Source organism: Drosophila novamexicana, unplaced genomic scaffold, assembly GCF_003285875.2.
Source record: "Drosophila novamexicana strain 15010-1031.04,08,12 unplaced genomic scaffold, DnovRS2.1 tig00000564-arrow-pilon, whole genome shotgun sequence".
Taxonomy (NCBI): Eukaryota; Metazoa; Arthropoda; class Insecta; order Diptera; family Drosophilidae; genus Drosophila; species Drosophila novamexicana.
This window is the reverse complement of record NW_020824810.1, coordinates 3,703,394-3,760,273: the sequence shown is the minus strand read 5'-3', so window position 1 is coordinate 3,760,273 and position 56,880 is coordinate 3,703,394. Positions and strand designations below refer to the sequence as shown.

Genomic DNA, 56,880 nt, shown 5'->3' with positions numbered 1-56,880 from the left:
GAATTCGAAATAATATACCTCTTTCTACTTTATTTCAGATATGAAATGATGCCATTCCATTCTATGCACAACCATGAGCTCAACGCGCCCAATCTGACCGGAATCGGACTTTATTTGGTCAGGATATAGCCATTTTAAGTTTTTTGGTTGTGGACTAGAAGTACAACAAAGCATTGCATACTTTCGAGCTGTTCATATAAAACGCTTAAGCCGATTAGAGTAGCTATTCTACTGCATACTTTTGGGCCGCCCATAAGAATAACCATTCACAATAAACACATTGCAGCAAAATTTGATTGAATATTAAAATGGAAATAACTCGGCTAAATACAGTCCGATTTAGGAGTGATATACCTTTTTCTACTCGTACGGATCCCGACAATCGATTGCCACCCAAAAATCCACATTCTAAGAGATCACCCAAAATGACCAAAAATACAGTTTTTTTTGCATATATGAAGTTCCTAGTTTAAACTGGCCTTGATCACGAGTCGAACGTGACCAATCTTTTCAAGATCGGACTTTATTTAGCCAAGATACGGCCATTTAAAAAAAGCGAAAATATGCCGTTATAATTTTGAAGATTTTTCGTTTTTTTGCGATAATTCGGCTAATAATGGTCCGATTTTGGAAAGTTAGGCCTTTTTAAACTCGTACTGGTCTCTGCTATCGACTGGCATATCACGTTTTTTTTCGAAAAATGACTTTTTTCTGAAACCGCAAAAGGTGGATGGCATTCGATTCTATGGACCTCCACGAGTAACCCCTCCCAATCTGCCCTCTATCGGGCTTTATTTGGCAGAGATATGACCATTTAAAGTTTTCCAAAAAATATCTTCACACGTCCGTTGGAGATATGACGTTTCAAAACGACATAATTTCGCCGTTGATCATGGCGAGATTATTTCGTTTTGAAACGACATATCTCCAGGCGGACGTATGAAGTTTTTAGAGCGGCGGAGATTATGTCGTTTTGAAACGACATATCTCCAGGTGGACGTATGAAGTTTTTAGAGCGGCGGAGCTATGTCGCTTCAAAACGACATAACTCCGCCGTTGATCATGGCGAGATTATGTAGCGACCTGTGTAGCATACCCGAAAGGCGCACACTTTGGGTGCTGTTGGTCGCCCAGTTTTGATAGAAATCCCAGCTGAAGTACCAGGCGAACAGAATCAGCAAGTAGGTAGATGCAAAACAAAAATCAGCGACTGAAAAATTTCGTTGCATACCCTTAAGGGGCATATTGGGCCGTTAAATTTAAATTTGATTTCAAATGAGTCCCTCAACCGTCGACCAAAAATGAACGTTATTTTCAAAAGAACTTGTTAGTCATAACGTTATTTAACGCCTAACTGGACTGTTTGAAGGACTATTGCGATGTGCCTTGGCCCAAGGCAAGTCCTCGTCCTGCTGATTCGGAATATGCAATGAAAAGGACGAAAGTCCTTAAAAAAGCTGAAAAAGGAGACTTTCAGGGGCATCAGGGCATGGGTCAGGGGCATGAAAGAAGGGCATTCATACATATTGTAGACCATATCCTTGCGCATTCTGCAAGGCTTAGTGCTTTGGGGATTTAGGTTCACCAGGACTATATCTGTGGTATATGACCAAAGATATTGGGGTCAACTAGGAACCGTCTTCTGTTTCGTAGGCAAGCGAGGCCGATTTTGCTGAAGCTACAAAATCCGCCTTAGCTCAAACGATATTACTCTAAGGAAACGGGACTTTAATATTTAAATAACTGAACTACTTAAATAATTGAAATATCTCGGATAAATACGGTATGATTTCGAGATCAAGATCGGTCTTCATTTGGCGGATATATAACCTTTTAAGTATTACATACAAATTTCAAATGAGAAATATCTCGGCTAAATTTTGTGGACATAGAAGTAAAGCAAAGCGTTGCATACTTTCGTGCAATTCACATAATGTTGCGGCTGCTGCTAAAAGCGACAGTAAAAGTATGCCATTCAAATTTGCGATGGTTGGTTTAACAGAGGACTGTTAGAAATATTTATTTTTGCACCGAGGGGTATGCAATGAAATTTTTCATTTATACAAATTTTAGGTCGCCTACCTGCTGGGCATTTCTGTTCGCCTGGCACTTCAGCTGAATTTTGGTTTGAAAAATGTGAACCAACGACCGGGCCGGGCCCATTGCAACGATATTCTGCAAGCGTTAATTTTTGAACCCTGATTTAATTGTAAATAAAGCTTTCAAGCGAATTTTTCTGGAATTTGCAACTATAGATTCAACAAGATTCTATCAATTGTATGCTTAAGCCAAGGATGTATGGGTCATCTGGGAATCGGTTATTATTATTAAATACAGATAACTTAATAAAAAATTATTTTTCTTGGTGTATAATCATAGAACTTGGATGTTAATCTGTTCTATGGACCTCCTCGAAATCCACACGCCCAATTTTCATGGAAACGGTCTTTATATTTGCACTTGTACTTGTTTTTTTTTCATTATTTTTTCCAAACTATATATTTTTCTTCTTACAGAACGGGGGAATCTAGCCAGGATCGGATGTCATCTTGCCGAAACAGATCAAAAGGAAAATTTGAAAACATAATAAAATAACAATAACTATATAAGATTTATATTATTTTTTTAAATAATTGTAAGAGGATTTTACGAAGTACATTACATACATAAATAAATAAACTATGTTTTTAAATAAAAAAATGGTCGGTGTTGGCTGGGGTTTACGAGAATTAAATTCAGCTGAAATTACCAGGCGAACAGAAGTGCCCAGCAGGCAGGCAGGGACAAAAATGTGTGAATCCAGCAGACTGTTAGAAAGTTCGTCTGTTAAATCTGAGTACTTTCGTTGTTGCTGTTAGCAGCTGGTGCGGAAATCTGTTAAGCAGGTTTTTAGGTTCCGCAGGTCTATATTTGAGGTATGATATAACCAAAGATATATGTGTGATCTGGTAACAATTGGGTTTATTATGAAAATCATTGGCTTCATTGTTAAATCCAACTAAACTACTTTTTCGAAACACTTGAAATGACGGATAAATAAAATCTGATCTTGGAAAGATCGCGTAAGTCTATTGAGCATACAACATTTCGGATTTCTAAAAGAATCATACTTTCGCAGAATTTTTTATCAAACAATTAGAAGCAATTAAGACAAGTTAATAAATGTCTTGACTAGGTAAATTTTGAAACTGCGTTTCCTGACCACCAACAAGTTGAAATAGTATAATCCATATAAAGCCTGTATAGTTAACTCAGTCATCATTTCAGTTAGTCTGTGCTGCCCCATTAATACAATATAATACACACACATACAAGTATGCAACTACAACTTAATAAAAGTGTTGCAACGAATTTGTTAGCCAAATTGGAGCAACTACCAGCAGTTGGGACGCCCAGTGGCCACGCTAGTTCATTCATTAAATGCAAATTTAGTTAGTTGTCAATCATTGTTTTGTTACAATTGTTTGTTGTTTGGCCTCTTTATTTATGATCTCCACATTCTCTCTCTATTTCGCTAGGCGCCCAACTCTAGATGAGGGGGATGTCAGCGTTGGGCGGGCGGAGAGGGGGTGGACGGTGTATTTATTACAGCGCTTCAACGCAATTGCATTTTACGACTTCCTCGACCTGCATTATTATTAACCAGTTAGCAGTTGGCCGTCTCTCAGCCGCGGCAACTGATACGCTAAATGGCCAATATGTGACGCCAGCTTTGTCATGCACTCCCCCTCTGTCCCCGCGCTCGCCCTCACTCCGCCACACTTCTACTCCACCGGGCAGTAGCTGGTTTGTCGTTTGCCGCTTGTCGTTTAAACTGACTGATTTGTTTTTTCTATTTTCATTTATTTTGTATTTTTTTTTCTGCCTTCTTCAATATTTGCATGTTGTAATTTTTGTTATGCAGCTCCTCTGATGGAGGGGGGAGTGCAAGACAATGTGCAATTGTTAGCCGGGCAACAATTGTTGCCGCATTTTACAAGCAGCCGCACGGATTTAAGTGATTTGACGAGGTGTTTTCACAGCATCGTTAAATGTAAATAAATGTTATATTAATGGGCGCTATGAATTTATCTCCAAAGCGTTGACAAATTCAAATTTCGCAATCTGCAATTATTAACATGCTTAACATTGATTGCACGCAGCTATGCAAAGGCGGCCAAATATGTTTGCTTCTGATTCTGAGCGCGAACATATATATATATATATATATATATATTTCAATATTTGCTGTGGCTTCAATGGGAAAGTACATATTGCAAATGCCAGCAGCTTGTGCGTAGGAATTTCAAGGCACAGCTATGCAGCTATTTGCGTATTTACTGCATATTATCTATATTAGCTATGAATCAGTGGCAGAATGCGCGTTAAAGGCTGCCCCCGAACCGCTTTAACATGATTTCTTGTCGTGTGACCAAACAAGTTTGTTGCCTGAGTCTTTTGTTTAGGCACCGCCGCGGTCTATTAATAGCGGCCACAGCAGATTTATGAGCTGCCACAGCCTATAACCAAATCGACGTCGCTTGACAACGCAATCTCGGCCGCCTTTTAATTACTATTATTTCACCGTCTTGCCACATGCCACTCGCTCAGCCATTTCGCCGATCTGTTGTCATTGTGTGCCAGTCGTTGCCACATTTCGCTTGGCAAACATTGACAGCTTCTGGTGCGCAATTGGGCGGCGACCTTGCCGCTGGCTGCTCCACATCTGCAAACAGATGACCCACATGCCGGCAGAGATCAAGGCGTTGGCAGCAGCAGCAGCCGTATTAAATTTAATTCAGCTGATGCGTGCAACAACCTTTTGCAGCGCTGAGCTGCTTCACGCTTGGCAGCCAAACACTTCGGGCAACTCACGTGCTGCCTACAGTTGTTGTTGTTGTTTGTGTTGTTTACTGCGGTTGCTGTCATCGCTGTTGTTGTCGTTGTCTTGAACCTGAGCAGCGGCGCGCGTTAACTTAAGCCATAAATAAATAAATAAATAAATATTTCAGGCGAGTTTGTTTTTCTTTTCTTTTTTCTTTTTTGCCCGTGTGTAAACAAAAGATTTATTACAATAAGCATTTCTCATTTTATTATAACATATATTATATACACTGTTTTTTTTTTCGTTCGTTTTTCTTTCTTTTCTTTTTGCTGCCTTTTTTTTTTTTTTGTTTATCAAATTTATTTTTATTACTTCTTTTCAATTTGCAGCCCGTTCGTTTGTTTTGTTTTTGTGCGGCTTGTGCAATGCAGCTGCTGCTGCAACAGTTAAAACAACAACAACAGCAACATCAGCAGCAGCAACATCAGCAGCAGCAGTTGTTGACTGCGTCTTGCTTCACTTGTGCGTAAAGTGTTTGCTTGTTGTTGTTGTCTCCGTTTATTGTTGTTGCTATTAAAAATTTGAATTTCGCATGACACTTGCGTAGATTACATAAAGCGATGCGAAGCTGTGCGCAATTTGCAGCTGCCGTTGATTGGTTTAGTCCATCAGAGTAGAAATATTACGCATACGCCGCGTGCTGCGCGAAGGCGATACAATTGAGAGATTAGCTGGCCGGCGGGGGCACTCGCATTAAGGCCTAAGCCTAAGACACTTACAGCTCGCCATAAAACAAACAGCTTGATTGCGTTCGAGGTAACAAGACAACAACAACAACAGCAACAACAATGGCCACAGCATCAATTAAAACAAAGACATTTAACAATTTGTAAACGAGACAAAGCCACGAAAATCCAAAAGCATTTTTACATTTTGCATAATGCAACTTTTCACAATGCAGCTCGTCCATTTTTTTTCGGAGTTTTCAGTTTCGCATTTTGAGTTATGGAAATTGATTTGATAAAAAAAGAGCTTGTCACAGCTTCTTTGACATTGTGTTCATCTTGATTGGCTCGAACGCGGCTTAAAGAGACCTTCAGATGCCAACTGGCAATTGTTTCCCAATAATTGATGATAACTGCTTGCGGTTAATTAAAAGCTCAAACTAGTCTATATATCAACCTAAATAAGGAATGCTCAGATAAGAAGATAATTGTAAGAAATTAACCCAACCAATAAATAAAGCACAGCAAACACAACACCTCGATGCCAAACTGGATTTTGCACCCGGCAGCTAGATAAATTGTCCATTGCATAACATATTTATAACCAAATTTTGAGATTAATAAAGATTAAAGCTATAAAGTATATTTTAGAACTTCCTGGCAGAAGATTAAGTATAGCTAGATATAAGATGCATATGATTTGAACCGGCAACCAGCCACTTGTATATTTTTTTTTACTCTAATAACAAATTTGATTTTCGATTTGATTTGATAATAATCTTCCATTTTCAGTCCAAATACGATGCCCTTTTCAACTAAATGGTTTCGCCCAGTTGTCAATTTATTTACCTCAACAAAAACTTGGGGCGGGCCGCGTGCCACAACTGGATCTGTGAATTTGTGAAAAGCTGAGCGGCATCAATAAGAAAAACTCCCGTTTGTTGCGCTCCCCTTAAATGTTAGCATGAACTCGAACTTTTGGTTAAGTTAACATTTTGTTGTTGCAAAGTTACCTAATCTTCGCAATTGTGGCCGTGTCTGGCGTTCAGTTTTGGTATTGGCTGCAGCAACAGCAACAGCAACTGCCGCCAGTTGCTTCCTCGGCTGCTGTCGCCGCCGGCTGCTAACTAGACCTGCATACAACTGGGTAAGCCAAACAGCTGGTTGCTCTGTTGGCGCGGGAAGGGAGGTGGGAGGTGTGGGGTTGGATCACGTGTTAAACCGATGTCGGCAGCGGTTTTTGGCACACAAACACAGAGAGAGAGAGAGAGAGAGAGAGAGAGAGTGTGAGAGAGAGGGGAGAGACGCCAACGAGCGAGTCAATTAATGCAACATGTTGCAACAGCGGCGACCGAGTGACTTGGACTTCAATTGAATGCAGCAACTGAGGCTGCAGCGTCGTCGCCCCCTAACCCTAAACTGCGGCCCGCATTCAACATACAACATTCAACTTGAACAGGAAGTTAGGCCTTATTGTTGCTGCTTATCTGGCCGATGATGAGATGCTTCCTTGAGATTTATTTGGCATCTGCATCGGATGCACACAGTCGCAGTCGCAGCCGCAGTTGCAGTTGCAGTTGCGATTGCAAACGCTTTGCGGCAAGTTCATATGCATTGGCTTTGGCTCTTGGCTCTTGGCACTTGGCCTCTTGCTACTGCTGTTGTTGTTATTGTTGATGCGGGCTGATGCCGATTGCAGCAATCGTGAAGAAAAAAAACTTGCCCATTTTGGACATTGCGGGCGGCGGCGGAGCAACGCTTATCTAAGCCCCAACTTCCGCGTGTCATGAGGCCCGAAACTTTATGAGTTGCATCTTCCTCTTAATGACCATCTAATGGCAGCATGGCTGGAGCTGGAACAGCTCTTGCGCAATGTGATGCGACCAATGAAAGTAAAAGGAGCAGCCCAAGCCGCAGCCGCAGTTGAAGCTGTACATGAAGCGGATGCTGGGGTCACGTTTCATCACGGCATCTCTTGGGTGGTTTTCAATCTTCAAGTACTGAAATCTCACCACAATTAAATATGAATTTTTGATTGTTTTTTATGACTTTTTTGTTTTTTATAGTTTTTTATTTTTATCTTTTCGCTTTACATGGTGATTTCTGTACAATTGTTTATGATGTTCATAACGATATATGTTTATGGTTTTCGGTAAGGTACATATTTACAAACCTTCAACTTGTTTTTGCTTTATAGTTTTTGAGCTTCATTCTTCATTGAAGTTGAATTCCAATGGCAAATCCAAAAGGCCAATTAATCAATTTTCATAACTTAAAGACAAACGCGCGCATGACTAATTTGTACACTTAAGATATAGATATATAAAAAAGAGAGAGACACAGGAAAAGAAATGGAAAGTGAGCAAAATTTGTCAACAAAATGCAAACGGTATGTGTGTTGCTGTGTGTGTGTGTGTGTGTGTGTGTGTGTGTGTGTGTGTGTGTGTGTGTGTGTGTGTGTGCGTGTTTGTTGAGGATTGGGGATGATGTATGCCAATGCAAACTTAAGTATTAACAATTTTGTAATAACAATTTGTCAGCCAAAAACAAAGAGCGATCGTTTTTGGCAACTGGAAGCCAGGGGGGCAGTTATCAGTTATATCAGTGCTGTCGCATAGTTTGCGAGATTGTTGGAGGGAAGCGCCTGCTGCTTAGTCCCAGCCATGTCCGTGACCATGGCTGATTGGCACCCAGACCTTTTCCCACACTGGCTTCCAGACCTTTTTCCATTCTTGAACCTTGACCTCCTTCCAGACGGGCACCTGCACCGATTGCCATTCATCCTTCCACGCCTGCTTCTTTTCGGTGGCCCAGACTTGTTTCTTTTCGGTGCGCCAGATCTGTACCTTCTCCTCTACCCATGTTTCGCGTTTCTCCTTGATCCAGATTTGCTTCTTGGAGTTCTTCCACACTTGTATCCATTCATCCTTCCATTCAAGTTTCTTGTCTTGCTTCCACTCTTGCACTTTCTCGGTTTTCCATTCCTGCACCTTTTCGGTGCGCCATTCCTGCTTCTTCTCGGTGCGCCATTCCTGTTTCTTTTCAGTGCGCCACACTTTCTTCCACACTGGCTTCCAGATGAGCTTCTTGCGCCACAGATCGTGACTGGTGTACTCCCAACCCTCGTGATCTTTGCCCAGGAACTTTTCGCCAGGTATGCCCATTTTCACCTAGCATGATTGTTGTTGGAATTAAGTTTGGCACAATGCCGTTTGATTGCCTATTTCTTACCCATTGAGGCTCAAACATTTGCTTCCAGTCTGCAACCTGTACTTCCTTCCACACTGGCACCTGAATTTCCTTCCAGAACGGCACTTGGATTTCCTTCCAGATGGGCACCTTGATTTCCTTCCAAACGGCCACTTTTGTGGGCACCCAGATGGGTTTCGTTATCTTCTTCCACTCGGGTACTTTGATGTCCTTCCAAGCGGGCACTTCGCGTTCCTCAATTTTGGGCTTCTTGACTATTTTCCAGTCGGGCACTTGTTCCTCCTTCCAAACGGGCACCTATAGCATGTACGCTTTTTTCAATACATGGATCCTTTTTGCCTGGCTTCCGTCTGCTTACCTGAACCTCCTTCCATATTGGCACCGAAACCTTCTTCCATTTGGTTTCCCATGCCTCTTTTTTCACTGTCTTCCACACCTGCACCCAATCCTCCTTCCACGTAAGCTTCTTTTTCCACACACCTTCGGGCGGATGTGCGTAGGCTATGCTAAGGATTAGCGCGCAGCTGGCGCTGAGTAGCTGTGGGCGGCAGAGAAGCGCAGATAATCGATTAAAAACTTTCCAGGCCAACGTTTTCAAACTTAAGATCACTTTTTTCGCAAAAATTTTTAGTTAACGTATTTTCTTTCATAATTTTTGTAATTATTTTTTTTACACACTGCAATTCACTTTTTTTTTAGGACTTTTGAACTTTTCAACACTTTGAACCGTTATGTGTTAATGCATATGCAATGTAACGCGAAACTAACCAACAGATTTAGGGATCTCATGCTTGGAATCCCTGTACCACCAACAGCGCGTTAAAACAAAAGAGCTGAAATGTGCCTCCGCTGAGGTCTTCTATGAACACTATTCGCATTTCCCTACATGCACATCTATTTATATTTTGAATGCGAAGCGCCAAAGAAACGCAGCGACGTCGGCGTCGCAGCGGCAAAAAACAGCAACAATTTTGCCCAAAAAAGCAACAAACAGCAGGCGATCGCAGCAGCGGACGCCAGCAGCGGCTCTTTGGTCTGTTGCTGTGCCTATCTGCATGTGTGCATGTGTGCCTTTGTGTGTGTGTGGGGACACGGTCGAGCCGCTGCCGCTGCTGCTGCTGCTGCCACAAAGCTTTCGGTCACAGCTTCAGTTTGAGCTTTAGTCTCGGCTGAAAGCGCCCGCTTGTCGCCCAATGTGCAAAATGCACGCAACTGCCAATACCTACGCCAACGCCGACACCGACGCCAGCGTCGCTGCCAGCGTCATCGAAAGCGAAAGAGCCCAATGAGAGTGAGAGTAAAGCGGCACTGGGGGCTCCGTGAGAGCGCTCAGCGTTGCCGTTTGTTTTGTCTTTCGTTGTGTGACGACCCCAACTGAATGATGAATTGGACTCGGCCTGACGATGACTGCTCGGATTTTCCCAAGGTAAATCAGACGCAGCAGCCGTAGCCGCAGTCGCAATCTTCAAATTTTTGCGCCATGGTCTTGGAGCTGAAGTGCGCGTAGGAGATTTGGTTGATCTCAAGCGCAAATGTGATTGCGTGTGCCCCAAAGCTAGAATGTGTCGACGCGTCCACTGATTAACCGACTAACGACGGACGACTGCCCCCCACAGGCTGACAGCTAATTATGTTGCTAATAATGATGTCCAAGCTGTTAATTGCGTGCGGGCCAATACTGCATAAGGTCAAATGCGGCTGTGGGCGTCGCAGGCTGCTACAGTTATTGGTTAAGAGGCTACGTGCGTGCATTTTATACGACATGTTTAGCTTGGTTAACTGAACTTGAGTGGCAAACAATTAGCACAGTTCGGGTTTGGCCTGCAATTCGCCAAAAAAAAAAAAAGTCAAAGCGCCGACAGGCATTTGTGTAAACAAAAAAACAAACGACCTTCGCAACGGGACGCAGCATGAAGACGTAAAGCGATGACGAAGGCAACAACAGTAACAGTAACACTAACAACACTTGTGTTGGTGCGCTGGTGCTCCGCTTCAGCGGATCTGGGGGCCACCAATCGTTGTCTAGCACTAAATGGCATTTAACATTTTTTAGCATGGTAATAAGGTGCGCATTTTATGACGGACCCCCAAACATAACAACAGAAATGGCCATTATAAGTTTAATAAATGCGCAATTAACACTTACCAAGAAGTCGGCTTCTGCCGGGCAGCTACTGTCTGCATAGTTGACCCTTTGCTTTTCAAAACACGAATATAAATTGCGATTAAAACTTGAAAAAATGCATTCTAAGTGTGGTCGCGTATCACTAATAGCTTTTTGGCAAAAAACTGGGTGTAGCCAGATCGGGTGTGACTATGTGCTGTGTTGTGTTGCCATCCAATTGGCAGCCTCATAAATAATATGCAAAAGTTGTAATTGACAGTGTCCACAAAATCAACAGTGTGCACAACAACAACAAGCAGCAGCAGTGGTTACATCACAACCCAAAAGCACAGAAGGAGCAGCGGCAGGAGGTGGGGCAGCTGCATGAAATTGCAGTTGCGGCCTTCAACGCAAAAAGTAAAGAAAAGAAGTGCACAACAGACAGCGAAGACACAACGGTGGCAACGCCAACAGCTGCGACATGTTAAGCCCATTTACAACAAAAATAAAAGAAAAGAAACGAAATGAAATGAAGAAAAAAAAACCGAAACTTGAAATTAGGTAAAAATACACAGCGCAAATCAAGGAAAATGAAACTGAAAATAATGAAGAATGCGCAACGTCAGCAACAATAAGAGCCAAAGCGTAACTCGGCTCAGACACAGGCACAAGCCCAGCTCAGACCAGGCCCAGTCCCAGTCCCAGTCGCAGTCGTAATCCCGGGCCTGTGCATGTGCAGTGGGTCCACTTGACTTGGTTTTGTTTCGGTCCCAGACTCGATTGCGCTTCTACAAACGAATTGAAATGAAATTGAAATTCCTGTAACGTGCACCAACAACAATGCGGCGACTTGTGGATCAAGTTTTGGTTTTGTTTTCTTTTTTTGTTTTTTGTTGACGTTTTGGTTTTGATTTTGGTTTCGTTTTCAGTTTCTTTGGCGCGAAGATGTCGTGGACGCAGGCGCTGCAGGCGACGTAAACACCTTTCGCCGTTGCTGGAGTCCCTGCCGGTTGCATAATTAATGGCATCTTCTCATTGATCTCGACGTTTATTTAGGTTATGCATGGCCAACTTTTGGCATATGAAGTGGAACAAGTTTTTTTTTTTTAATGACCGGCTGCATGAGCTGAAGGACTTGTATCGACACAAATGGACAATAAATAAGAAACATTTATATACATTACCGCCGATGGGAAAATGGGACATGCAGCCAGTTTGAACGTCTATATTAAGATGTACATTACAAATAACTAGTTTTTCATTACAGTCCAAAGCGCGCTATTTCCTTACGACTTTTCCATTTGGGAAAAACGCTGGAAGGTCTGCACTTAGAGAGCAACTCACAAGGCCCATGTTACTCCAAGGTCTCAGACTCATGCTCTTGCAGCTGGAGATGGCGGCAGGAAGACGTGTCAAGCAATGCTGTACAAGGACCCAAACTTTCCCTAGTATAAATTACTTTTAAGTTGTAATTGAATTCTTAACTTGAAACTAGTTTTAAACGACACAAATTCAGCATATTCAGCCCTTTCCAATCACTTGTAGACTTCGATTGTTTAGGCCTAGCAGCATATTCACCTGGAATGTTGCAACATAACAATTACAACAAAACAAACACGCCTTTTGGCCTTCAATCAGACGCTTAATGGGCACTAATCCCAACGTGAAATTCCACTCTGAACCTCTTAAGACTCTTCCTGCAGCGTCATCGTCAAGTGTAAGCGTCTTTGACATATCGCGCCTGTAATTGCTTTTATTGCTTGCTCGGCTCGCGGCGCACTCGGTTGCTCCAATTCGTTACATGGTCGCGCATCACCAGCCGGTGCCAGGCTGTAGCTGCAGGTGCGCTCGGCTCAAGTGTTGACGGTAATGTTATTGTTACCACTCTTGCAGTTGACCCACATAGAGCGTAAATGAAATTAAAGCCGATTGCTGCAGCATGCGAGCCCCAAAACAGATATCTCGGGCAGTTCAGCAGATTGCCCGCTGACCGGTTGCATCATTGCCCCCGCCACAGTTCCAGACGAGCCGCAGCCAATTGGGTGCGACGTTTTGTCAGCGCAATTTCAATTAAATGCAGCATTAATTGCTCAGGTGCGCGCATTGTAAGCCGGAGATTTAGTTGAAGCTAGAGAAGCGTCCGCCGCAGGTGGCCAACTCAACTTGTACATGACTTCTTGTTGGCATTAAGTGTTACATGAAATCGAAATCCATAAGATCTGCGAATCTTCAGAGAGGTGCGTTTCTGCGCCAAGGTCGACCGGACTACAGCGCTGGACCAGGTTAACAGCTTGTTATGCGGATCATACCAGGTACTGGCTGCCCAGATAGACTCGCAGCATTAACAGTTATTTATGGTGGCTATAAGCGCTTGGCGCTGTTGCAATCACGACTGCGGTAATCTTGCCCATAAAGCAGAAGAGGTCGACATCGCGGCAGCACACAAGCACGCACACCCAGAACGGGCTAGGCTAATGATGAAAACGCTTTGGCATGCCCATCGTGGCGCTGTCCTGCAACAGATGCAGCGCTGTGCAGCACACGAAACCGGCTCAGTCGCTTAGTGGTTCAGCTTCGGTGCTGGGGAGATCTGCCCACAGGCTTCAGGCGGGCATTACGCAATCGGGCAAAAGCAAACGTAGCCAAGCCAAGCCAAGCTGCGCACTGTCAGAGGTCTCACATTCCAATTTGCGTAGCGTCGCCAGCGTTGCGCTCCTCCTGGTCATGTGACTGCTGCAGCAGCTGTGCGCGCGCGCGCAGATTTCCTCATGGCTAAGCGGCTCAGATTGATGAAGACACCTGGAACGAGACTGCAACAGCAATATTTTTTATTGCAACCATTTGACAAATATTGCTAATTAAACAGCGTTTGGCAATAGGCAATAGACGCCTACAAAGCGCAGACGCTGGCCCAGGCTCTGGGCATAAAGCGGAAGTTTGGGCGCCATCTTCCTGCCGCCGAAACACAATTGGCCATTGCGCAATCGGGCTGGCCCGCGACTAACACACACACACACACACGAACAACAGGTGTCGCTGCTTTTGCTGAAGATGCAGCCGCGTTACGTCAGCCCAAGACTTTCACATGGCTCACTCCGATTGAGCTGGCCAAGTAGTTGGCGCTGTCTGATTGAATGCTGTCCGTACAATTGTCTGGCTAAGTACTCCAACAGCCTGCGAGGAGGCAGCAGCAGCTCCAATGTAAATTAAGTTATTTTATGTGCGTGCGAATCTTTCAGGCTGTGTGTGGCTTGGCTCATCAACAAGTATGTTAATTCATTCAGCGTTTTTTTATGGCATTTATTTGTCTATCTCCATGTGCGTGTGTGTATGTATGTGTGTGTGTATGTATGTATGTGTTGCAACTGCAACATTTGCGTGCATTTTGTCGTGCGCCGCCTTTTTGTGATTTTTTTGTACAAGTTTTAATGCTTTCAACTGTTGTTCCGCTTGTAATAGCCAAAAAGAAAAAAGACGCTGCACAGTGGTTCGCTTTACAGATGCTTATCGCCTTGAAGGTCTTCACATGCAGACCGCAGGCCAACTTTTCATTTACTTAGTTTTTCCACGCCAATTAGCTTAAATTCCCATCAGATCTTTTATATAATGCGCGCAGATGTGCTCAGACTTTTATGAGATTTTAAATGCTGCCAGACAGTTTTTAGGCTGCTTAGCAAATTGTATTTAATATGCCAATTAACGTGTCGAAATTTAAGGATACGGCTACTCTAATTTTTGCCCAAAATGATTTTGTCCATATGCGGACACATTTAAAATATATTTAAATGGAAAAAAGACTGGAAGTATATCAAATATATAGCACTTACCCACCACTGTGCCTGCAGTATCTACTTGTTGTTGTTTCAGGCTGTGGCACACAAAAAAATGTGTGTTGTGTGCGCTTTGTTTGGCCAACTTTTTGTCAGCTCCAGTCATTTGCCACACATTGACAGGCAGCCAACAAGGAAGTTGGGAGCGCATCTTCCACGCGCGTCCAATTATGACAAATGGCAACAGCGATCGCCCACCGCCAAGGCTGTTAGTCATGTTGCATGTCACGAGCACGAGGAACTGAGCAGCCAGCTATGAATTATGGCTTGCAACACCTGCCAGCCAATTGCCCTGCGGCTGCCTTTTGTGGCAGCAGCAACAACAATAAATCCAATGCGACCATTGTCATTGTCGCTTGCCAAGAGGAGCAGGCACTTACCAACACTGTAAGGGGGGCGCGGTTGCGGCGGCAGCGAGTGTGCAAAATGTGTTTACGGCTTTAACGACACCTTGTTGCAATTCTCAGCTGTCATGATGATGATGTCTATTGACCCAGTGCACATTGGCTGGCTCCTGCTGAAGGCCACGCTAACTTGCGGGTGACATAATATGCCAATTTGGCAAAACGACTGCCAATGCGGAGCATCCATTTAAGTACTTGATATTATTTGCCAGCGCTCTGCTATTTACGCGCATTTGATGTCTATTTCGTTATATGGCCAACAGCACGAGCCGCACGTTTACGTGAGCTGCGTTATATTGCAGCCGGGACACGCCCCCGCCCTGTTTTATTTGAGTGTCGCAATTGGCCACGCAAAAGATTGCAACGTCATGGCAAAAATCGAAATAATTGTATCACATTTGGGTCAACATCAGCGCGAACAATCTAATAAAATCATCTTCAAAATCTGCGCACTACATCATATTTTTTGTGGCTCTGCGATTCAACGTTGTTGAATTATGAAATAGGCGCTATTAACGTCGCGACCTTATCGACTTTCAATTGCTGGCGCTAAGCGGTTTTAACTTAAAAAATTAAAAAAAAAAGTCCAAAAAATTCAAAAAATCATCGACAACAAAGGTGTCGATTAATTAAGTCGGCATTGAACCTCACACGCATCATAAAACATACCCATTAGCCGGCTAATACACGGCATTTGCAGCTAACGATTTGATAGATAGTTCGGCTTGTTTTGTTTTCTTTTCTTTTCCGATCTGTCGACGGGCCGTCCCTCCCTCCTTCCGTCCGTCCGTCCGCCCACTGCTCTGGCGGAGACTGTGCTAAGTGCACATCATTAAAATTGGTACACATGCCACCATATATTTGTGGGGGTCAAGGGGCGTATTCACGCGCTCTGTGCCTACGACCTGGCCAGTTAAGAGTTACCACCAGTCCAGTTAAGAGTTACCACCAGCACCACGGCTGGTTGCGTAAGCTGCGATGCCGCAGTTCCACTTTCGGTCTTTAACAAGCGACGCAGCGACGTCGCACGCAAACGGAACGCACGAAAATTTGTTCATTTTCATTTTCTAATAATTTTAGTTTATTTATGCGTGTGAACCAAAACAACTACCGTGTTGGGGCGGCAGCACTCATAAATCATCAAGTCTCGTTTTATGTTTTCACAAAGACAAGTGAAAATGACCATAAATAAGCAGTAGTTGGCTTTCTGCATGCTTATTATTGGTTTGTATTGATGAGTCAGCATAATGAAAATAGCAATTTGTTAGATAATTTAAATGTCAACAGATGAAGATTGCAAATCATTTTGCAATGCAATAAAAATAACACAAGTTCAAAAAGCGCGCTCAACTTCATGTAGTGAGCTACAGTCATGCGCCTGTTCAACACTGGCATGACATGTATAATGCAGCTATCTCCCTTATACTTAAGCGATTGCTACGAATATGCAGTTCAAATGAAAACCAAGCGCTAAAGCGAGATAGCTGTCTCTGTTAGCAGCACAGTTTTGAAAGCACTGAGAGTTTGGCGGTTACATTTGAAATCTGAATAATCTCAGTCTGAGCATTTTTTTGAGGAAATTTTAATGTTCGGTGAATGTTTTTTAAATTTTGGTATTACTTTTATTATTATTATTACGGCTTTTCGAATTAACTTTTTCCATAGTATATAAGACTGATTTAAATGGAACAGAAACATAAAATGCCAACAGAAATCTGAATTATATAAAAGTTACTTTACATTAATATCTTTATTGATTCATATTTACATTCACACTTTTAAACTTAAGTACATATTTCGATTGATTGGTAAATACTAATGCTCGTTTTTAAAATTGACTTTCGGCTAGGCTTTAATTGAACTGCACTTACGTCTAGGGACACAATAATTTAAACATTTAATATTAAAATTAATGATTAGTGATCGTTAACATTGCATTTAACTATATGTAACTGTGTGATGCTAAAAATCTAAGTCTTCTACTTCTAATTCTACTTCTACTTGCTGATTGCACAAAAACGCGTCTCAGCTGCAGTCGCAAGCCTTTCCCCGTTGTGGACCGCAGTGGAAAAGTGTTTTAGGCGGTTGAACTAAACTAAACTACAGCTAAGTTGCATATTTACAGGCTCTGTGTAACACTAGGACGGGTGCTGGGCAGGGCTAGGCAGGGTGAGGGGCTCACTTCATGTAATAACTGCTCGGCGCACGGCCCGAGGTGTAAGTGCTCATGGGTATGCCCTGGGGGCCGGGTATATGATTGTTGACCGACGAGTGCGTCACTGACTGATTCTGTGAGCCATAAAGATGATCGACGCTGGTGTTGCCAATGCCATTACCAGAGGGCTCATAGTCCACGTCATAGTAGATGCCCGACTGGTTCTGCGGTAATTAAAAAAAATAGACTTTTGAGTAAAAGCTGACATTGTTGGAGTTTGTAGACCTACCGCTATGCTGCCATTGCTGCGGCTCTTTGGGCGTGGCACTTGAAAGTTGCGACCCAGCAGATCGGCGCGATCCTCCTCCTCACTGGAGCTGGAATTCTCCAGTGTGCGCATGCCGTTCGCACGCGCACCCAGGCCGAGTCTTCTGGTAAAAGTGAGAGGAGTTAGCAATAAAACTTAACAACCTGCGCGTCAATATATATTTACCTGGGCAATGGCACTGGCGGCGCCATGTTGGCGCTTGGATGCATTTGCATGGTGCTCTGCATGGACATGCCTCCTATGGTGCCCATGCCAATGGCACCAAGATTTGGGTACGCAAACATGGCCGACGAAGGCCGTGTGGGTCCAATGGGTTCCGCCTGCCAAGCAAAGAATTAGGCATGGCTACAAGTGTTGGCCTACAAAGGAAACTTACCCCGTAATGATTCGTTTGTGCCATAACATCGGCTATCTGTGCCCAGCGCATGCGATCCTCCAGCGTCACCTGGTAGCCTGCTTGCGGCAAGCCCGCCGACTTCAGTGGAGCTGTATTCATGTAGCCAAACACGGGTGAGCCCATGGCATTCTTCTGTTCCCGTTGCCAGCGACGTGACCACATGATGAGGCACACCAGTGTCAACACTATGATGATTACAGCTGCCACGGAGGCGCCTATGGCTACGCCCAGCACCTCGCCATCGATCTCGCACTGAGCTCCATAGTGGCTGGAATCACAGGCACATGTCTGGGCGCCCTCCTCGTTGTAGCTGCAGATGCCGCGATTATTGCAATACGCATCCGGACACGCCTGGCACTCGCGACCCGCACGCTGTGGCTGATCCGCCCAGGGATCGCGCAGACCCGCCTCGCAGGCGCACTGGAAGCTGCCCCAGCTGTTGCTGCACGTGGCACTCTCGTGGCAATCGTTCAGTTCCGCGGATTGACATTCATCCAAATCGTGCAGCGCCGAGACGGCGCCCTCCGGTGAGCTCACATACAGCACAGAGTTGCCAATGTTGTTGTTGCGGCGATGCAGCACGCCCAGCAGATGTTTCTGCACATCGCTGCGCAGATTGGGACGCAGTGTTTCCACGCTTTCATCCAGCTGGAATAGAGGCAAGTTAATTAAAGTTCAAATCCGCCTGCGTTCTACTCACTTTAAGTGTCAGATTCACATAGACGCCACTGCCGCCCAGATTGGGATCCCCGCGATAGATATTGTTGACCTTGGCCTCCATAAACTCATCCGAATAGGGTGTCATTGACATGGCCGAGTCCAGCTGTGGAATGTTGGGTTTGGGATTAGCCATGATTTTCATGGAGACATTTTTTGTTGCCACTTACCGCGCGCACCGATTCGTAGCTCAGTTGTCCGTATGGCTCGCTGTTGAGATCCAAGAGTTTATTGTCCCAGACGATGCGATGCTCATAGATGCGATCCACGCGCATGCCAAGATGGAAGGAGATCACGCGGCGACAAGGCTCACGATGCTTGCGACGCGCGTAGCCTAAAAGTGGTGGAAAATATTTCAGAAATTGTCTCCGATCTTTACTCTAATAGACTTTATAAGACTATGATGACCCATGTAGTAAAAGATTATTCCTTAACCAAAGAGTTCAAGAGTTCCTTCACTCACCTGGTCTACAATGGCAGCTGGAGACGCCGTTGTCCGTTTTGCAACGCTCGTGCTGCGCCTGATCACAGGTGGAATCGTCGCCCACAATGCAGGTGTCTATGCGCACCGGCGGCGGTGTCGGTCGCTGGCGGTAGTGTGGTCGTGTGGGGCCCGCATGCGTTGTGGATACAGTCGCTGGCTTAGCCTGCGTCTGTCCGTGGCCGTGTCCAGGGCTGGTGCCCGCCTGCGGCTGCAGTTCCACGACTTCCGTTTCGGGCACGACGTAGCCGCCGCTGCTTTGCGTGACGCCATGATTAGGTATAGCTGCGCCAGCACTGCTCGCACCACCACTTGCACCACCACTCGCACCAGCAGTGCCTGTTGCCGCGCCTGGGAGTTGGGGTAGACGCGTCGCCGGCGTTGTGGCGCCCGCTGGCGGATCTGTGGGATCACCAAATAGATTGATGTAAGTGCGTTTGCCATCGATCGAGACGAAGCCCTCGTCACCTGATGCCGACACAATGATGTCCGCCTGTGCACCGCTTCCAGCCCCCGCTCCATAGGATCCATAAGGCTTGATGTTGATCGTTTGCTGGGAGCCGCTGCCCTTGGGACCGGGTCCTTGTATGGCCGAGAGCGTCACGTCAAAGATTTCGCCATAGCCAGGCGGCAGATGCTGCCGTGTCGGCTGTATGGGCTGCTGTGGTGCAGCAGGACGCGGAGCCGGACGCGGCCGTCCTCCGGGCTTGAATTCGGGATCATCTAGCACAATACCAGGTCGGGGATGGTAGGAAGCGGCGGGAGCGGACGTCGGGACATTGGCAGTAGGCGCCTTTTCAGTCGTGGTTGTGGTCGAGGTGGTGGTGGTAGTCGAGGTGGTGGTGGTGGTAGATGAGGTGGTGGTGGAGCTAGTACTGGTGGTTGTGGTGGTGGTAGAACTGGTTATGGGTGTCTTAGACGTGGGCGCAATGACGTCCACAGCGGAGAGTTCGCTCAGCGGCATGGTCTGGATGCTGCTCGTTGTGGTTGGTGTGCTGGTGTCCAGTCCGGGCGTGCGATTGGCTGTCATAAAGATGACCTCCTCGGTGGAGGGATCCAGATCGTGGCTAAGGCCCTCGCCACTTTCCATGGACATGGGCACATAGCTGGACGAGGACATGCCCATCACGGTGTTCACCACGGAGCTCGTCTCAATGATGGTCGTGTAGCCCTCATGCTCGTCCTGTGGCTTCTTCTTCTCGCTGTTGGGCTTCGGTTTGTGCTTCTTTTTGGGTGCGTGCTCCTTGGTCGGCGTCGTGGGCGACGGTTCCGGTGGTGGCTGCAGCTCATCCTCAATCTCGCCACCAGCAGTGTCCTGTTCGGTGTCCTGGTCGGAAACTTCGATGTACTGTGCATTGGCATCCTCGTTCGAGAACTCCGAGTCGTAGGTGGTGTCTGTGGGCTGCACAGCATCCAGGGCATCAACAGCTGGCTCCGTTTCCGGCTGTGCCGGCTTCGAGTCCTCCTGCTGCACTGGCTCCGGTTCAGTTGGTCGCACGGGCAGTTGCTGTGGCGCCGGCAGCGGCTGGTACTGCGGCAAGGGGCGTCGACTGCCGTTCACGCTGGTTGTTATTGGTGGGCGTGGCTTGTTGCGGTACCAGGGCGGTCGATTGCTCACAAAGCCCGGACGCACGGGCACAATTTGTTCCGGAATGGGCACGCCGGTAATAAATGGTCGCTCGGGTCGGTCAAAGGGATATGGCGGCGGTCGCATGGAGGTGCCCGGCTTCTGAGCCTCATAGTCCATGGGCAACGGCTGCACCTCGGATATGCGCGGCGGTCCACGATTGTTGATCCGACTAGCCGAGGGTCGACGCACGCCCTGCGTGTTGGCATGCACATTGACATTGCCATTGAGCAGCTTCACAATGCCCGTGATGATGTCCTGTATGTCCGGATTGCCATTCTGGCGTGCATTATGCGGCGCCTGGGTCGCACTCGCCCTTGAGATGGCAGTACTGCTCGGACTCGGGCTGATAGGGGACCCCGACGTAGGCGGTCGCAGGCCCCCTTGCACTAAAAAAGGCTGCTCAGTGCTGGAGCTGCCGTAGGAGCTGCTGCTGCCAGCTAAGGTCTTGCCCGCTCTGATGCGCTGCGTGCGCTCCGGCTGCTGCTGCTCCTCCTGCTGATCGTAGGTGCCCGTGGGCTTGATGTTGTAGTGAAAGTAGCGCCCGGCGGAGACATCCTTCTCGCTGTCCTTGCCATAGTCAATGTCATTGGGTCCCGGATGCTGCTGCTGCTGCTGATGCTGCGGCTCGTGCAGTATGGGCGAGGCGGAGCGTTCCACGCGGGCACGCGTCTCATTCTCCAGCGGCGCCGAGCGACGGCTGTCCGAGATGGTGTTCGTCTCGGCCATGGTGCTCTCAATGCTCAAATGCGCCTCCGACTGCTGGCTGCTGGACTTGGGCGAGATCTGTGAGATGCCATCGTGCTGGGCAACTGCGGGAAGAGAGCATATATAAAGAATGCTGGTGAAATTCTTAAAATGCCAAAGCTTCAAATGCGCTAATTATTTACGCAGTGAAAAAAAAGAATCTGTTGCAGTCGCTGCCAAAACAAAAGCGACGACGGGTTTCACTTTTCAGGTAGACAAATGCAGCACCTGCCAACACACACACACACACATAAAAAAATGCCCTATGCTTTGTCTTTTTCATTGTCATGTGGATTCTTCTATATTATGCACATTTGCATTTCTTAGAAATTCGAAACCAGCATTGAGAGAGATTTCAGTTTCAGTCTCAGCTTCGGCTGGCAGGCATCATTTATTTTCGATGTCAAGTTTGTGTCTTGAGTCTTTTGTATTCTTTTCACTCTCGCATTGTATTTGTTTTCGGGGCGTACATCTATCTGAACCTGGCAACATCTGAAATTACTGGTTGCCTTTTCCAAGCCAAGGCTGGCAAAACAAACATGTCTCGCCCGAGTCATACGATCATCTGTCACAGTTGCAAAGCCATATTACTTATTACAGTGCCACCGCCCCCCGCCCCCCCTTATTCTCCCTGCAGCCACGCCCCACCCCAGGTGGTACGCGCGCACAATTGCACAGGCAGCTCCAACTTTGAAGATCTCTACGCAAGACGAGAATTTCACAAATTGCTACGTGAAGCGTTGAAAAGATGCCAACTTCATTCGCAGTGGTTGTTTTTTATTTATCTGCGGCTGAGCTACTTGTGGGCTGGCTTTGAATATACATAGATCTATCAATGGGGGATTCGCTTGTCTGAACGAATAAATCTATGAAGACATATTGCCCCATAGCTGTTGAAGCTAAGACTTTACGAATGGGCATAAAGATATAAGGTACGACGGAACAAGGCCTTAACTATATGCAAGACTAAAGAACTTTGCAACTGATTTTGGAGTATTATTAAAAGGTTAAGCTATACTTTACAATCGGAGTTCCAGTTACTTTATTTTTTTTTGAAGAGTTCCCAGAAATTGTATTTCTTAGCTCTAATTGAATTATCTCACAGAGCAGTGCAAGTGAGAACTGGAAGAGAAACGCAGGCAATTATTAACACTTATTAAAAGAAATAGATTGTAATACGTGCCCATAACAGGTTGTCGAAACAAAAATGAACTTATTTTGGAATTTAGAGAAAACGATTAAAGACATTCTACACATTCGACAGTTGGCTTTCATCACATTCACACTTTACACTTTTATTCTGGTATTTGACGTGCTTTCTATTTCGGGACCCAGGTCTAATGAAATTGACACCTGGTGATCTTCTGCTCACTCGAACTCACTTAAACTCAATTCTCGATGCGTGTGGTGCATCTTCGACAATATACAATATTTTCAATATAAACAATGTGCCAGCAAGTTGAGTGCCTTACAGCTAGAAGAGTATTATAAAGCTGAGCACTTGTTACTTTCTTTTGCGCTGCGGCTGCGTTGATTTATGTGGTTGCGATCGGCTGACTTGCTCGAGGGCAGCCGGAGAGGTGTCAAGTGCATAGATGTGTGGCAGACGGGCCGACAAATGTTTGCAAATGTTTGGCTGACATATTAGCGTGCTGCTTGTGGCATGCCACACGCGGGCGGGAAGTCTAAGGTCTTGCTGCAAGCAGACAACCAGTATAATAATATTTTTGAGTTTATGGCGCTGCGCATAATTCACACGACCAACAAAGAAAACAAGAAAACACGTTTAGGTATTGAGCTTAACCCAATTGCTAAGCGGTTTTTTTTTTCGTACTCCCCTCCGATTAAGTTTTTGGCACAGTTTTTACTTTCACCTGCGCGCGCTAAACGGGCATGACAAATGCAAAACACGCTGATTGATAACTAAAACAAATACTATTTGTTTCACTTTCTTTGAAATGCGGCTTTGATATAATTAGCGCTTCGTTCAAAACCAAACCAAAAAAAAAAAAAAAAAAACAAAAACAAAAAACCAACACGGCCCATAAATATATAGTTTGTGCGCTCGCATTTTCACTTTCCTTTTGCAAAAATGTTTTCCACTTGTTATTCGAGTTATTTTTTTTTTTTTTGTATTATTTTGCGCTATTATTGATACGAAAATTGAATTTGTAGCTGGCCGAGTAAAAGTGTCTGGCCAAAATGAAAATGTTGCCGCCGGGCTATTAAATTAACCAGCAAAGACAACAACAACAACAAAGACAAGGGGGAACTGTGGCACAATTTTTGAAATTGAATCTGTGGCATGCAACACTTTCACGGATAACGAAAGTAAAACTTTAATTAAGTGCCTTTTTAGGCAGCCAACTCCCCAACGGCAGATATAGACATGTCGCCGAAGTTCAATGCACCAAATCAAGACGACAACAACAACAACAACAACAACAACAACAGAAACAACAACAACTTTGACAACTTCGACGACAAGAGCAGTCATTAGTTCCAGCGCTTGCCTACACTAATTTAAACGCTACTTGAGTCCACGATTCGTGGACTGTGTGGACAGGCGCATTGAGGGGACAGCTGGGGCAGTGAGAAGGGGGACAGGGGGGGGGAGGGCACTTGCGAATTGGGTTTAGTTGCGACTCGTAACCCACACACGCGGCACACAGAAAATTGCCAATTTCAGCGCCTCCAACAGGCAATCACTTTCTATTTCAACTGCTCAAGAAAAAGCAGCCAAAACTGTTTCACAACTTGGCCAAAAGGCAGGCATATAGAAGCAGTGTAGCTTTTGGTTGGCAAGAGCTAGCGACAATAATTACATTTGGTGCGCTTATGAAATGCGGCAATTTGATATTTCGATAGTTAACGCACGTACGCAAGCATTACGCATACGCCATGTCTGCCCGTGCAGCCAGACAAATTAAGTACTTACTTAGCCTGGCCAACAACACTTGTTGTCGCATTTTGGCCCAATGCTTATGGCTATTATGCAACAAATTATGGCGGGCCGGGCTGCCGTAATAAGCCGACAATTTGCCGCTGTTATTTTATATAATTTAATGGCTATTCAATTTGTATTATTTGATTTAATTTGGGTTTAAATTTTGTTGAAAATTTTGATTTTAGTTTCTTTTAAGTGGCGGATATTTAAGGAATTTTATAAGTATTTTAATTTATTAATTTAATTTTTTTTTAAATTAAGTTAGTTCTAATTTTTGAGTAGTTCATGGTTAACAAATTTGCCCTCAACAATGTGCCAGGTTCTACTGCACAAATCTCAACATCATGTGATAGTTAATTGATGTTATAGTATACATATTAAATAGGCAAATTAGCCTTGAATTTGAAGCAGTTACTTAGTACAACTGCAGAATGACTTACTCTTCTATTTATAATTGTTGTTATGCTTGATTGTTATTATGCTTGGTTTTGCTCTTCATTTCAAATTTATAACAAAGTCTTTAATGCCTACACATTAATGGTATTCCCATGTATTTTATTGAGAAAGTATGAAAGAGTGTGGTTATCTAACTTGTATTCATCTCGCAACTCATAGCTTGCATTTCCAGCTTACATCCCTTTATATATTTAGCTTTGATATCTTTCCCAAACATATTCGCTTATTGAGCTGCCAGAATTTAATAAATTTTTATGGTCAAACTTTATGCGTCTGCTATAAAAACCGTTCATAAAAATCTTTTCTAAATCGAAACTAAGCTGCAGCAAATAAGCACTAATTTGTGCTTTTGTTTAGCATTCTGTTAGATTTCTATTAAAGATGTTGGAGCCGTGTCGCAATGCAACCATCTACATCGCCGGCTTGGCCCGGGGCACTGGTTGGGCTCACGTTCGTTCAACTTGACTCGTCGCACAGACGCCCATTCCAAAGTCAAGGAACTTGTGGGCAACGCCTCAACCCGAACTGAGCTGCTGAAGATATTACAGGCTTATCTTGGGCACGTCCCATGCATTTGAAATATCGCCACAGTTTTTATATAAATGGACAGACGGACGGACGGACGGGCGTGTTCCTAAGCAGCCCCTCAAAGTGTGGTATTAAAAATTGTTTGATTTAATGCTAATTGATTGCGGCAACGCTTGCCGCGTTGCCCGGTGGGCGTTGATATTACTAAAAACAACAGCCAAACAACAAATGTTGCTTTATGGCTGCCACAAAGAAAGTTTGTGTAATAAATACTATTATTTTTTTTTTCGCTCTTGCAGCAAAGTCATGCAGCGACCGCTGACTGGGCTGAGGTCTGGCTTGAGGCCTTGGCTGAGGCCTGGGACGTGCCCCAGCCGCGTATTCATTAGCAGCCCAAACAAATTCTGTCTGTTTGGCAGCACTTGAGCAATCAAGCATACCCTGTAAATAATGCAAAGCAAGGTTTGAACCAAAACCTGGTTTCAAGAATGTGAAAAACAATCACTACGAACCGAACCTTCAGGCAGGCACTTGACTCGAACTGAGAACCAATTAATTTCTGCTGCTTACAGGGCATCTTAAAGTCTCATACTTTATATTTGGATTTGTTATGCTGCTGGTAGAACCTTAAAGTGCCGCTCGTTGTCAGTTCCGTCGCGCTGTCTATGAAAATTTCTAACAAATGCGCTGCAATTAACAAGTGACAACAATGACGCGGCTCAGCAAACAGAGAGAATATTATTGTTTGTTTTTTGTTGTCATCTGGTGAAATTGAGGAATTTGTCGCTGGATATCTGAAGGGGCAGAGCAAAAGCCCAGAGGCCGTGACGTGTGTGTTGTATGAAATTGTTTTTTTAGCAATTGGCGCGCGTGTCATGCAATTATATATGTTAATTTTCCAGGCAACAAATGCAATTTATAGGCAAAACCGAAACCAAAGGCAAAGCCAACAACAACAACAACAACAAATGCAGCCATTGTGTTAGCGCATAAGCGAATGACCTTAATCAAGGTCTGAGACGCCAGCTCTGCGACTAAGACTCCAGCTTCGGCCAGAGCCGGTTGCAGTCGGGACTAGCTGCAACTGGAGCCCCACTTGGCTGTGCGCCTGTCTAAGCCAAACAAAAATTTATTGGCTTGGTTTTGCGCGCTCCGTTGGCTGGCGTTGGAAAGTTGCGGATATCCACGTAGCACTGACCGCTGCATCTGCCTAAATAATAGACACACTTAACAGCCTAATTGTCTGATATTTATAATTAAAGCCGCAGCAACGCAAGAGCAACAGACTGCCAACTACTACTATAACAGATTCCAGCATAAAGCAAAGCAGCCGCTAATAAGCAGCAAATGCCAGGCAGTAGGCAGAAGGCAGAATGCAGAGCTGGCCAAGAGCAGGGCTCTGCGCTTGTAAATTGAACTAGCTACAATTTAGCTGTAGATCGCTTATCTCAGGCAGAACAGGCGAACTGCATAGACTGGGGAAATAGTTGAAATATTTGCTTTTCATAGGAACACGCAAGGCGCATAGTTTCGATAGCATCTAAGGGTGGCTGCTGCTCGAGTTCAGTAAACCCCGACAGTTGGTAAATGGCAGTACACTGCAACAAAATGATTGTGAACAGCAATCAGTTGACTGCGCTCCATATACGCGTCGCTAATTGAACAATTAAAGCTGATTAAATGTTGGTCAAAATGGAGCATAGAATGGGCACACAACTGCGCAGCGACACCGGCGCCCCTTCGGCCAATCGCATAGCCGCAAATTGTGTTGGCCAACATAAAAGCTAAGTCAAGTTGTGGCCAGTTGAGTTAAATCAAGTCTTGTCGCAGCCAAGTTCAATGCTAAAAGAACGCTCAATTTATTGATTGAAAAGCGGCTTTCTGCTCGCTCCCGTCTCTGTCTACCCATCTCTCGTCCGCTCTCTCGCTCTCGCTCTCTCACTCTCGCTCTGTCGGTTCTGTCTTAGTCAAACCGAAACTGTGTCAACGTGCCCCCAAGAAAAACGGAACAAGTTGCGACCAATATGGACAAACGGGCGACTCTCAATGGCGTGTGACAAGTTCAAAAGCAAAGAGTGTGCGTTGTGTTTGTGTGTATTGGTTGTGCTATCATTCCAAAAGTTGAAAAACGTTTACGTTTTACGAATGGCCCACAGAACCGGCCAGCAACAGAGCAGTCAGTCAAACAGCTTTTTATTAGGCTATTTCTAACTGCGCGCCAAGTGCTGTGCGTGTGTACGTGTGTTTGTGTGTGTGTGTGTGCGGGACTGTCTGAAGCTAGCTTCACGCATTTAACGGCATTTCAAGTTATACGCACACTTTATGTGTCAGCTAGGCTAGCCGAGAAGTCAACCAATTGGGCTAATTGTGGCTATGGCCTTAAGCTATTGGGCTCAGCAAGTGCCACGCCCACGCACAATGAAGCTAAAAGTGTGAAAAAGTCGGTGAGGACTGCAGTGCAAGGCAATAGCAAGTTCGTTGCTCGAGTCTTTTATTGATTTATGGCAGCTGCTTGGTAAAAGGCGAGTTCGTTGCTTAAGTCTTTTGTTTATACGGCCAAGCATATTGACAAGTTTTTACGGTCACACTTTTATTGACCAAGAATATGAGCAGCAGCAAGTTTGTCGTTCAAGTCTTTTGGTTATAGTATTTAAGAATGCTAGCTGAGGCAAGTTTGTTGCTGAGGCAAGTTCGTTGCCTAAGTCTTTTGTTTTATAAGCTCAACCTTTATTTACTTTCGTCATTTGGCAGCAAAAGAAAGCCTTTTGGCATGAAACAAATTTAGACCCAAATAACCATAAATGTGAAAAAAAGTCCAATTGGCATCTTACAAAATAAAACAAATTTAATAAAAAAAAAGCCAAAACCAGTTTCGCAGCTAAAATATCTACAGACAGCGAAATGTGTTCATTGATTACCATTCAATCGTCGCACACATACACACACACGCAGGCATATGGCATGTGTTCATTCTATCTACCTGGGTTGCAGCTTCATCAAGCCGAAAGGTGAACGTTACCTGCCCGCCCTCCGTCCGTCTGGCGACGTCTGCGGTTTTCGCTGCCTTTGTGCAATTCTGCGTGCGTCTCAAATGTCTTGAGCGCCGCGAGACAAATATTTGGCATAGCCAGGGCCAAGAAGGAACTTGACCAAACGGCATCAAGATAAATTGTGGGTTCGGGCTTGGGACACGGGGCTGCTGTTATGGGTGTGTGTTTATGGTTATGCGCGGCAACTTTCGTTGTGCCGAATTTCGGACGGGCTGTCGACTCGAGCGCCTGGGAAAGGGAAAGTAGTTGTAAGCATGCAGTTATTGATACCGACTCCGATTCCGATTTCCACAGTTTCAGCTCTAATTGAATGAAAAGGGTGGAGAAACGTTTAACTTAATTGGATCTGTGCACACACACATGCGAGTCTTTTTGGGACTGATATCATCATTGGCCTGAAATTGCAATTGCCATTCAATTTAATAAAATGAAGTGCAACCAGTTAGCAGGGCAGCTGCAATAGGCTACAATCAAAAGCAAAGATTCCGCAAAAGGTATCCAATTTAAAATATGATATGATATGAACTTTAAGCAGGAGCATAAGCTTTGGAGCTTGGTTCAAATAGTCTTGTAATTTTTCCTTCTTCTTTCGCAGAGCTCTTAAATGCATTCGAATATGTTCAGCTGCACATCGACGTCTGTTTTGAATCTTAACTTGACGCACCTGTTCGCCGGCACACGAAAAACTTTAATTGCGTCAACATGCCATGCAATCGAGTGGCCCACCAAGAATGCTGCAGCACCGCCAGCGGCACCACAACGAGCAACAAATGAAACCTGCCGCTTGACCCAATAAACAGCAGCGCCATAAATTTGTGAAGCGTTGCAGAAGATTTGAAGATCGCGGCATCTTTGTACTGTATATATACATATATATATATATATATATATATGCCGGCCCTGGCCAACGTTTCGGCTATTTTTATGCCCCGCTCCCTCCCCCCTCTCACTCTACGTCTTTCACTCGCTGCAAGTGGGCCATGTAACCGAAAAATGTGCCAAAAAGCAAAGTGAAGAGAAATATGTGTGGAATAAGCACAGCTAATCTGAAAATGTAAGCAGCTTAAGCTGAGAAGCCCCAAGAGAAAGAGAGAGAGAGAGAGCTTGAGTTAAATGTGCAACAGGTTATTGTTGTCAATGTTACAAGCTCGTGACTTGATTCCGGCCCATCAAACGTATTAAATTGAGGCAAATGTTGAATTGCATTCATCCCAACGCCTAACTTTTTGATTTTCCTTGTAGATTTTTGGTATACACACCTGCACACACCTCACGCACGCACACAACATCGAACTTAACACGCTTTCTAATGTCGTTACCTTGATGATGTTTTACTCTTGCTGCTGCCGCTGCTGCTGCTGCTGTCGATTGCCTCGCTTCGCCGAGCGACACTTTTCCAATGCACACAAAACGAATTTCAATTCTTTGGCGCTTACATTTCGAAAGCCCCAAATGCCGTTATTACCGCTCCATCGTTACCAACGAAGCCCAAGCTATTGCCTGCTGCTGCTGCTGCTTAAGATTCTCAATTGGCAGCCGCCGCTTCAGCTTAAAATTATTTTCTTATTTTTTTTTTAATTAAGCTGCTGTAAAATTATTTTCACTTCACCTTATTTTCGCGAGCCACGCAGAATGCAGCCTGAGCATGAATAAAGAAACTGTTTCTTTGAATACCCTTTAAACAAGGAGTATTATTTGAATAGAGCTCTGCCTCTCAGCTTGACTTTTGGTTTTGACTGGATTGCAAGTAAATATTCTATTAAAATATTTATAAAGCAATCATTTAAGAGAATAAAATCGCGCCACTTTAACTTATAAACTAGGCTAGGGCATTAAATCTTCGTCAGATTCTAGCGGTACTTTTCATGTTTATGCAAATCTGTTGCCGCTCAATGGACTCCACTCTTATGTTAATGAAGCTTATTAGCTGCATGAAAGATTTGCTTTGAAAATGCCAACATATTTGATTTAAATGGCCCAGTAAACAGTAAAGCAGTTGGCTTTATATGATTCAACGGGCAGGCAGACAGAGGCAGCCAGCAACTGTTAGGCTCATGTCTATGTGGCTGCTCGTGTGGCTGGGCATGTGGTGCAGCTTTAATGAGCACCCCAGCGAGTGTTGGTTTCTAATTGAAATGCGCCTAACAGGCCGCTTGTGTTATTTTAATGCCCTTTCTATAAATATTGTTGGCAGTGAATGCCTGAGAACTCAGGCCAATTATGTCTAACTGCTTAACTGGCCACATAATTGTAAGGCTTTTGCCCAAAGGTGCTGCCAAACATGTTCTTTTGTTTTATTACCAAGCAAAGAAACAGCTAACCTGTTGCATAACTGGCTGCTTTGCATACTAATCAATAATTATTTAATTACTTGAGTATGCGGCAATTGACGCCCGCTGTACCCAAAGCAAGACTTGAATAAATATTAATAAAGTCTTTAATTGGACTTCAAGTCACGCACGTCACGCACTTTGGCAAAGGCAAAGCCCAGTTCAATGAATCCGGCATGAATAATCACATATTACACAATATATAAACGCAATGACGCATCTGACACGAAGAATAAACCAAGCTAATGACATACTTTCACATATATATACATACAACACATCTTGAAGTTATTTTTTATGTGTCACGCCTAGACACTTGCCAAATCAGCTCTAAAAATGTCAGAGCATGGTTTTTGGGTCAGGCCCGTATTTTGGAGTGAAATAAGCATTCGCTATGGCAACAGAGTGGGCTTCTGTGGGTGCCCTGGCAGCTGCCCATCAGTCAGTCAGTCAGTCAGTCGTTTGCACCTGCGTGTTGGCATACTTCGACGTCAAACAAAACAAACGCAGCGTCGGGTACTCACTCTCGCACCTGAATGGGCATGTGAGCATCTTGTTATCTACTTTATGTAGCTATTCATTCTTAGTAACGCCCAATAAATTATGCACCAAACATGAGCTTTCTAAAAAGAAAAGACACAGACTTGTGTGTGTTGGGCTCGCAGCGTGCGGCATTTGCTTGCCGCGAGCACTTGGCTCTGGCTAATGGCATGGAATTTAATGCAGTTTGTGAAGCATTGAAGAAAGTTAAAAAAAAAACACTTTAACTGTATTAAAATGTGTAGATAATTGAAATGCCTTTGCTTAATGAATAGAGCGTATAACAAATGCAAGAAAATGCTTACAGTTAAAAATAGACAGGCTAGAAAACACAGATAATATTTGGAAGAGTGATTTACATCATTCTGGCATTATTATAAAGCAATCTCTAAAAGGTGTAGTAAGAGAAAGGGTAGCCTTTCAATGATAAATATATAAAAGTATTGACTCTTGAAAGTCAGCTCGTATTCCAGAGCACTGACGATGCCAAATGTTGTGTGTGAATGCTTGAGCATCATATTTGGATCAGATTTATATATAACTGTGCCTAACATGCTCTTAGTTATTTTTATGGATCCATAGACGTATCTATAGATCGTCTAATAAGCTTTATCCGGCTTGCCATACATCTAAGAATTTGCAGGCTAACTGCCAGTCGATCAGTCTCTACTCTTAGCTATGCTCTTGCTGTTAGCTTATTGACTTTAGATGCCGGCGTTGTCTAATGCCAGCATTAAGAATTCACACATGAAATTCCTCTAGAGACAACCCTTCGCGACTCGCAGACTTCACTTTACTTACCTGCTGTGTGAACGTGCAGCAGCAGCAGTGAAATTGACAGCAGCGTCGCGGACAAGTGCCAAATGTGCCACCGGCAGCTGCTGGGCATTCTATGCTGTTGTTGCTTCTTCTTCTTCCCACAGTTGTTGTTGTTGTTGTTGTTGTCGCCTCTGCTGGCTTGTTGATTTTGTGTTAAGTCTTGTGGCTTTCGTCGCATTTTTGCATAAATTGTTTTGTCTGCTTTTGCGGCAATAAAAGAAAGCCTCACTTGATTCTAAGCTGTTGTCGAGTATTGTTAATTTTCTTTGTATATTTTTGGTATTCTTGTCAGTTTATGCTTGAACTTTGGCGTGGCATCTTCCTCTTCTTTTCTTTGCTTAAAGATTTACATATTATAAGCTGCAAAAAAAGATGTAGAAAAGGTTTATTAGCATTGGGCAACTGATACAATTTTTCTAAAGATTTAATGCGCAAGTTTGTTGCCTAAGTCTTTTGTTTGACACTCGCAAGCGCTTAAATTTGCGTGAGAACAGGCCACAGATCTGCGTTTAATGGGGAGCACTGTCCATTTAAGTGGCTCACAAGAAAAAGCCATTACGTCAGCCCAAAAGAAACAAGGGCCACAAATAAGCTTATAAATCAGAGTACACAAGCCACATAATTGCCCGAAGGAAAAAAACGAACACTTGGCCCGCGGCTTTCTAAGCCACATTTACGTAACCAGGTGTCAGCGATAGCAGGTGATGCCTCTGATACCGAGAGCAGCAACTGCTTACAGCGCAGTGATTGAGATGCTAATTTTGATTGATGTAAAAACAAATTCAAACAGCGAAAGTTTAAGCACAATTTGAAGAGGTGTCAAAAGCAAAAGTGAAACTCGCAACACTCTAAAATAAGACCAAAAGTCGATAAATCAAAGCAAATAACATGAGATTTGTTAACAAATCAGAATGGTAAAGCCGGTCAACGCATAGCTTCAGCTGCTATTACCCAATAAGCACAACAACAACAACGAATACGTGACGCCCTACAATTGTCGATTAGCAGCTAATCAGAAGCAAAGCAAACGATCGTTAAAACGACCACAAAACCAAAACAATTGCGAAGCGAAGCAGCCTTTGCTGAAAGTGAAAGCACTCAGAGAGAAAGAGTGAGAGAGAGAGAGGGGGGAGGGGGGGGGGCGAACTGGAGACAGCGATGTAGAGTAAAGGTTGCTCTGTGAGCCGCAACGAACTCTTAAAACACGATTACGCTTACAAACACAGCAAAAGCGAAAGATACAAAAAAAACTTCGACTTTAACTTCAAACTGAGTTCATGCCCAAAATCCAAATAAAACAGAATGCACGCTGGGCAATACCCTGTGTTGAGTGTATTAAGAGCTTAAAACGAGTTGAAAAAAAAACTTCCTCATGCAAACTATTTGTCAGATAATACAGAGAAACCCTTCAAATGAAACTAGAAGATTCTCAAGCTTTGATTAGACTCTGTCTATTAATTCCTATATAAAAAAGTTCCCTTATTTTTATATAAAAACAAAAAGTTTTAACTGACTCCAAGTTGAGTTTGAGGCTTTAGCAATATATTTCAAATTTTATGATGCTTTAGTTTTTTTGGAAATTTCTTATACACGAACATATACAGGAATTGAAGTTTCTTCCAAAACCGAAATGCCCTTTTGTCTATTCAGACGTAAAAAAAGCCAATGCTTAGGTGCCGACATGTGCAGCCGCCAAGTTGAGTCATGGAAAAACATTTTGGTCGAGCTGCTGCCGTTCTTGTGCAGGAAGTTGGGGTGTTTTTCCATATGCCGAACCTTGAAATTTCGACTGCCCCAAGTGAAATAGAAAGTTTTTTAATAACAACGCGAGCAGTCACAACAACAACAACAACAATAACACAAACAATGACGACAGCCAGTGCCTGCGCAACGTGGGTGTTGTACGTAGTTGTTGTTGTTGTTGTAGCTGTCATTAAACGACTCCATTTTGTTTCCAGTGAGCGACTGCCAGGCAAAAGTTGTTGTTGCCGCCCACGCAGGCGCCTGTCAACATGAGCAGCGCTTGTTTACATTGTTAACATTCGAGCAGAGTTGCCAACTGCCGCTTCGGTAAGGGTAGCTAAATTCGTTGTGCGCAAAGCAGCTAAAAATAGTTATTCGTAAAATTGAAATGCCTCAAGATAGCTAGATTAGTTTGAAATTTAAACTCTTTCCGGTTGATGACCTCTGAAAAAAAAGCCACATTTAGCTGGAAAATAGCTGCAGTGGCAACACTGTCTTTCTTGGCTTTCTTTGGATTTCGATATGTTTTTCGACGGAAGTGTTGCATTGGGCTCGCAATTAGTTGACTGCCTGCCAAGTTAAATGACTCATGCGATCTTTTGGACGCCTGTTGCGTTGCGTAACTGTGGCTCAGCTCCGGGATATTGCATGCATGCCGGCCCAACGACAAGAAGAAGAAGCAGTAGCAGGTTGATATATTGGCGAAATGCGCATTCAAAAGGCAAAAGCGATAAAAGGCAGCGACTTGCATTGCATAATATTCCATGTGTGTCAATCGACGTCCATTGTGACCTTTATTTATCACCAACTCAGTTGCAGCACATAAATTCTTAAAATCAACACCAATACAAAAGACTTGAGCAGAAAACTTGACTGCATTTTTTCGTATATACTCTCAACTTTCCACAATATCCATTAATAAAGCTCACCTCAAATATCAATCATTAATCCGAATGCATTAGCTGTTTTTTACGCCAGTTGATGGATTTGCGTTTTCTATCAATTTTTTTGATGCCTTTCGTCTATCGCACGTTATTTTCAATTACATTTTGCACACGAACAAATTTCACCAAAAAACAACAACTGCAAAAAAACAGGCAAAAGGCAACCAAATTGAAATTTCTATAAACATAATGGCCAACTGAGAGAGCGGGAGAGAGGAAGAGAGAGAAATGGAGAGACTCGGACATTGGTAGGCAAGATGAAGCACGTTTGACAGCCAACGGAAGACAGAGACGGATGCGAAAAATGTGGTTTTGTGGCTTCAAGGAATGCAGCAAAAGCTTTAAAATTATCGAAAAACAAAATCTAAAGATAGCAATTGAGCGAGTGCGACAGAGAGGCACAGAGTGGGGGGGGAGAGATGCAAATGTTGATGGGCAGAGCAGCTGTCAGTGTTGTACAGAAACAAAAAAAAAAAATTGGCACAAATGCGCAGCGTCGCCAAAATGGCACAGCTAACTGTAAATAGTGAAGCTGGCGCTGGCGGTGCAGCTGGAATTGGAGCTGAAGCTGAGGCAATTTAGTGCCCGATCCCATTGGAAATAGCCAACATATGTGTAGGCTGTGCGACCGGCAAAAGCTGCTCAACAGAGACAGGTTATCCAGCTAGTGCAAGAACTTTGTTTTTGTGAATGAGCCGCCGCCTGCTGAAAGCAGCCTGCTTAAACTGGATGTGTTTTGCATCCTGTGTTCGCAATTCACCTATTTTCTAGCTAAGTTATGCACTTTTATCAGAGGTCGTCAACTATTTGAACAATTTGTTGGCATCTTAATGACAAGTTTATTGCCAATTTGTGCTAAAAAAAAAAAAAAGGAGACAATTCTGGTAATTGTAGCTATTTCTGGCCACAGCTGGCAACACTGTTCGCATCTCGCATCCGGCATGGCAACAGGGCTGCAGCTGTCTTTCAGCCCGGCGACGAGTTGTACGGACTAATTAGTTTGGCGTCTGCCCTTGCAGTTATGTTATTAGGCTTAATCAACGTTTTATTTGTTATGCTTTTGGCTGCAGCGGCATTTATTTTAATTAACAGTGAAAATGTGTGCACGAAAACAAATTAAAATTGCTTGCAACAAATTTCACAGCGCGAAAACCACGTAATTTGCAACAATAGCAACAACAACAAAGACAACGAAGACGCAGTTTGAGACGTTGGCAAAAGGTAGCGCAAAAAAGAAAGTTTTGTTTTTTGTCTGGTTATTGTTGTTATTGCTCTTGCTGTATTTTTGCTTTTCTACACTCGCACACACACACACACACGCGCAAGCACACATACACAGACAGATAGACAACGCCGCGCACAAATATCATTCATTCGAATTCCGTTTACATGTTGCCTTTTGCGGCTGCTGCTTCTTTCAATTTTTAATTTATATGGCAACGTCAACAGCAGCTTTGCGCTCGTTTTAGTTATTCACTTTTCATAGATTAACGCACACAGACACAAATATACGCGTACACACACACACGCACGCACACTCGAGTGTGTGTTTGGCTTCTTTTGCTGCTTGCTTGCTCTCTTTTACTTTTTACCGTCAACAGGTGTTCAACGCACAGCGGCTCAACGAAAACTGAAACCCGAACCGAGCGCGCTGCCGTCAGCCGAGTGCTGCGCTCAGCTTGTGGTGGTGAGTTTCGTCAGCCGCTAGCTTGAGCTGCTGTGGTGAATTTCGGTAGCCTGCCATTGACTCTGGTCGCAGCAGCAACAACAATTGAAAGTGCCAACTTATCGAATATGTCCAATTGAGCCGCTGCACTTGCGCGTGTTATTAGCCAAATAACAGCAAAAGGCAAAAGGCAGCGCATTGCAATTGTAGCCAATTGCCAATGGTTAGGCCTAAACAGCACATTAGTCACTAATCGCTGCAGTTGCAGTGTGCCCAAACGTCACTAACAAGCCGCCGGCTTCAATTGCTGTTCTCTACGCCCATCGGCCTTATAGTTGGGGGCGCGGCAACCAGCCAAGTTCCAATCAGCAGCGTGTTCAACAATTACCTCGCAAATTGCAAACGCACGAGATCAAGATTAGGCGTAGACAAAGACAAAGGCCGCTAAAGCAATTGAAAATGAAAACTAGAAAGAAGGAACTGTACTTTATGTGCTTAGTCGACACGTTAATGCCCTACAATAGTAATAAAATAATGAAAGTAACATGATGAACATGATTGATACCCTTCAATAGCAATTGAATCAGATGAGATAGACCTATCGACTTGTCTATACCCTACGAATACGATGTACTTACTGAAGTTTTGATGATGTAGGAGAGAAGTCTTCGTAGCCTATAGTTTTGAGCTGAGGCTGTGATACCCTGCAGAAGTAATAAAATAATGACATTTCTAAGAATAAATGTTTTGCTGTTGTAATTGGCTTTACCTTCTTAAAATTCTTGTGCGTTGCGAACATCGTGACAAAGTCGTTAGCCCTGAGCATACCGTAGACTTGTAAGGTCTAACCCTGAAGTTTTGTCGTTTTCCATTTCTATGGAGGCTTCTCTGTAAATAGCGTCTATTACACGAGCAGCAATTGCGTTTGCGGCTTACCACGAGTATCCAATTGCATTGGATGAGCACACCGCACACCCACAGCAGGAGCGGGAGTGGGAGTAGATGTTGAAGTAGCCGCAGCTGAGCACGAAACACAAGAGGAGCCGATCACGATCCGTTGGCGGTATTCGTTTTTCATGTCACCTCATTTGGCAGCCAAGCAACTAACAACTGATAAGAAGATATTCGAAATCGAACTGCAGGCCATGACAGAAAAACCATGGGCCATGACCAGTGAAATTTTTGTTTACCTATCCTCACTTATTCTACACGTACTTATTTATTTGATTTTTTACTATTGTTTGGCACCTGTTAATGGGGGAAACCCTCACAACTGGCCATAATTGAGCACGTTGGCAGCTTTAACTGTTCTTAGCGCCTGGCTATTAATGTCGAAGTCCAAGCTGAAGCGGTACTTTTGGGATTCATTGAGCAGGCGTTTTGCGGTCAATGCGGACGCATCGCTCTCCACCGGCCTGCCTTTTGTTTATGTTTATTTTCTCATAATTTATTTAGTATTGAGTACAAAAATTTGTGTAGCGAAACAAACTGAAGCAATGTAAGAAAAACATGCGGCAACTGCCGGTATAAACAAGAGCTATATATGATTGCAATATTAAAAAATAAACTTAAGTATGCCTAATATTTGGGCAACTCGGAATAGCGTGGGGGCGTCGACCAGAGCACGCTGGAGTTGCGCTTCAAATGACTGGGATCAATGTTGGGGAATATCTTCTTCAGATCCGGTGTTTGTGGCGCCACCGAGAAGAAGCTATCGATGATATCCGTGGGGCAAAAAGTTTGTAAACAAATCGCAGCGCCGCGCACATGAGCTGTAAGAGATTAGGTTTAGCAAGTAGGTATGGGCATATAGAATATATAGAATGTTAGCTTACAGCGACTCCAGCTTGGCACTGGTGGCCGCTTGTAGGAGACCTTGCCCTCATCATCGGTGGAATCATCCTCGTGCAGCATTTCGAATGTGTATTTTGATTTCGGTGGCGGCGGCATCATTTGCTTTGCCTTGGCCGCGTTTAGCTGTTGCAGCTTCATTTGCTGCAGCAGCTCACGTTCCTGTTTCTTGATCCGCTCGGCCTCCTCCTGCTGGAGCAGCTTGCGCTGCAGCTCCTCCATTTCCAAACGCTTGCGCTGCTCCAGTTTCTCCTTTTCCTGCTGTTTCTTGATGCGTTTCTCCTCGCGCTCCTTGGCCAGCTTGGCCATGCGCTCGGCACGCTCACGTTCCTTCGCCTCGCGCAGCTGTGCCGCCTGCAGATGCTTCTGCTCGCGCTGTTTCTTACGCTCCTCGGCCAATAGATGCAGCCCCTTGCGAAAATCTTCGCCACTGTTCTCACGTGTTAAAGTTTTGCTGGAGCTCGAATTGGTTGATTTTAGATTTGTACCAGTCGCTGTTTTCATTAGCGCTGTGGCCTTGCAGGCGCTCATGGGTGCCTTCTTAGGCTGTGCTGAGTTCACAGGCAACGCATTAGAGCTCTGCGTTGGTGTGAGAAAACGTCCCAGCGTTGGAGCTGCCAGCTTGCCAATAAGCGGCGTTGTGCTAGAACCGGTCGTGCCCTTTAAAGAAGAAGCAATGTTTATTTATAGACAAATAATACGTATAAAAAGAGTACGTGTAATGATCAAACGTACCGCATCCTTGATGCGCTTGGAGCGCAGATTGGTTTGTGCATTGGCCGCATTCTCGAATGCCTCCACACGCATCTTCACTGGACTCTGCAGCAACGGACTGATAAAGAAATATAAATATAATATGAGCATGCAGATCGCAGCTAACTTGGCTAACAGATGCTTACTTGAACAGCTCGTGTGTGCGCGCTGGCATCTTGATGCCCTTTATGGATGTAGGCACCTTGGGTACAGGATTTGCATTGATTGTCGATGCTTTTGCTGCCTCGTGCACCGACTCATCTTCGGTCATGAGACTGTTATTTTGCGTCGTTTCGGGTATGCTGCCCTCGCGTGCTGTCTTCATGGATTGGTCCTTTTCGGAGTCTGTGGCGGCGGCATCCACCTGGAATGTGGCATTGCTTGCCATGTGGTCACTCAATTGCATTGCGGCATTTGTTGTGGGCATATCAAACGTGGCCTCGTTAATGCCCGCACCAACTGTTCCATGGGCCAAGGTCACGGTTTCATTGGCGGCAACTGCGCCGGCAGTATCAGGTGCGTTGGGCACATCATCCACTGCATCTTCGTATATGGAGGCCTGTGGTGGCGGTGCTTGGGACTCCTGGGAATTGCGTGCGCCGTTGCTGCCTTGACGGGTGCGCGATGACACAGGCAAGTTCTTATCAATATCGCTGAAGCGCTCAACTTTGATGGGCTTGTGCGCTTCTTTCTTTTTGCGTCCCTTCTTGGCGTTTCCGGTTGTTGTGTTGTTGGCTGCTGTTGTTGAGAGCACGCTTGTTTCATTCGTGACTGATTTTGTGACTTCCAGTGTGGCCGTCGTTGATGCCGTGGTGTCGACGCTCAGCTTCTCGCGCTTGACCTTAATACGGAAGTTAGTGGTGCCCGGTTCGGGCACCTCCACCTTTCGCTCCTCTGCAGGTACCGGTGATTCATTAGGCGCGGCCACCGCAGGAGCAGCTTCTGCTTGGTTAATGCTTGACGAACTGATTCTGTGCAGCTGCGAGGCGCGCTGTTCACTTTCTAGCTTAATCTTGACCGTCTCCTCCTCGCTGGGTCGCCGCAATTTAGTATTCAAATGTGGCTCCTTAAGTTTTCTCTCAGTGCGCAATTTGGCGGCACGCTGCGGACGTCCGGTGCTCATGCTGGTTTCGGCTGCAGCTGTGACAGGCGCTGGCGGCGGTGGCATCAGCGTACCCGTAGTGTTGATCACATCCTCTTCCTGGGCCACGGCCAGCAGCTGTGAATTGCTCATGCGTGCGCTCTGGCGCTGTGAGACCTCGCTGGCGGCAATGGACTCTTCTACGGGGGCGCCAAAATGAGTTTGCGACTGCACTTAATCATTTCACAACTTACCGTCGCCATCATCTTCTACAAGGGAGGTCAGACGCTTGGGTCGCTTCTTCGTCTGCTGCGGCGTTACGGAGGTACTGCTGAGTTGTACGGGTGGCACAATTTCTGTAGGTTTTACTTCTGCTACGGCAGAGGTTATGCCGAAAAATAGCTGGTCCAGGTCCTCGAAGTGCGCCTGGCAGAGTAGCAAAATGAAGAGGACGCGATCTCATTGACATTCGTTGCAGACGCAACTGTAGTGGAATTTACATACCTTGCGTATTGCTTCCAATTCCACCTGAAGATTGGATATGCAACGCATTATGTCCTGTAGGTCGTCCATTTTTGTTTTCCACTAAACACAAACACACAAATAACAAATAATTAAAGTTTATTTATCAAAACTTCTTTTGTTGCTTTCCGTTTATTTCAAATGGCGGCAATGACTAGCGCGTCGCCAGCCCAACACAAGCGAGATATGAACTGAAAAAACATCGATATGAAACACGAAAACTATCGATGAATTAAGAGTGGCAACTCCACGCTGCTACAGCGATATTACCGAACACTGAATACAGCTGTTTTCCCGCGCAAAAATATATTTATTTATTATTTACTGAGTATTTTTAGCTTATTTATTATTAGAAATGTGCTTGCAATACAAATCAATTGTTTTTATTTAATAAATTGACATATATTTACCGGCAGCTTTGTTTATAGCAAATGTGCTCGTTGCAGCTGCTCTTATTTAGAGTGTTGCAAAACACAAAACATAAGCACACGCAAAGGCTATTTTGTCAGCTTGCTTGCAGCGTAAGCAACTAAGTTAAATTACTTTAAAAGATTGGAATTATTTGCATTACTCTAATTGCGCAGTTTAGATCATATTTTTGTATACGATGTGCACAAATCGAGTATATCGAATGTTTTGCGCAGTGTTGTTAGCTAGTTAGCAGGCATGCTGGGCCCAACCGGTGCTGCAAAATACTCAAATACATTGTTAAAATTCGCCAGAAATTCGCAAGCCAGCGAAAAATTTGTAATTACTAGGTAAACAAGCGAACCGCGCGCGTTGCGTTAACAACAATAAGATGTATATATGAGAAACTGCACACCGTACACAGACACTTGTCACCAGTAACCCAATACCAACGCGTACACCGCCACACACACGCAGCAATGGGACTCGACTTTGATGTCGTGGAGTACTGCAAAGGTGTGAAATCAAAACAGTCCCAGCCGCCGTTCGCCTGCCCGGTGCGCGACTGTGATCGCAGCTATAAAACACTTGTTGGCCTGCAGGGCCATCTTACCAACTACGACCACGACAATCCGCAGCCACTGACGCCAGTTCTCAAGCCGAATCGAAAAAGGGCGCGCTCATCTCGCGCGCTCCACTCAACGCCCAAAGACAACGGCAGTGGCGGCGGTGGCAACTCCGAGGGCGAAAACGGCTGCGGCAATGGCAGAACCACCACAAATCCCGAGTCCTTGGTATCCTACAACGAGCAGGAGGGCACGGTCACCTTTAACATCGATGGCAAGAGTGTACGCCTGGGCATTGATGATCCGTTGCCAATAGTCGATGATGATGAGTTTGCAGAGCTGGTGGAGCGCGGCTGTATATTGAATGCGGATGCGCCGCCGCTGGAGGAGAATGCAGCGTGGGCACAGGTGCAGGTGCCCGTTGCGAATGTCCGCGAAATCGATGACTACAATGTGCCTGATGCGCCGCCCAGGCCCTTGGCCTACTATCGCTTCATTGAGAAGTCTGCCGAGGAGCTGGATGGCGAGATTGAATACGATGTGGATGAGGAGGATTCCGCTTGGCTGGAGCACATGAACGAGCTGCGCGCCCAGCAAAACCTTAATGCGGTCAGCATTGATACCATGGAGCTGCTAATGGATCGCCTCGAGAAGGAATCTCATTTCCAGGCAGCGGCTAACGGCACGCCCACTGGCGTCGAGGTGGATGACGATGCAGTCTGTTGCATTTGCTTGGATGGTGAATGCCAGAACACCAACGTGATACTCTTCTGCGACATGTGCAACCTGGCGGTGCATCAGGACTGCTATGGCGTGCCCTATATACCGGAAGGCCAGTGGCTATGCCGGCGCTGCCTCCAATCGCCCAGCAAAGCGGTCAACTGTGTGCTCTGTCCAAATGCCGGCGGCGCGTTCAAGCAAACGGATCACGGCCAGTGGGCGCATGTGGTCTGTGCGCTGTGGATACCAGAGGTGCGCTTCGCCAACACAGTGTTCCTGGAGCCAATTGGTAAGCAGCTCGTCTAAGTTGAAAGAACTTGTGTTTTATTTTTGCTTTAATCGCTGCCAGATTCTATCGAGACCATACCGGCTGCGCGCTGGCGCCTCACCTGCTATGTGTGCAAGGAGAAGGGTCTTGGAGCGTGTATTCAGTGCCATCGTAACAGCTGCTATGCCGCCTTCCATGTGACCTGTGCGCAGCAGGCGGGCCTCTATATGACCATGGACACGGTCAAGGATGGCCACAACGATAGCTCTGTGCATGTGCAGAAGTTCGCCTACTGTCACGCCCATACGCCCGCAGATGCAAAACTAAAGACGAACGTCCCGGACTTCGAGGACACGCGCATGAAGATGCGCGAGGCGCGTAAAGCGCTGGCCAAGAAACGCTCAACGGCGCCGGTAGTGCTGATACCGACAATACCGCCGGATCGTGTGCACGAGATCGCGGCCATGGTGCACATGCAGAAGAAAAAGGAGTTCCTCGATCGCATCATTGCCTACTGGACGTTAAAGCGGCATTATCGGAACGGAGTGCCGCTGCTGCGGCGGCTGCAGAGTCAGGGTAACAATCATGGCGTGATCCAGCGCAATGGCATCGAGGGCTCACCGGACACGAAGGAGCTGTACCGGCAGCTCAAGTACTGGCAGTGTCTGCGGCAGGATCTGGAACGGGCGCGTCTACTCTGCGAGCTGGTGCGCAAACGTGAGAAGCTCAAGGTGGCATTTGTTAAGATCTCCGAGGAGGTGGTCATGCTGCAGCTAAATCCACTGGAATCGGCATTGGGCAAACTGCTGGATGCGCTGGAGACACGCGACACTATGGAGATATTCCGGGAGCCGGTGGACACCAGCGAGGTGCCCGACTATATGGATATTGTGAAGCAGCCCATGGATTTGGGCACCATGCGCACGAAGCTCAAGGATTGCAAGTACACTAAACTGGAGCAGCTGGAGGCGGACTTCGATCTGATGATACAGAATTGTTTGGCGTACAATAACAAGGATACGGTATTCTATCGAGCTGGGATACGCATGCGTGACCAGGCGGCGCCGCTGTTTGTGCAGTTGCGCAAGGAACTACAGCGGGATGGATTACTGGACCGCGGCCAACGCGCTCATGTGGATCACGTGGAGGGGGAGGTGGAGCAGGAGCTGCGACAGCTGCTGGCGATGCCGCCCAGCGAGGATGTGGTACAAAAGCTGCTCATACTGGCCGACAAGTCGCAGGTGCTCAAGAATCCCAGCTATCGCACCAAGAAGATTAAGCAAATCCGCCTGGAAATCAATCGCATGCGCAAAACTCTGCAAAAGGCGCGCTTTGCAGCGGTAAGTATTTGAGTTGGGGTTGTCATAATTAATTATTTAATCAATTCCAATCCTTTGCAGCGGTACTCTTCGCATGCGCACTCCCAAAGCGACGATGACAATGAGGAGACGCGTCTTAAGCCCTCCAAGAAGCGAACGCGCAAACGTCTCAATAGCAGCGCCATGGATCTGGACGAATCGCAGGAGCTGCCGTCGCAGCAACACGATGATGAAGACGACGACGAGGATGACTCTGATGATGATTCAATGGCCGACGATGGCGCCAGTAAGGATACCACCCACATGGCCCAAACACCGCCCTGCAGTCCAGTCAAGAGTCTCAACAATAGCAGCTCACCTGTGGGCATTAATCGAAGGTGGGTTTCGCTAATTATACGTGGGCATATCCGTTTTTTTTGTCTGTCTGCCTTGCTAGTCCAGCGTGTGCTATAAATTTTGATATGTATTTGGAGCTGAAGTGGACTTCCCGAAAAGTAAATTAAAGCATTGGGGAAGTACAGTGGAATCTTGAGCGGTACTGTGAATAACCAAGGCGGTATAGTTCAGAGATTATGGGGCATTCGGGGTTTTTTCTTGGGTTGTTTACAAAATGAAGATGCTTCGGGCATCCCAAAGAGAAACTGGATTTTTATGAATCAGTATATCTACTAGCTTATGAGAAAACTTAATCAATTAATTATACTAAGATTAGGTCATTGAATGTGATATTTATCCGAATAGTTTACTAAACCCGCTAAAACACTTTAAAGGGTATCTCAAAGTCATAGTATCTCACTTATTTACCTTTTGAACTCTTCTAGGACGGCCATTCTGTTGACGCGCAAGGCGCAGGCGGCACTCAAGCGCCCATCGGAGCCCCTGACAACGCCCGTCAAGGAAGAGCACCACAATTCTCAGTCATCTAGCACACAATCGACCAGCGCCAGCTCCAGTTCCACCACAACCGCCGCCACCGCCGCCTCCAGCACGCTGAATGCATCGCTTGCTGCCAGTGCCACGCCCACGCCCAGCAGCTTTTCGTTGGCACACAACAGCACGAGCGCAGCCGTAGTGGGAGCAGCCGGCGCCAGTCTAACCTCTACCGCGCTGTCCATAAGCAACAAGCTAAGTATAAGCTTGGGCGCGGGCCTGGCGCTGTCCAAGTCGCCTAAGCGGCCGGCTCGCTATCGCCGTTTGCCTTCGACGTCACCAAAGAAGTCACCGAATCCAGCGGCTGCAGCAGCGGCGGCGGCGGCGGCGGCGGCAACGACGCCCTTGACAACAACAACCAACCCGTCAATACCTGCATTGGCGCCAGCGGAGCCACTGCCCTTTGAGCGCATTCCAGACAGCTTTCGTGTGTACCGAGGGAACAATCAACGGGACGTTAGTGAAAGCGACGATGCGCCCTCCCAGTCGAGCAGTCCGTGCAGCAGCTGCTCCGATTTCAGCATGTCCGGCAGCTGTTCGGATTTTGACAGCGATGAGGCGAGCGATGGAGATGCGCACAGCGAGGAGGGCGACTCGGATAGCACGAAGGCGAATGCTATGCGCGACGACTCGCAGGAGGAGTGCACCACAGATGCCATGGATCTGCAGCATGCGAGCCTGAACAATGCGCACGGCAATGGCAACATGGCCATCAGCAGCAGCGACAGCAGTTCTGACAGCGACGATGACGACGAGGAGGACGATGATGACGACGAGGAAGAGGGGCCCAACAGCGCTGAGCTGCTGGATGCGAATGCCGTGGGCAAACAGCGTGTGACACGCAGCACACCCACACCGCTGCAGGGACGTGGCGGCGCGATGGCGGCGGTCCGTGGCAGAGGCAAACGGCGCAGCAATCTCAGCGAATCGACCAGCTCGACGGCGACGCCGCCGCCCCTGCTGCGCAAGGCGGGCAAACTGCGTTCGGCTACGCCCAACGCGTCGCCGCTTGTAAATAGCATAAAGGCGAGACGAAGCACCACCACAGCCACCAGCAACAGCACCCTAACGAATAACAACAAAAGCAAGCCGCACCACGAGCTGGAGGAGACGGGTACTGCCGCCGCCGTCGCCGGTGAGGTGCATGTACGGCACAACAACAGCAGCCAAAAGGCGGCGCTGGAGCCACTGCAGCTGGTTTGGGCCAAATGCCGTGGCTACCCGTGGTATCCGGCGCTTATACTCGATCCCAAGACGCCCAAGGGTTTTGTGTACAATGGTGTACCGTTGCCGGCGCCACCAACGGATGTGCTGGCGCTGCGTCAGAATTGCCTTGACGATGTCGTCTTTCTGGTGCTCTTTTTCGATGTGAAGCGCACCTGGCAATGGCTGCCGGCCAACAAGCTGGACATACTGGGCATAGACAAGCAGCTGGACCAGCAGAAGCTCGTCGAGTCGCGCAAGCCGGCGGAGCGCAAGGCCGTCAAGAAGGCGTATCAGGATGCGTTGCACTACCAGAGCCAGGTATCCGATCTAGAGGGTCAGGGCCCGGATCCCATTATGTGAAAGCTGTTTGCCCAATTGCATTTAAATGTTAAATGTTAAATGCGCCCCCGCCTTGTAAACAACCCGTGTATGCTCTATTTTCTATTATGTATAGCTCTATATAAATATATATATATATATTTAGTTCTCGAAATAGACCAGCCTGGGAGCTGGATGGCTGGCTGATGCTACTGTATTGTTACTGAGAAGGCCCTCCATAAGTGTATTTCGTTGAATTTTTCTTAACTTTTTCGGAACTTTCCAATTTTACACTGCAAGTGTTGTTGTTTCATTTGTTTATTTAAAGAACGATAAAAGCAAGCTAAAAAATTATAAAATATTCCGATGCCTAGTTAAATTTTTGTAAAATATATTTCAACATTTTATTTTATAATAAAATCCTTTGCAACAACAACAGCAACAACAACAACAAAATGAAATTTATAACCTCAAGACGTTTCAAATAAAAATCAAATCAATGTTTAAGTTAAATAGTTTTAAGCAGCAAAACGAAACAAAATATAATTAGTTAAGCTACAAATTTTGAAAAAGGTGTAAAAAGAAAAAAAACATTTACAAATAGCATTAAATTGTATATGTGTGTGTGTGTGTGTATCTGTGCGTCTGTGTTTGTGCGTATGTGTGTGTTTATTGTGTTCCGTTTTTAATTTCCATATGAACAAATATGCAAAAGTTTGATTATTATTACGATGTATTACGATGATGATGATTATTATTATTATTATTATAATTACGCTGTGTAATTAATGCAAATTATTAGAATTAAGCGTCAAGCGTAGACAATTAAGTATTGTAGTAGTTGCCCATAACAAGATTGAATATTGTTTAAATTTAACGGTAAAGTAAATGCAGAAAATAAATGTTTTAAACAAAAACGCCCAACTATTTGTTAATAAACACAATACTGGCCCTTACGAACACATGCGATTTGAGTTGAGTTAAACTATCTATGTGAACTGGGCTCTCAGCTGACATATATTTATGAAACTTGCTGCAGATCCTAGTTTTGCTTAAAGGAATTATATATAACGAGCCGGATTGAAATGCTGCACTATATCATATAGCTTCTATAGGAACAATCGGTCGAAAAGTCGATTTTAGCTTGAACTTTGCTTTATTTCTCGAGTTATTTTTATTATGTTGCTGAAACATATGCATGTAATATATATGTAAGAGTCATATTGTCTATTTTTTCGTTTTTAAAAGAAAATCTTATATTCAGCAAATAACCTTCACTTAATACAATACCGAACTGATGCATATCGGATTACTATATATGTTCCATCTGAAAATTGAAGTGCACAGTTGAATATTTATTTATTAATTAATTGTGAATTTACGTAACATATTTCTCAGTTCTCTCGTTGAATTGTCCACAGCACAGTTAGACAGCCACTGGCCCAGTTTGAGAGGCACACGCGACTCGCGTCACAATAATTGACTTTAAGCCAATTAAATTGTCAAATATCAAGAGTATAAAAATAAGAAATAATTTCGAGTATTGTGAGCCAGCAGATCCGAAACAGTTGACAGATTGGACAGATGGCGCGACGGGCGCAGTTAAACGCGTAAATACAATAACAACAACAACAACAACAATAAATACGAGTTAATAAACATGTTTAATATATTTGTGAGAGAAGACAAGAAACGCGTCATTAATTACGCGTTTAGGCTGGCAAATTATTATTAAACTGAGGTCGCATTTGTCGAGCCCGACTCTAAATCTGATTGATCGGGCAACAGGTGAGCGTCTGCCCGAGCATAGACAACTCAATTCAATGCAAAACTCATAGAACGTCCCAAAATCTCAGCTTCACATGGCCTTAATTACGAATGCAAATTCATTTAGCGACTGTCTGCGATTGCAGCTTATTGATGTGACTGTTAAGTACACTGAGCGAAATAGCCTGAAATCAATTTGTTAACATTTAAATGGATGCTGCAACGAACCTGTTAACTCTTAGACTTATGGCTTAAAGGTGCTAAATGGCAGACACATTTTATGGAAGTCTGATGAAGAGATCCTTTAAGCTTGACCAAATCATAATATCCTCTACAAGCCAGTTATAAAACTTGACTCCGTTCTTTTTGCGCAGTGTTTGGCAGCTGCACTTGACAAGTGCTCGATGCTTGGCGTCGTGTAGGTCACCGTGCGTTGGCGCTCTAATTGATGTATTTATTTAGTAATTGCTTTTGTACGCTTGAACATGAAACGGAACTGCGAAAACATTTGCCAGTGGCTAATATCTACTGGCTACTGGCCGGCAGTCAAGTCAAGCCCGGCTGGGGCCAATTGGAGCATGCTTCAATGTTGTTGTTTGTGGGGGGAACTTCCCAATTGGGCGAAACGAGTTTCTTGTCAATTTTGGTAACCGAACAAATTTCAAGAAATTTCAACAAATGACGTAAATGCTACCATGGCGGCAGCCCGGCACTAACAACAGCTTTATCGCAAGCTTTATAAAAAGAATATTTTGTGCGTGAAAATAAATGGCCTTGGCGTTGAAATCGAGCCCAAAATTGTACTGAGCTTTGTTTTTAAATATATATATAAGTATTTATTTTTAAAATGAAAGCCATGCAAAACAAATGCTGAAATGTGCAAAAATATGAAATTTTTTAAATATAGCTTTGGGAGACAAATTATTAATCCAACTCAACCCCCCCCCCGGGCACAACCATTTATTAGCCACATTTAGCCTGAAGTTAAATCCCAAATAAGCAGCTTAGCAAATTTTTGGGCATTTTGACCAATAAATCATTTGCGGGAAAACATTTTTGCTGACGCGGCTTTTTTAACCATTCACCAAATATTTCATTGAAGCGCAGTTTGTAAATGTTACGCATACCCTGTACTAATTAAGAAGAGGGTATATGGCAAGGCAGAGGAAGAGCAGCTTCAAGCAGAAAGATAAAGTCTTGACTATACACATATGTAGCTTTATATAAAAAGAGATTGACAAAGAGACAGCTTATATGCTGGAGAAGATGAGTTGAGGATACTTTAGTTACAGGGTATTTATGGCGTCGCAACGCACACGACTAGAGTGTGTCTGTTTTTATTGAATTGAGTCAATAATGAGGGGGGTGAGCGGGGGCGGGAGCGACTCTTTGAATTGAATTTTTAAATTAATTTGCACGCAGCTGCAGCTCACAAAGTTCCGCACTATGACGTCGAAACTGGAACTTGGCACTGGGTCTAAAGTGGAGACTGGGTTTTTTTTTTTTGTTTCTTTTCGGCTCTTCATATTATATATGCGTCAACACTAATATTTGGCTTTTGTTGCACGTGATGCAAACAACGTGGCCGAAAGCTTGATTTTTTGTATATTTCGGAATTTTTGAAATCGGCCCGGTTCAAGTACGTTTATTGGCCATTAGCTCTTGCCTTGTCATGAAATTCGTCCGAAATGATTTACATAAATTTGTTGCTATGTTTGATGGCGAGAAGGGGCTGTATTGTTGTTGTTGTTGTATTTGGTTTACAAGCTGCGGCAACGGCAACAGGAAAAACATCTTAAAATGTCACAAAAAAAAAATGTGTTCCTCCTTTTTGGCATTTATGGCGTGGTTTTTGTGAGCAGACATCTTAATGAATCGGATGCGTGCGTTAATTAAATGTAATTAACGCCTGTTGCCGTGCACACATCGTACATTTGCCGGAGCACACACACACACACACACACACACATACTCGCAGAGCATTTGCCCGGCTAATCGAAGTGCTTTATGCGCCCGATAAGATAAGAAATAACGTGCTTGGGACCCAGTAACCGCTGCTCTAATTAAACGGGACGTGCCTCCGTTTCCATTTAGTTTTTTTTTCATATTTTTATTAGAGCGCGTGGACAACAGAAAAATTAAAATAAATTGTGCGCCTGACGCAAGTAGACGAAAGTATGTATAATAATAAATAAATAAAACAAAAATTGACGGGCAGCTCGGCATCTGTTCCCGGGTCCAGACACTGGCGCTCATGTGACGTCGCTGTCGACGTCGCTGCCGGCGTGACTGTGGTCAGTTCATATACAAAATGCCCATAAATAATATCTATACTAGATGCTTAACGCTTGGCAACAAGATTTCTAAAAGCGTTCCGCAATGCCTCCGCCCGGTTATGAAATCTTCTCGTGAAAGTGACCCACAAATAAAAAAGAGGTATTATTTCTTTCTTGACTTGCGTGATGAGCTGTAAAAACTGTACACCTGAGTGTACTAAGGTGTATTACAATGTTCGCCCTTGCCTTGTCAGCTTTTTCACTGGAAAGTGTTAAGAGCCGGCGCCTTGTGACAATACGTGCCATGTGGCATGTGATGAGCAGCGTAGCCTAGGATTGTCCCTGGCATGTCTCATCGAGTGTTAAATGCTCTACATTGCTTTCCCTATTAGGTGGGCAACAGGGCGTGTGTGGGAGGGGGGGAGGGGGGGGGGGGGGAAGGAAAGCTCTGGTTGCATAAAGTCCGTATTCCTCTAAGTGGAAATGAAATCTTAATAATCATGAAAATGTTAATAATTAAGTTAATATGACCAGAATTAATTTTTAAAATAAAGAATTAGCAAAAATTCTTCCAATAAAAAAATATGTTAATTAAAATGTATTTAATTGATCTTTAGACTGGAATTAATTTTTGTAATTAATTAATAAGAGTTTTCTTTGTGCAATAAAAAAATCTCCTAATTATACACTTGATAATTAGTTAGCTTCATGAATTAAACATTTTATGACCAGAATTAATATTTTAACATTTTTTTTATTTATATTTTTAAATAAAAACTCCCAAAACTTAACACTTATTTGTTAGCTGCATTGGTTAAAAAAATTATATAAATGATTTTAAGCGTAAAATTAATTATTTATATAATTAATTAGACATTTTGTTTGGAAAACTCTGAATTTTATGCCATTTGTATTGCCTAAAATTTGAAATAATATTTTTAATATTTCATAATATGCCAGTTCTTGATTTATTTTCAAAAATATGTATATATCTATTTTTTTTTTATTGCCACTTCATGTGACTTTTTGCTGTGCTTTTGCTGTTTTGTATCCAAGCACAATACAATACACTTTTTTATAGCAATATATTGAGGCAAATGTAACAATATTTATACCTTACACCTCTAATAAACCCAATAGGTGTCTAAACTCGCACCTCTAGTAAGAATTCCAATACTAGCAAGAAATGTACTATATAATATGTGTGTATATAAATTGGTTTTGCGTATTATCATAGCAAAGCGAGCCTCTTTTGGCTATAATGATAATTGAATAAATTATAATAATTATTATAATAAGTGCATGTCAAAATTGCAGTTAACAGCTGCTGTCAACGGCAGCTGCCTTGAAATCGTGCATTAACAAACACTTTTACACACACTTCAAAAATTTCCAATTGATTTTCAGACATTCCTGAGCAATAATTTAATTTGCATATTTATTTATTGTTTTATTACACTGATGGTAAATTTCCTTGCCTGTGTACATCTTGTATATATGGCATGTGCGTGTGTGTGTGTGTGTATGGCATATAAGTCTGTGAATTGCCCATATAACGGCGCCGACTGAAATTAACTTGAATTTATTATTAAATGCCGCAAATGCTGGCAACCGGTTGAGCCCTCGGCCAATTTCTGCAACCCACCCCTCTTCCAGCCTTAATAAACTTGATCCCAAGCCAGGTTCATGTCCAGTCGCATCGCATTTGCCGTCATGCAGGCGCGTCCAGGCGGCGACTGTACAACAGTTCCGGCTAAAAATAAGTGCACGCCATATTTGGGTCTCCAGCTGGCGGTTGGGAATTGGCTGCAGTCAATTGATATTTTGACAAATGTCAGTCGCACTTAAATGGGGATGCCAAAGGGCATATATGGCGGGAGAGGAGGCGGTTGATAAATCGATCCGGGATCGAGCCAATGGGCCAGTTAGCAGCTGTCTGCCCTTTGCGGTATTTAATTTATGCATTGGTCCATAACATTGACAGCGCCTGGACTAAAAATATACCAGGCTCGACCTTGAGGCAGCGGCTAGTGAATGGAACGGGCCGCATAACGGCAGAACCAACTGGACGCGACAACAGGATGGGGCTGGCAATTAACGGCCAGAACACACAGCCAGGCCGGGAGATAAGCAGCACGCGAAACTGAGACCTGGAAACTGAGATGCGATATCTGTGTTGTGGCGAGTCGTGGACCTGAGTTAAGAAAATATTTATTGGCGCATCCTCAAACTGACTGAACAGGGTCAGCCCAAGGACAGCGTCAGGCTGTTGCCTGGTTCTCGACTATAAAAAGCCCAGAGCTCAGCCCAGAACCGCAACAGTCTTCCTCGAGTAGTCGCCGAAGTTGTAGCGAAGTTTTGGTTTGTTTGCGCCAAAAGTCCTACAAGTCTACGATTTCTATATACAAGCCCGATCCCAAGTAATCCAGCAAGATGCGTCTGCTGTTGCTCAGTCTCCTGGCGCTGGGCGCGCACGCGCACTCCATTGGCTACCGCAACAATCTCTTGGCCTATGCGCCGGCGCGCGGTGAGTTTCCTGTCCAGAGCCAACTGGCTCAGGGCTATATGCGCTATCTGGACACCACGGGCGCCGAGCGTCTGATTGCCTTCAATTATCCGGAGCCACTCTACGGCATACGCAGCATTGATCAGCAGGTGAAGGTCCAGGATCAACTGGAGCAGCAGCAGCAGCATTTGGCGCTCTTCCGCGCCTGGTGCGAGCAGCGCTATAATGCCCTGCGTGCAGAGCTGGAGCGCCTGCGCGCCGAGGGCAAACAGCCGTCGGCCAATATGCTGGCACAGTACGAGCCGCTGGAGCAGATTATCAAGACGAACGCCTTCGATGCGGTGCCAGGTCTCAGTCCGGAGGTGCAGCGCGCACGCGATGAGCATCTGCGCATTTGGAACGAGGCGCGTCTCCAGGTGCTGCAAGCTGAGTCGACGGTGCCGCAAGCTGAAGCGTCCAAGGATGCCGTCATCCAGTTGAAGACCGTGCAAACTAAGACTCCGCTGCCCGTTGCCGCCAGCTGGGAGCAGCAGCCGCAGCTCAAGCAAACCGAGCCGCAGAGCTATGCTCCCTTGGAAACACCCCAACCCGTGCAGGAGACAGCCGAGGTGCTGCGCGCTCGCGAAGAGCATCTGAAGCGCTACAACGAGGCACTGCAGCAGCAGCTGCAGCCCGCAGAGCAACAGAATCAGGAGCAACTCGTCAAGACCATACCCGTTCAGCCCATTGAACAGCAGCAGCAGGTGCCGCAGCCCGTCGAGGAGACGCCCGAGGTGAAACGCGCCCGTGAGGAGCACCTGAAGCAATATAACGAGGTAATCCTGCGCCATGCGGCCGAGGCACAGGCACAGCCCCAGCAGGAATACATTGCAACACCCTCTCTGCCACAAGCCGCCCTTAAGGCCGCCATTCCAAACTCTTCCGGCTACGTTCAAAGCATCAAGTTGCATGAGCAGCAGATTCAGCAGCTAAGTCAAGCCAAGCTGACGGCCGAGGATAAGGTCGCTGACATTTCGGACAAGATACGCTACGAGGAGCGCGATCGGGATGCGGAACGCGAGCTGGAGCAGGAGCGTCGTGAGGAGCTCAGACTGCTCGAGCTGGAGCGTCAGCGTGAGCTACAGCGACTAATGGAGGAGCAGCGCCTGCTCGATGCCGAGCGCCTGGCACTGCAGCAGCAGGAACGGCAGCGCATCGAAAGCGAACGCCTCGAGGAGTCGCAGCGTCTGCAGGCCGAGCGCCTGGAGCTGCAGCAGCAGCTGAAGATCGCCAATACCTTTGAGCCGACGCCCGCGGAGCAGCCGAGCAGCAGCCTTAAGTTCATTGCCCAGCCCTCGGCACCGGCGCAGCAACAGCCACAGCCCGCCCAGCCTCAGCATATCGCGCAGCAGCAACAGGTCCAGAATGGCTTCTTCCTGCGCATTCAGTCCGGCCAGCCAAGTCAGCCCATCAGTCCGTCCGTGCCCATCTCTAAGCCCTATGTGCTGGCCGAGCATGCGCACAATCCCTTTTTGGTGCGTTACGTTCAGCAGCCGCAGGCGCTGGTGAAGACCATTAGCAATTCGCAGCTGTCAGCCAACTCCATCTCCTCCAGCGCCAGCGCCTCCAGCGCCTCATCCTCCGCCGCAACCATAAAGAGCTCCACCGGGCTCAGCGAACTGGAGCAGGCGACACGCGAGCACTTAAAGGCGCATGAGATTGCCTTGGAGCAGCTGCGTCTGGCCAACCTGAAGAATTCCAATCTGATACCATGTACCCATTGAACACGGATACCGAAACATTCGCACGCTTTGAATATTTTGTTCAGTTTTTGCACAATTCATCAAAATTCAATTCCAATTTGTATGCATTAGACTTAAATACTCGTACCCATTCACATTCACGCAATCACATACTCATATGCTCATATACTCGTACTCATATGCTCATATACTCGTACTCATATACTCGTACTCATACTCATACTCGTACACCTGTAGCGTTAGGCGATTCACGAATACTTTGTAAGTTTTAAATGCATTCAGTTGAGAAACAACGCAAAAATCAAAGTAAATTTTCATTTTGTATTTTGAATTTGAAGTTTTTCTTTTCTCATACCCTAGCCAATGGCTGCGAGTTCCTGTGAAACTTGGCATGAGCTCTTGCTCTTGCTATTAGATGGGTACCTATTGGGCACATTGGCATCAGATGGCTATAACATCAAGCTGTCCTGCGAAAGCAAAGTCATATTACAGATGATAAGCAAATGTATATGTCTGGCGTATATAAATGGCAATATCTGCCTTTATATCTGCCATTACCTCTGTATCTGCCATTGGCAAGTGCATTAAATCTTCGTCAGCGTCCAGGTATAAATTTGTGATTTGTTTCCTCTTATCATTTGGCCGCAGACAAAGGAAGTTGCCCCAATGAACAGTTATAGAACGTTCCCATGCAAATGGGCATGGATATTGTCGCCAGTTTGGCGGCGGCACGATCCCATCAAAATGCGCATAAAATGCGCAACTTGAGTCGTAACTAGAGCAGCCAGCAGATGTATCTCATATGCAATTAAGATGCGAGAGATCCGTTATAGAGGTGCGGCACTTGCCGTACCGTGCGGGGCAGGTAAAACTAAAAAATAAAAACCGCGAAGCGTATAAATTTCGTATGCTTATGCGACGACAATAAATCGGCATATATCGACACCTACAAATTCAATTAGCATACAGACCAGATCTCAAAGTCTGCCCGCTAGCTAGCCCGCTATTAACTGACCTAGCGTAACAATGGAACGGTAAAATAAAAAAACACAGCCATATCATTTAACTGGGCTGCGATAGGCAGCGCCGCGATTACGTGGCGTATGAGTAATCGGCCGGCAAAGCGCGTGCTTGTCGGCTAATGACTAACTGCCGTGAGATGCCCAGCTGTAAGGCCTACCCATATATGGTCATAGACACATCCGACAAGAGGCTGCAGTCACTGATAAGACGAAGTCTATCAGTCTTATCAGTCATTAGGCCACTTCCGTTCGCACTCTGCATCATCTTTGAGAGCAAAGTACTTGCTGCGTGAATCACGCCTACACAAATATTTCAGGCCATTTAAAGAAATGTTGCAACAGTTGTTAGCCGCACTTTGTACTCCAGCTGGCCGAGACGAGCTAATCAAATGCCAATTTGATTGCTAATCGCATCGATTGGCCCAAATGATAAATTGGCTGATGCAAGAGGACGCACAATGAAATACTGCTGTCTGCTGTCTGCTGTCTGAACCCCAAATGGGGTTACGTCTGATAAGTTGGCCTTCAGGCCATATTCCTGACATTGGCCACATCAAATGCGCAGTTATATTTCTGGTTCAGTTTCAGTTACAGTCTGGCAAATGTCAATCGATATAATGTTGGCTTTTTATACCCTAGAACCTATTGAAAATGTTGCGAAAATGAGTTGCTTAGGCTTTGTGCTTATAAATATTTATATATATACATATATTTATATCTATATTTATGTATGTATTTATATATACAGTCTGGCCTAGACATAGGTCAAAATTTCCCAATCCCCCCCTTGGCTTTTTGTTCATGGCTTGGGCTCTAAAACAATTTGGCATCTAAATCTGGTAACATTATTTTTGGTCAAAATTCATGTACAAATGTTACCCTTAAATATTCTATAAAGACATATCTGCTAGTTGGGCAGCCCTAACGAGTGTTTAGCTAAGTAATTAAAACATTATAATGAAACAGGAATATTTTAGGAATATTTAAAGGACAAATAGCATATGGATATGGAATATGGATAGTTGATAATAAGATGAATAATTACAATTAAATAGGAATTAAATTATTACAAT

The 56,880-nt window shown here is 45.1% G+C and overlaps 5 protein-coding genes across 9 annotated transcripts; 2 read left to right on the top strand and 3 right to left on the bottom strand.

Annotated features, from left to right (window-relative positions):
* Positions 1–8,129: 8,129 nt before the first annotated feature.
* LOC115762377 lies at positions 8,130–11,094 on the bottom strand. The gene is made up of 5 exons (XM_030704557.1): positions 11,008–11,094; positions 10,886–10,936; positions 9,098–9,277; positions 8,761–9,036; positions 8,130–8,699 (listed from the first exon to the last, which is right to left on the bottom strand). The coding sequence occupies exons 1-5, from the start codon at positions 11,092–11,094 to the stop codon at positions 8,181–8,183; spliced, it is 1,113 nt and encodes a 370-aa protein (XP_030560417.1). The 3' UTR covers positions 8,130–8,180.
* Positions 11,095–16,848: 5,754 nt separating this feature from the next.
* Positions 16,849–35,005, bottom strand: LOC115762402 (flocculation protein FLO11). 3 transcript variants are annotated; one of them, XM_030704590.1, is made up of 10 exons: positions 34,872–35,005; positions 32,182–32,559; positions 19,624–21,594; positions 19,138–19,557; positions 18,845–19,008; positions 18,658–18,780; positions 17,937–18,605; positions 17,726–17,880; positions 17,522–17,663; positions 17,256–17,456 (listed from the first exon to the last, which is right to left on the bottom strand). In XM_030704590.1, exons 2-10 carry the CDS (start codon positions 32,375–32,377, stop codon positions 17,256–17,258), a joined length of 4,041 nt encoding a protein of 1,346 aa, XP_030560450.1. In that variant the 5' UTR covers positions 32,378–32,559; positions 34,872–35,005. The 3 variants fall into 3 exon arrangements, with proteins under 3 accessions (XP_030560447.1, XP_030560449.1, XP_030560450.1); XM_030704587.1 differs by having other exon boundaries at positions 16,849–17,456; positions 19,138–21,594; XM_030704589.1 differs by having other exon boundaries at positions 16,849–17,456; positions 17,522–17,660; positions 19,138–21,594.
* Positions 35,006–37,929: 2,924 nt separating this feature from the next.
* LOC115762423 (scaffold attachment factor B2) lies at positions 37,930–41,110 on the bottom strand. 2 transcript variants are annotated; one of them, XM_030704619.1, is made up of 7 exons: positions 41,030–41,110; positions 40,742–40,950; positions 40,492–40,663; positions 39,303–40,437; positions 39,139–39,235; positions 38,388–39,063; positions 37,930–38,324 (listed from the first exon to the last, which is right to left on the bottom strand). In XM_030704619.1, exons 2-7 carry the CDS (start codon positions 40,808–40,810, stop codon positions 38,131–38,133), a joined length of 2,343 nt encoding a protein of 780 aa, XP_030560479.1. In that variant the 5' UTR covers positions 40,811–40,950; positions 41,030–41,110; the 3' UTR covers positions 37,930–38,130. The 2 variants fall into 2 exon arrangements, with proteins under 2 accessions (XP_030560479.1, XP_030560478.1); XM_030704618.1 differs by having other exon boundaries at positions 40,742–41,091.
* Positions 41,111–41,447: 337 nt separating this feature from the next.
* Positions 41,448–46,851, top strand: LOC115762300 (peregrin). 2 transcript variants are annotated; one of them, XR_004017801.1, is made up of 5 exons: positions 41,448–42,742; positions 42,803–44,061; positions 44,122–44,417; positions 44,862–46,603; positions 46,661–46,851. XR_004017801.1 is itself a non-coding variant. In XM_030704467.1 (4 exons), the coding sequence occupies exons 1-4, from the start codon at positions 41,647–41,649 to the stop codon at positions 46,534–46,536; spliced, it is 4,326 nt and encodes a 1,441-aa protein (XP_030560327.1). In that variant the 5' UTR covers positions 41,449–41,646; the 3' UTR covers positions 46,537–46,851. The 2 variants fall into 2 exon arrangements, 1 of the variants encoding a protein (XP_030560327.1); XM_030704467.1 differs by having other exon boundaries at positions 41,449–42,742; positions 44,862–46,851.
* A 6,119-nt stretch (positions 46,852–52,970) lies between these two features.
* Positions 52,971–54,806, top strand: LOC115762376 (putative mediator of RNA polymerase II transcription subunit 26). The gene has a single exon (XM_030704556.1). It carries the CDS (start codon positions 52,971–52,973, stop codon positions 54,804–54,806), a length of 1,836 nt encoding a protein of 611 aa, XP_030560416.1.
* The last annotated feature ends 2,074 nt before the right edge of the window (positions 54,807–56,880 follow it).

What these genes read in the sequence shown, in the direction of transcription:
- LOC115762377 (XM_030704557.1), bottom strand. Translation starts at nt 11,094, where the DNA reads ATGAGGCTGCCAATTGGATGGCAACACAACACAGCACATAGTCACACC. An exon ending in TTTTTGCCAAAAAGCTATTA is followed by an intron (nt 10,937 to 11,007) that starts GTGATACGCGAC and finishes TGTTTTGAAAAG; the next exon opens with CAAAGGGTCAACTATGCAGA. An exon ending in AAATGTTTGAGCCTCAATGG is followed by an intron (nt 8,700 to 8,760) that starts GTAAGAAATAGG and finishes CAATCATGCTAG; the next exon opens with GTGAAAATGGGCATACCTGG.
- LOC115762402 (XM_030704587.1), bottom strand. Translation starts at nt 32,377, where the DNA reads ATGCGACGAAAGCCACAAGACTTAACACAAAATCAACAAGCCAGCAGA. An exon ending in CAGCTGCCATTGTAGACCAG is followed by an intron (nt 19,009 to 19,137) that starts GTGAGTGAAGGA and finishes CACCACTTTTAG; the next exon opens with GCTACGCGCGTCGCAAGCAT. An exon ending in GCAGCAATGGCAGCATAGCG is followed by an intron (nt 17,457 to 17,521) that starts GTAGGTCTACAA and finishes TAATTACCGCAG; the next exon opens with AACCAGTCGGGCATCTACTA.
- LOC115762423 (XM_030704619.1), bottom strand. Translation starts at nt 40,810, where the DNA reads ATGGACGACCTACAGGACATAATGCGTTGCATATCCAATCTTCAGGTG. An exon ending in TGTAGAAGATGATGGCGACG is followed by an intron (nt 40,438 to 40,491) that starts GTAAGTTGTGAA and finishes GCGCCCCCGTAG; the next exon opens with AAGAGTCCATTGCCGCCAGC. An exon ending in AGTGCCAAGCTGGAGTCGCT is followed by an intron (nt 38,325 to 38,387) that starts GTAAGCTAACAT and finishes AATCTCTTACAG; the next exon opens with CTCATGTGCGCGGCGCTGCG.
- LOC115762300 (XM_030704467.1), top strand. Translation starts at nt 41,647, where the DNA reads ATGGGACTCGACTTTGATGTCGTGGAGTACTGCAAAGGTGTGAAATCA. An exon ending in AGTGTTCCTGGAGCCAATTG is followed by an intron (nt 42,743 to 42,802) that starts GTAAGCAGCTCG and finishes AATCGCTGCCAG; the next exon opens with ATTCTATCGAGACCATACCG. An exon ending in AAAAGGCGCGCTTTGCAGCG is followed by an intron (nt 44,062 to 44,121) that starts GTAAGTATTTGA and finishes AATCCTTTGCAG; the next exon opens with CGGTACTCTTCGCATGCGCA.
- LOC115762376 (XM_030704556.1), top strand. Translation starts at nt 52,971, where the DNA reads ATGCGTCTGCTGTTGCTCAGTCTCCTGGCGCTGGGCGCGCACGCGCAC.